General features: G+C 45.3%; 1 protein-coding gene across 1 annotated transcript; it reads left to right on the top strand.

The window, feature by feature from the left end:
- The first annotated feature begins 40,403 nt into the window (after positions 1–40,403).
- LOC144095431 (uncharacterized) lies at positions 40,404–68,449 on the top strand. The gene is made up of 4 exons (XM_077629172.1): positions 40,404–40,486; positions 43,013–43,217; positions 67,227–67,451; positions 67,556–68,449. Exons 1-4 carry the CDS (start codon positions 40,404–40,406, stop codon positions 68,447–68,449), a joined length of 1,407 nt encoding a protein of 468 aa, XP_077485298.1.
- The last annotated feature ends 3,640 nt before the right edge of the window (positions 68,450–72,089 follow it).

Genomic DNA, 72,089 nt, shown 5'->3' with positions numbered 1-72,089 from the left:
AGCAAATATATAACCTGTTCCACGGAGCAAATTAAACTCATACTTTAAAAATATCAATTCTTTGGCGCCAGCAGCGACAAAGCAAGATCCACAAGTTATCGCGCAGGACTAGAGGTCACGTGAGCAGGGAAATGGAGCGCAGAAAGGCATCCTGAAGCAATATAATCTACCGTTTCCGGAGAGACATGCAGCTGACCTCGAACCTTTCAATCAGCTTTTATCCCCAGCCTCATAAAACAGCACTCACTAGTCTTTCATTTCCTTTCACCAGCTTGCTCTTTTAGAACATTTTCGTTTTCCTCCTGCTCCGTTCATTGGAGCAGCAAACATTCCTTTTCACCACCCCTTCTGGTAGGATTTCGTGATATTGCGCCATTTTTCAGAAGTTCGCTTTTCCAGTCAGAAACTTCGAAGTTTCAGCGTGCCAATTCCAGCGTCGCTGTGTCTCACTATACCCTGAACAGCAGTACTGTTCCTGCTCCTGTGAACACCCTTTCCGTACGAGGATTTCTTGCGTCTCATATTAAATTCCTTGAAAATAACTCTTGGAACAAATAATCTACTTGGCATAAAATAAAGTTTCACACAGGAGTGAAAACAATTATATATTGCCTCTAGAAATATTGTTTGTTATCAGCTCGAATATCAAACGACATGGATAGAGCTCAAACCGATGACAGCGAAAAATGCAACACACCACAACTTAAAGACGGACGGAACAAAGACCGGACACCACAACGCTGTGGTGTTCCGTCTTTTCTTAGTTCTTCTCTTAAATTTGAGCTCTGTTGCAAGATTAGCTGCCATGAATTGCCAACTAGGCTGATGAGCCACTCTTTAGAATTGATGTGTGCGTGTCACTGTCTAAAAGGTCGGGTTCCATCCTGGCCGCGGCAGTCAAATTTCGATCGAGGCGAAATTCTAGAGGCCCGTGTACTGTGCGATGTCATTGCAGGTCAAAGAACCCCAGGTGGCCGAAATTTCTGGAGCCCTTCACTACGGCGTCCCTCATAGCCTGAGTCGCATTGACACGATAAACCCCCGTAAGCCAAAAAATATGTAATTTCGGCATTTAATTACTGAATTTTCTCAAGGATGACACGAGCTGGGGTAAAAGAATCCATCCAAGCAACAAAGACGGAAGAGGCATGCTGCGTATGTTGCTCAGACCTGAATGAAGTTTATCGAATTTGGCCGTGCAATTAGTTGCGGAAATAATATAACAAATATAGACCAAAAAGGCAGAACGTAAGCGAAGAACCCGCCAGATGGTGTGAAAAGCATCAGAACATGACCTAGATGTAATATTCTGCCAGAAACCAATGTTATAAGCAAATAAGTATAATTAGTATCATACGCAGAAGAAATGAGATAGACAAGAAATTGAAAAACTTGTTCTGATAACATTGCCACCGGGGTTTTTATGTCTAGCCGGAAGGTAAAGAGTTTAATGACTTCTAGGTGTGTTAGAGATTATCAGATGCCACCGCAGTAAGGAAAGTGAAGCCTTATACTGGAATAAAAAAATGAGGTCGTCGGGATTATTTAGCAGAATTTAGGCTGTTACTTCATTGTATTTTGTAGTCACTCTCTGAATGCAGAACGAAGAACATAAACCAGAAAGAATGATTTTATTTCACTGGAGCGGCTCTTTCATCTCAAGGCGATAAAAAGGCTACCCTAGACCCTCGTCAGAAAGCGAGCGTAAAAACATTTATAAGAAACTGAGGTTGCAGGCACGCATAGAGGTGTTGGCGACGTTGCTGCGCGGTTTCATTTGTCATCGCCAACCTGATGACCTGGGCGTTCAGAGAATGCTGGTCGGAAAGGACCGTACAGGACACGGCGGCTTCCTACTTAGAGGAGTGGTGGGTTTGGGTTGTGCTGAGAATTATATAAGACGTTACCATGCGGCAAAGGATTAATCTGCAAGGTGCGGTTTTTAGCATTTCGTTTAGAACCATAGATTGGCATATATTGTGCATAAAAGGAATGTGCTGAGACTTCCTTCGGACCGTGCTTTATTCATTTACATAGCTGCTCTCCTTTCCTCTGCTCAAATAATTTTGGCTGTAGCCTTATTAGCGACCGCTTTATGTCTGAGACAAAGGGCCACAGGGAGAAAAATTTCGTCCTACTCGTCCTACTCCGTCCGCGCGCAGACTTCACTGCGGTTACACCCTCTTAATTATTTTCCATTGTTACTGGCGTCAAACATGCAGCTGCCGAATGCGATGGCATCTCTATCGGTATGTTTAAGATTTTTGTCGAAAAAGTTACCTTGGATGTATTGCATTAAATCAGTGTGTACCTGGAAACAGCTTGGCTCCCTCCTGAATAAACATTGCAAAAATAATCTCACTTCTCAAATATTCAAAAAAAAAGGTTTTGTAATTGATAACATTCGGCCGATTTCCCTCTTGTCTAATTTAGTTAAACTTTTTGAACGCATTGTTTACAGCCGTCTTACAGATCACGTTCTTGCCAAACATGCCTTCAGCGCTTCTCAGATAGGGCTTCGTCTGGGGGGCTCGATTCGGAATGCACATTTAGATTTGGAAAGCAGAATTAGGATTGCAGTGGAGAAGAAAGAGGTCGCGGCTTTAGTCTCTTTGCATATCGCTAAAGCTTATGACAGCGTGGATATTCAATACTATTGAACAAGCTTGACGGAATTCAGCCGCCTTTTTACATTCTTGCATGGGTTGAGGAATTCCTAAAAGATAGGCGTTTCTTCTGTTCCGACAGTTTCTTTGCTTCAGAGACTTTTTCACACACTAGGGGTGTGCCTCAGGGTTCGGTACTGTCTCCTTTACTTTTTCATATACTTATGCGGAACATTCCAATTCAGGGTGACGTTAAAGTGTATGAGTATGCTTACGACTTCGCCTTTTTTGCTTCTGCTAGAGACATTTACTCACTTTACCAGCTGATGCAGGGCTACCTCAGTGCCCTGGAAGTATGGCTGGGCAAGTTATATTTGATTGTCAACGTGAATAAATCTTCCGTTCTCATTTCTCTTCCAGCGTCCCCTCTTTATATCTGTCTACTATATTGTGGCGCCCAAATCCCCCAAGTTGAGTCCTTAAAGTGCCTAGGTGTAATTTATGACCCTCATCTAGACTGGCGACCTCATATCAGAAGTATGGTCCTCAAAGGTTAGCGAGCTCTCGGTCGCTTGATGCGAATCAGCAGTAAGAAATTCGGTATGCGCAAAGACACTCTCTTATTTCACTGTAAGACTTACGTAAGACCAATTTTGGAGTTCGGTTGCGTTCTGTTCTCCCTGTGGTCCTAGAAACAAAACTCAACCTCTGATTCTTTTGGAGAGGCGCGCTCTACGGCTTTTCCTGGGTTTACCAAAATCAGTGGCGAATTGTGTCCTTTTTCTGGAAGCTCGCATACGGGACTTGAACTCTCGCTTCCAGCTTCTCACTGTGCGCACTTTCTTACGGGGGCTTGAGCCAATGCCTGGAGTGGCTCCTCCAATTTTTTTGACTAACCCAGCTTTGTTTCGAGATAAACATTGGCCGCGTTATAAACTTCCTCAATTTGTGCTTACTGAGCACCTTGTGTCCAGTCCAGAATTGTAGTCTAGCTTAGGTCCATGCAATGCGTCAGCAATTTGCAGGCTGAACCAGCTGTTTGCTTCGACCATACGCTGCCGCTATATGCAAAGCACTTGTCTGCCAATGTGCTAAACGGTCTCCTGGAGGAATATCTGTTTCAGTATTCGAGCCATGCTGCAATTTTCGCAGATGCCTCTCAACAAGGAGAAAAGGCAGCAATAGGTGTCTATTCCCACACACTAGATTGGAGTTATTCTTTCCGGGTCCCTGATTATACACCACGTTTCGCTGCTGAATTTCTCGCTATTGGTTTGGCCCTTCAAAAAGTTCCCAGGAATATTTCTCAAGTTATGATTCCCTCGGACTGCCTCTCAGTCTTGGCTGAAATAGAAAGTTCGGCAACTAGTCTCCTTTACCGATCCCTAATGTACTTTGGGCCACGTCATGTCCTAGAGGTGCGCTTTCAGTGGATCCCAGGGCACTGTGGCATTACTTCAAATTCGATGGCCGATCTCTTAGCGAAATCAGCCATCTATGGGCCTGTTGTCCATGTCGTTCCAAACCTCACTCTTCCGACTACGTCCCGTTATGAAAGTGACCAAATACACCATTACCTGAGCCTTGAGCCCGTCCTTTGTACAGCGGATTTCGAACATTTGCAATTCCCATGGAACATACGTTCCTGCGCATCAAGAGAATGGGAGGTTTCCATGACACTGTTGCGCTTTAGGACTCCTCGCCTTAATCTACATTTATGCCGTTCTGGATTCACGCCGTCGAATCTATGTGCGTCATGCGTGGACGTTGAAACGATATATCATTTCATCCTCTACTGCCGGCGGTTTGCACGGCAGAAAATTCAGTTTTTGCAAAATCCTCTCGCTCAATTAGGGCTGCCATTTACTCTTCCCGTCCTCCTCTCCTTCGGTGCCACTGTCAAAGGGCATGCCACTAGGCAGGTGTGTCAGCATCTTTATAAGTATATCATTGAAACTGGGAGATTATTGTGTTAACTTCTTGATGCCTTTACTTTCCTCTCAAAATTATTTGCTTCCTTATTAATTCTTAAAATATAGATATTCCACTCGCACCGATTTGTTTCCTCGATTTTCATTCCGATTCCCTCAAGTGCTCTCAAAATTTGTGATTTTCTTTTTCTACCAGAGTCCTATTTATGAGCCGCTTGAGATAAACCTGGATGAGATTTCTCCTCTTTGGAACTGCACCAAACCCTGGCCGATCCCCCACCGTGCGTATGTGTCATCGTATTTGAGGCAACAACAACAACAGAGGCGTGATCCGCGGCGGCGATAGTATAATGCCCTCGTGCGGTGGCCTGCGAACCTCACCTCTTCGTCACGCCGCAGGTTCTAGACCCAGGTGCGGCAGTATTGATTTAATAAATTATAGTTCTTGATTAAATATTATGGACCTCACCCGAGGCCAGCACAGGCGTCACCGATCATTCAGACTCGTTCATTTTCCGCCATTTACCGCATCACGATGACAGCTTGAGGCTACAAAGCACGCCAGCATCTTGCAGGTTAGGAGGCCACTAGGGCTTTGGCACTTAAACTGTGGGTGAAACATGAACAACTGCAAGAAATATATATTATGTAAGATGCGTAGAAGGGGCTCATTTTTTAGAGCGAGAAACTTTACTCTCCGCATGTAAAGCTCAAGGTCGAGACCGTTTGACAGTGCCTTCTACAGGAGGAGGGGCGGACGTGTGGCTGTTACGTCGCATCACGTGTCTCGCTCGCCACGGCGCCGCAGCTGCCTTCGATCCTCGCCGGTGCCTTTCGGCTTGAATGCACCTCTGTCACAGCTTCCCCAATCACGTGCTCCGAGAGGAGAGGGGCAAAACAAAAAAAATGGCAGTCTGTCAAATACCTGGCTTAGCAGTGCTTTTCGCTCTCCTTACCAGGTTCAGCCGGATGGAACCACAGCCATTTTGTTTATATATTTAACAGCCTGAACGTTTAGATTGGGGTAACAGTGTCACGAAAAAGTTTCAGCGAATACGTGCGCCAGGACCCGGATGTGTTGCTTCACAGAAGGCAGTCATAACGATTCCAATAGCATATCTGCGCGTTTTATTTCGTGAAATGCATGCGAAAAGGCACAGAAGGCAGAACACTCAAAGTCATTTCGAAGTCCTCCCCTTGTTTCTGAATTTATGTTGTTCTAGTAAATGGCATGCTCCGCAAGTACTGAAGTTCATGCAATTATGCTGCGGGCCGATGGTGCGTGTTTAAAAAGTGGGTGCGCTCAAGGGCCTAGAAATCAATTTAGCGAGGCAATTAAAGAGGAGCACTCGACATGCCACCCGCACACATACACTTTCTCAGATCTCCAGATGATCGATAATAATTGGGCCGTTCATAAATCTATATCCCCCCCTTAATTTCGCTCTTGCCTTCTCCACCTGCAACCTTTTGTTGTTAGTGGCCCGGAAGGAAGTGGAGCGAATCATAATTTATTAATTGCACACGCTACGTGTCGAGAGCAGAATAAGCTAGAAGGTGTATCACTATGTGTTGGAGATTATGCGAAATAAATATTTCTGTTCTTCCCCTATGGAAGTTTTTACAGCTCAGCGACATCAAGCGAACAGATAATCGACGGCCAACATCTCCTCATTCGGCACCGTTGCTTCGCCAGAAATTTGAGGAACAAGATGCTTGCCTGCCTCAAGGCTCCAGTGTTGTCTACGTATAAGCAAGCATACAAGACTGCAAAGCAACAACAGCTATCTACTGTCCGTGCAGACCTACCCTGAATCAAACCTCTTGGTTTCAGCTTACGGAACCCCCTTCGTCCTTTTGTGCTGAGCTCGTTGCAGTTCAAGTAGCACTCTGCTCTGTGGCCGACATAACTATGCTCCCTGCAGCTCGCGTTGTCATCCGCACTGACGCCCTTCAAGTTGTCCGGTTGCTACGATGTGTTAGCCGCTGTCCCACGATATGTCAGGACATCCACCGGCTCGCGGCACGCATCCCGCAGCCAGTACGTATTGAGTGGGTCCCACGGGATCTGCTGACCTATCAAAGCCAGGCAGATTAAGCGACCCGCCTTGCGAATACAAACTCATCACCTCGTCGGCTCCTTCAGTTGGACAATTTTACCCTCCTTTCATCAAGAAAGGAACTCCTCCGGCGCCGCACACGTGCTCTCATCCCTCCGTGTGCGGTAACCCTCTCCCGTGGTCTTACCCGTGCAGAGGAGGTTGCGGTTAGGAGGATCCGGGTCGGGGTTGCCCTCACACCAACCATCACTCGGAAGTGGCCTCAGTACCGAGAATTGTTTCCTCGGCCAGGGTGTCCGATATGTAAACACGAGGACATTGAGGCCGACATTCATCACTTACTGTGGGACTGCCCAACTCTCAAGCCTACAAGGATCCGGCACCTGATGGTAGCAGGTCTTTCACAAAGCAACCCTCCTTCATACATTGCCTGGACGCAGGGGCCGTACCATCGTTCTCTACTGGACTTCATCAAATCAGCTAACCTTTTTCCATTCATTTAATCTCTACTACATCATTCATCCGACCTTCATCCATCATTGATGCCCTGGGGCAATAAATTTCGCTTTAAAAAATATTTCTGTTTTTGGCAGTGCTTAAGCGGGATAATTTTTTGCCTGTAGATACTTGCAGTTGCAGCTCTTCAAGGCCACGTTATCTCCTCCTTTCCGTGCAATGAAGTATCACTGGTTTTCAATAATGGCTTTCAGAGAGTGGGCTCTTTGTGATTAAAGAATATTCCAATCAAAACATTTTTCTCTCCTCTCGCAATGTAGCTCTGCCGTGATACAGCAGGTGTTGCAGGTAAGGAGATCACTAATTTAAAAAAAATAGGGTTTTGATGTAAAGACAACCAAAGCCAGTTCTGCCGAACGCAAAAAAAAACAGGCGAATCATATTAACAAGTACAATGCTTAACGTTATTATGATGGTTAACTTCTTAATTATTACAGATAGGCTCCCTGACTGGAGTAAGAAATTTGTAGTCGGCCGTTTGTAATAGTCATATAAATTTTTAGAATTTCGAAACTGCGATTACCCTCGCCGCTGCAGCTCGACAAATCGTGGCTATTTCGACCAGTTACGTGCACTGGAGTGGTTGCTTGGTCTACATGCGTTTCGAAAAGCGTATGTACTTTTGCACGGTGTAGGCATATTTAGTCCACTCACAGCGGCGAGTGTAATCATATTCTCAAAAATATAAAAGTCTGATACGGCTATTTCTAACGGCCGGCTACAAATCTCTAATTGCTATCACGTACCTATACGTAACACTTAAAAAGGTAAAAAAATTGTAATCATTTAGTTACTCTTTTTTACTAGGTAAAATGATTACCCTGATTTTCACGTCCGCTAACGCTGGTATTACTATGACGCGGAAGGCTTCCTTCTACCTCAAAATTCGTAGTTTTAAAGTTAGTGATCACCATCCCTGCAAACATTTGGTATACACAGCGCAAGTTGAACAATTTGTACACAGAGCGAGCAGGGTTTCAAACATAATAAAGCCAACAATGATAACACGCTGCAACTGTACTAGGTGTATTGTGTCAGGCTAAAAATGTAATATCTCTATTAGGGGCATTTTAGGTTGATAATTCATAAATAACTTAGTCAAGCAAAATATGATCAGGTAAACCACTACCACCACGAAGGGCGCGCCATCTCACGTCTTTATAACCTGCGTGATTGAAGTCATCTCTCCACGAAAATCATACACGAAAGAATCGCTGTATATGCCTTTCTGCATCCTGAATTTTTCTGTGGACAAGCCCAAAAATTTGTGGTGGTTTTCTCTGGTTAAGGAGCTATTAAAGAGAGTGCCCAAAAATGAAGGTGGATTAGCTCAGCTAACCCAGGATAAACAAACCAAAAGCTGTCGGCGTTCATTGTGTTCATTGGCGTTGGCGTTGACATCGTTCCAGACGCCGATGACTTTAAGGAAACAAATGGGGCACAGCTGGCTCCATGGGTCAGTGGACGCCTCAGTCGCGCTTTGAGGTACGTGGCGGTGGTGAGAGAGAGATGTGGGCTGTATGAATTAGCGCTGACAACGTTGTGGCAGACACTCGGCACGGCAACAATAGGCAACAGAGTTCATTGGGTGGCCAACCTTTCGCGATCAGCCATTAACTGCCACCTGCCAGGGTGGAAGGGTATGCGCGCTGTCTATCCAGTGTGCGGAACGCACTCAACGTTACAGACGCCAAGCCGCGTCTCATCGGCTACATCACGTGGTCAGGCAGCAGCAGCTCGGGGGCTGTGGAGCCCCGGCGCAGCGACAGCGAAGACTCGGCTCGGCGGGGTGGTGAAGTCATGTGATGCGTTGCTATGGCAGCGGCGCAGCAAGGACGTTCAAGGTCAATGGGCAGCCCACTGCGAAATCCGCGCCATTTCGTTTTAAAATATATGGTTTTCAAGGGAGAACCATGACCAGTATACTGTACACTGGGATCTCTAGCGCTAGGCGTAGCATACTTTCATCTGTACTGCTAGAATTATCGCTACTTTCTTCGCTATAAAGCATAGACTCTAGCTAGAATTTTTCCCATTTATCGCCTGAGTCCGAATCGACATCAAGGTCTGACTCCTCTCTAAATAAATGTTCCAGGGTTTCTTCTTCAGTGAGAGTCATTTCGGCAAATCAAGCAACCAAACGATGCTCAAATTCATTTTCCTTGCACGACAAATCCACATCAGGATGTTTCTAAAACGAAATAAATAGTTATGTTGTTTTCGTGCCAGAAAATAGAGAAAATCAAACATAGCCTCTTTGCATGAGGATTTCAACAATAAGCGCCAAATGAAACCTAGTGACAAGTACTCTAGACATAAAAACATTATCGCATTGCGAAAAAACTACACATAAATAGGAAAAATTTTTAAACACATTGTTTCAAATGGGTTTTATTTATCTCGCATGATTTTGATAGCATCAACACATCTCGTTGATGGCATCATCACATCAACGTTGCTCTTACAACTGCTAATTTCTCACTCGGAATCATGAAACACATACCAATGGAAGCACCCTGACGCTTAAAAAAGCTCGCATACACCACCTTGATTAGGCCTAAAATTGAATATGCATGTGCAATCTGGGACCCGAGCCAGGATTACATCATACGAACATTGAATCCCTGCAAAGCCGTGCCGTTCGCTTCATTTCTTTGGACTATTACCCATTCATAAGCGATACACCTTTAAAAACCGTGCCGAATTAGATCGCCTACTAAAACGACGAAAACACGCTCGCCTATATCTGCTTCACAAGCTTTGTCAACACGACATTTTGTATGACGATTTCTTTCACGATTTTCTCTCGCCGTGATCATCCTTACAAAGTCAATCGCCCAGCGTGTCAGTCATCACTTTATGCGCAATCATTCATATCTAGAACAATAAGTGACTGGAATAAACTATACTCAGATGTTGCTACTGAGGTTCACTCAGCTAGATTTCACAAAATGCTGCATACTCACGTCAGAATGTAACGTCTTTGTGCACCACTGTACTTTTAAGAACAGGCTATAATGCCTACCTAATTATAGCCTCTTTGGATTTTCAGCGCTCAAGTCCAGCTTGGTCGTGCAAACTTTTTCAAAATTCGAGAATTGTAAGACTGCGTTATGAAATTGCTTAGTGCAAATGCTTGTACTATTCTATTCTGCACAGTTCTTTCTTTCTTCACATTCGTCTTTTTGTTGGCAAGTCGTCTTATTAGTCTTACTGTCATGTTGATGATTCTCTTGAGTCTTTTTAATGTCTAGTTTTTCTCCCTGTTTGGCTAGAGGAAGTCCCAGGATTCTTATAATTTGAACTTTTTTTACAGGTAACCATTCTACCCAGATGTTAGCTGGAGCAGGAGATTTATAATTTTCGGCTCAATGGCATTTTGGTGTGTGCCTGATTATGAATATTTCGGACCTGGAGGGCGAGCAGGTTAGTGCTACTTTACCTGCCAGGTCTTCTATTATTTCTAGAGCCTATCACAGGGTTTTCTGCAGCGAACCATCGCTTTCATTTGTGGTCCATAAACTGATATCCTATGCACAGAATGTGTGTTGTATACCTGGTAATGCTGCTAATTTAAGAGGAGTTTATTTAGTGAGAGGTTAAAAATGAAAGGCTACAGGCTTTTTCCGTGAGGCGTTCAGCCTGACATTTTTCGAAAGCTCTAAAACGACACGGACAAAGAAGGAACAGACAGGGACGAGCGCCACTTCCAACTTTTTATTGCATGAAACCTCAAGTACTTTATAGAGTGGTCAAAGGCTATTATGACACAGAAGAAGACTGTACGTGCGCGATGAGAAAGTGTAGCTGCCCAGACTGACAGAAACCAGAACACATGTGAAAGATTAAGGTGATACACTGAAGAGAGCGAGCTTTTTTTCACAATGAAATAGAAGGTGCGCTGACAGAAGTGCTTCGAAGTGATGATATTTTCAGTGATTCGATAATCTCTGGAGTAAGTTTATCACGACTGCGTCCAATAATACGGCACTGATTTAACAATAGAGCACAGTTCCGGAATTAGCTGCAGTGAATGGCTAGGTTGCTTCCGGATGAATTTCTAACACTACTGTTGGGCTTGCGTAGCCACTCTTTGATACAACAACCCGTTTGTTCAACATACCTTTTTGGCACAAGATAGGGGGATGCAGTAAAGAACACAATCAATACAGTTCACGTACGCAGTTTGTTGCTTGATGCCACATATTTGTTTGACCTTGGGGTAGGGCTTCGTCAGCTTGCAAAGCTTGGTGAGCTTATGAGGGGTATCAACGACTGCCTTACCCAAAAGATTATCAAAGCACAGAAAATACTGCAAAGCACTTGTGTCAGCGCTCATCCTATTTCACTGTCAAAAAAAAAAAAGATGCGCATTCCGCAGTGTATCAACGTAACCTTGCATATGTCTTCTGGTTTCTGTCAGTCTCGGAAGCTACACTTTTTCATTGCGCACGTACAGTCGTCTGCCGTGTCATATTAGCCCGTAATCACTGTATAAAGAACTTGAGGTTTCATGAAGTAAACAGTTGAAAGCGCGCTTTGGAAAAATGTGAAACCTACACCAACTAGACCGAACCACCACTCTTCTGAACTGTGTTCAGTCCTGTCCCTTCAGGGCTCAGTCCTGTCGTCTTTCTAGTGATGGGCCTCCTATTGATATAAGATGTGATTTAATCTTTCCCGCTGCTAGCTCTGCTGTTCTGTTACTCAAAAACGACTTAATGTGATTAAAGTCGTTCTCCTTGGTTAATATCTGACAGATTCCTTAAGATAGCATCGTGCGAGACGTTATCGAAAGCCTTGTTTAAATCCAAGCAAAATGTGTTTTAGTTCCTCTGCCACTTTCCCGGTTTGTTATGTCTGCCTTGAATTGCAGCATAACGTGTTGGGTGGAACTATTAGCCCAGAATCCTGGGATGCATTTTGGATGTATATTATTTTCCTCAGAGTATTCTTGTACCCGGTTGAGAACAACATGCTCCAGCAATTTTCCTAAGCTGGATGTCAAAAATATTGGGCGTAAATTTTATACACATCTTCTTGCCTGGCTTTGGAATGAATGCAGTCTTTCGATGTATCCGTTATTCTATAATGGTTACTTTCCTCCAGTACTTGGTAATGAGATCCGTGAGAGCTTTCACTGAACCCGCGCATAAGTTTCTTAGAGCTACGTTAGTAACACCTTCGGGCCTGGCTGCGGACGCGGTGCGTAGTTACCCCATAGCAAACCACACTTCCGCCTTCGTGATTTTGGCGCCTAATCACTCGTTTGGTGCCCCGTAATAATCTGGAAGCGGCTCTTCTGGGGTTGTGTTTAAGTCTCAATCTTGTAGTTTCGTTGAGAACTCTTCTGTCGTTCCTTGATACTGATGCACTAATCTCATCATTTCATTCCGTTGCGTTGATTTGGTCTGTGTGGGGTCAAGAAGGTGTCTCAGCAGATGCCGCCCTCTTGTGCCAGTGCTGACCATTCATCATCATCATGATCAGCCTGACTACTCCCGATAAAGGGAAAAGGCTGCTCCCATGTCTATAAAATTAACCCGGTTCTTTCCCAGCTGCGCCCACCGTATACCTGCAAATTGCTTAATCTCATCCGCCCACTGGACTTTCTGCCGCTCCCTGCTACGCTTGGCTTCTCTTGGAACCCACTCCGTTACCCTTAAGGACCAGCGGTTATCTTGCGTTCGCATTACATGCACTGCCCAAACCCATTTATTCCTCTTGATTTTGACTAAAATGTCATTACCCGCTTCTGTTCCCTCACCTACTCTGCCTGCTTTCGGTCTTTTAATTTCAAACCTATCATTTTTCTTTCCATAGCTCTCTGCGTTTTCCTTAACTTGAGTTGAACCCTTCTCGTTAGCCTCCACGTTCCAGCCCCGTAGACGAGTACTGGTAAGATACAGGTGATGTATACTTTTATCTTGAGGGATATTGATAAACTGCCATAAGTGATCTCAGAGAACCTGCCATATGTGCTCCACCCCATTCTTATTCTTCTAGTTATTTCCATCTCATGATCCTAATCAGCGGTCACTACCTGCCCTAAGTAGACGCATTTGTTTACCACTTTCAAAACCTGGCTACCAATTGTGTACTGCTGTTGTCCTGCTAGATTGTTGAACATTAGTTTGGTTTTCTGCATGTGTATTTTTTGACCGGCCGTTCTGCCTCTGCCAGTCTACTGATATCCTTTGCAACTCATATTCTTAGTTACCATTCATGCGGTCACAAATCTGCCACCTTCGTGTTGAAGCTCTGCAGTATAGGTTTCAATTTGTCTATACATATGAGCTAATCTTCCTTTTATGGGTTCTGTTGCGGTTGTTATTCTTCCAGCGGCTTTGCAAGCTGAAATTTGCTTCCCACATGTGCATTAGCCTAGAGTTAGGTGGTGGTGGTGGTGGTGGTGGTGGTAAAAACTTAATTGTCGTCTAAATTCATTCAAACGTGCTCTTTCGTAGATCGAGTGGGGTCTCAATTGCGCTTTTCTTCTTTCCCTGATTCACTGCTGGTCGCGTGTTGTGTGTGGCCAGGAGCCCTTGGCGCTCGGCGTCTTCTAAAGCACGGCTCACGGCCAGGATTTGGGTCCTCGGGTCGGAGCTGAGCAACGCAAGCTCCCACTCTTCACTCTTCGAGAGCTGCAGCTCCATGGGCGGGGTGTCCCGTGGACATTCATGCAGTATATGAGCTAAGTCGGCCCTATCTAGACCACATAGCTTACACTGGGGCGAGAATATTCCCGGATACATAATGGAGTTTTTATAAGGGTTGGGGAAAGTGTTTGTCTGGAGTTATCTCCAGCCGCCTGCCGAGGTTTGGCCAAAGACTTATAGAGGGGGAGGGGGTATTTAAGACAATTTAAACCGTCTGCACCCCCTGGCGCTAAATGATCCAAGAAACACTCTTACCGAAAGCGCACGGCGGCCACCAATATCAATGCAAAGACAAAACAAAAATAAGCATAGAGTACGCGCATCATGGCTTCACGAGAAATCATAGTTAACCCGGAGAAAGAAACATTTAGAAACACGGGTGATGCACGCGCGCCCCGTCTCGCCGAACGCGCCTAGGTCCCTGGCTCAAACGACAGATTTCCTGCCGAGAACGCACTGAGGCCCGGGAAATCGGCTAGGAGGACGATTGTAAAAAACACCAGGAAATGAAAGCGCACACGCAGGCCTTCATGACGACATTACGAATGCAGCGACCAAACATTATTGCCGTGTACTTGGCGGAAGTTTTCAGTCGCAATCGACTAGGATTAGGAATGCCGACTACCAAGACGCTGTGTAAGCCGGGACATGCTTTCGGGTACTGCAGTGAAAAAAGCGAAATGTAGACAAGCAAGGGCCGAATAGTCGACTTGAAAAAAGTCTCACTTCTGTCACTCTTACGTAATGCTTTCTATGGCTTAACATCGGGATGCACGAACAAACTCGGTGTAGTTCTTTTAGCCCATAATACACTCATGCAGCCCATAATAAACTCATGCAGATATGTCCAGCGATCGATAAGAAGATACATTGCAAGACAAGGAAAGGGTGTGGTGTCACGCACAGTGATAAGATCGTTATTTGACGGAAATTTTTCAGGTGCCGACCATTCGTTTAAAAAAATGACGTTTCGGCCCCGCTTACCGGAGCCTTGTGAACAAGGGCCACATTAACTAGCACCACCGGAGTACTGTATTCTACTCTGCTGAAGACCACCATACATTTTCCAGTTTGAGCGCCGCCTGAACAAGTGTTCGCAAAAGACTATTCAACAAATGGCAAAAGCCAGTCTTATCTGGTGGCGTATTGTGAGATTGCGGGGTAATGAAGAACAAACAGCAAACACACACTGTGTGGTTACGTCACGCACTGCTGCTGTACACCCACAAGGATAAGAAGAAATAGGATGTGGGAAGCAGAAGCACAACGGCAATGATAAACTGTCGATATCTCTGTCTAATAAAGAGCTTGGTTTTCCTGGAAGTTTCGAGCGTCGTAGCCGCCGCGGTGGCTGAGTGGTTATGGCACTCGGCGGCCGGCCTGAAAGACGCGGGTTCGATTCCGTCCGCGGCGGTCGAATTTCGATGGAGGCGAAATTCTCGAGGCCCGTGTACTGTGCGATGTCGGTCCACGTTAAAGAACCCCAAGTGGTCGAAATCTCCGGAGCCCTTCACTACGGCATCTCTCATAGCCTGAGTTGCTTTGTGACGTTAAACCCCTATAAACCAAGTTTCGAGCGTCGCGACAATCTACGTTAGATTTTTATGCTCATGTTTCTACTGTATATTATAAGCCATGCTTTGAACGTTGTTTATAAACGCTAGGCCTTACAAATGGCAGCTTATGTGCTTTCGTCTTGCGGTTCGCAGTTTTTTTTTGCTCTTTTTATCGATATAAATGTTTGCCAACTCGCATAACTCAAAATTTGGAAAGCAAGCGCAAGTTTTATGCAGACCAGCGATTGTTGCTTTAAAGCTTCGGCAAAGTCGTTCAGCTTGATTTGACTGCTATTTGCGAAGCTTTTAGCGGGCACTGAGCGAACAAAAATTAGTGGAGGACTACGAACAGTGTCTTGAGCATCTGAAACTCACCTGAGGCCGCTCTTCGTTTCTGATACTTACCCCAGCTAATATTTTGTGGTACATTTACTGCCCTTCGTCCAATCCACAGACGGGCCCCGGAAGAAATGCTGGTAATTGAGCGAGTGCTGTCGTCATGATACATGAAGAGTTCCTGAGCTGTGGGGCAGGCTCGTGAATGAATCTTCTGAGGTTTAGGACTTATACTGATATGACGCCATGTGATCCTGTTTAGTTTGACTGAACCAGACGCGAAATGGCGACAAACCGGGAAGCGTTCTTTATACGCTGAACCTTGTAAGCAGAAAATGTCGAAAAGCAATTTTTCTATTGTACCAATGCTTCTCTCGGACATCTTATCCGTAGCGCAGTTTCTGAAACTCAGGCCCAGTAACAACTTCGCATTTCAGCACCAGCACGTGCAACAGCAGCTGCTGCAGCACATGTTGTGTATTCACTAGGCTGGGAGAAGCAGCGTGTTACTACTCATTCTCATTTTTTTGTTGCTATGCACCGCTTGTTCTCAACTTGTTTTGTTAGACGCGCGTCTTTGCGAAGGCTGCACTAAGTGAAGAGGCAATCCGGAGCTCATCTGTTGAGTTCTAAATGATGCGGGAAGACGACTTCTCCTCCAAGCGTTGCAAAACGATCTCGAGGCATTGCATTGCGAAGCAAATGACGTCAGTGCAATGGAATCGCGAAGAGTAGACAAAGCTTACCTGGAAGCCGACTAGTAAATCGGCTTTTCATGAAAGCAGCGCCGTTTTTCACGGATGTCATACTTTGAATTCAGAGAAAAATAAGTAGAGAGATCACAAGAAAAGCAGGAAATTTAGGACCTTGAAGAAAATGCATTATAAAAGATCCATTTGCGTTCTGTATCACATTCAAAGCCGAAAGTTTCTGGTTTCGTTTGAACTCGTAGTATTATCACAATAAGTCTGAATGAATGAAGGCTACAACTCGGCTGGCCCGCTTTGTGTTCTGTGTTAAGGCTTATACGGCCCAACAATTTTTTGTCAGCGACCGGTCGGCACCTCTTAGTGTTGAGCCGTGTGAATATTTGACAAAATAAATTTGAGTTAGTTACATTGATTTTAATGGACGAAAAGGAACTGAGACTGTGATGCGCCAAACACAAGGGTAAAGTTTTTGTTGAAGGTGAGGCATTTTGTACCTAGCCATACACAAGGTTAAAGTCTTTCTTAGAGGTGAAGCCTTTTATACCTAGAGTTTGTTTAAAGCATTGGCTTCCATGAGAAACTTCAAAATACTTGAAACATAAACCAGTGCTCGATCATCTAAAAGCAACACGGGGTGTAACGGGATGCATTCATTATAAAATAATAATGTTGCGAAATATTTCTTCTTAAAAGTTTTATTTTTTAGATAAAATTAAAATATGATTTACCGTGAGTTCAGCCCCACAAATTTCACAGAGAAGTTTCTCTTGCTAGTTTTGATGTCTGCATGATTGCCCTTCTCCTAAAACGGGCTGTACAGAATGCAGTTTCTTGTTTACGAGCTCTTCTCATACAGCCTGCCACTTCTTTCTGAGTTTACGGTGCATTAACTTCAAACATTCTCTGTGTGGTATGTTCGCCTGTTTTATTTGACCATTCCATGCTTGTTCAGCGCAAGCATCTGCTTGCATATTAACGACCATTCCAACAACGCTAGGAACCTAACAAAATTTTATGTTCTGGTTTTGTTTTGTTATTTTCACTATGTTATGTATGATGTTTCATATTATGGGTTCAGCTGCATTTCTAGAGTGCAGTGCTTTGAGTAACACTCTGGGAATCGGTGTAAATGATGCTATTTGTGATGTACTCCATTAATATTTGTTGTACAGCTTCGAATATGGCATAACACTCAGTAGGAAAAACCGAGGCGCATTCTGGAAGTCCTGTTATTTTTCACATTCATTTCTTGAGGTTGAGGTTGAGGTGTTGATTGCTACAGGTGGAGTTAGCCTTGCTTTTTCTGCCGGCAATTTCTCCACCGCAGCGTCCCTTCGATATTAACAATGCCGCATCTACCGCGCTAAGCGCACAGTCTCTTATAATAGCACACATTCTCTCCCGCAGTCACCATCTATGCACACAATCAATCCACACAGTTCACATCAAAGTCCACTCCAAACGTCATTATCTATGCACATATTCAGTCACAGTAGAACATTGCCCATAGTAGTGCGACAATCCATAGACACATTCACCCACAGTATAAAGTAGTCCACTCCGGAAGACACCATCTAAGCACACATTCAATCACAGTAGGCCATAGTCCGTTCCTGCTCTCACCATTTAAAAACAAGATCCGTGTTCTGCAGAAATGTTAAAAGAAGGCGTGCAGCCTCCTTCTGCATGTCTGGTTTCCACTCGGGTAGATAATGTCTTGCACTGTGCTGTGACGGGTTCCTGTCTTCTTGAAGGAAGCGAACATCACATGCCTTTCCGCGTTGTACTCTGGGCAGTACCTAATGTAATGTTCGATATCCCCGCACACACCACATAAAGAGCAGAGCGGAGACGATGCTATGCCGGTCTTATGCATCCATGCAGGAGTGCGAGCAGAGGCCGTGCGAATTCGATGTAGAAGGGTCGCCTGAGATCTTCTCAGTCCCTTTGTCACACATGGCTTGTGGGACGCACTCCACAGGGTACTGAAGTGATCGAGCACCGTTTTCCTGCAGAGACTTTTCCCATCCTGAGGTACTTTTTTTGATGGAATCCTTGAGAGAGCTTTATGGGTGAGACTATCTGCCACCTCATTACCACTGACTCCTATGTGAGAGGGACCCACTGGAAATGTAGAGTAAAGCCTCTGCTGTACAGATTCTGCACTAAGCGCAGAGAGCTTAGAGACAAGGCGTCAGTATGGAATCCGCACTCTAACCTCTGAAGGGCAGATTTTGAATTAGTTAGGATGACAACAGGTTGAGCCTGACAAGACCCTAACTTCCGTAAAGCCGCCTCAATAGCAACATTTTCAGCCGTTGTGGAGGATACGACAGCAGTACAGCGTACGGACCACTTACAGTCCAAAGAAGGAATGAGAAAAGCCGCTGCGCTAGCTTGTTTGACATTGTCCACAGAACCATCCGTGAAAATTTGAAGATGGCAGGCATACTCTGTTTCCAAGTATTCCAGTACAAGCGAACGCGTTGCTGCCAAAGGAGAGCTGCGCTTGGCACTCAGATGGGGAACTGTGACCTTACAGTCGAGGGTCGAAAAAGACCAGGGGTGTTTCAACCGTTTCCTTTGCCTTCGGACATTAATGCCTACAGAACTAAGAGTATTGAGTGCCAAGTAAGCCTTCGACTCATATCTCTTACAGAGCCGCTGGACAAGGGATCGCCCAGCTACCGTCTCTCAGAGACTAAGCGGTCAAGATGCATTAATCGTCTCTGAGAAGCGATAAGGCTAAGAGGTTTCGATAGGGACTCATGAAGTACTGCCTTATTCGCAGCCGCCTGGGGAACTCCAATGGCTCTTCTTAGGCCCTTTCTGTGGACAACTTCGAGACGCTCAAGTTGTGATGCCGATGGGGAAATTAAAGGTAATTAATACATTATCCGGCTAACCACCAGCGCTTCATGAAGTTTGACTATTGAAGAAGGATGGTTTCCCCATCGCTCACGTGCAATTCTACGGATCACATTGAGACGAGAAGATATAGATGAAACAATCGCGTCTACAGCTTTTCGCCACTGTAGACGGGAGTCAATAATGACTTGAAGGAAACGCCTGTGATTGAATAAACGGATGAAATAGTGACCGAGGTCTATTTCCAAGCGTGTCTGACGTCTTCCTACACCTGGAAACAGAACAAAGCCAGATTATTCCACTGAATGAGACATTCCCACACCTTGAAGGTAAGGTTGTGCTGAAAGGAGAGCCTCTCGAGCAATCAGGGCTAATCGGTTGTGGTGGTAGCGAGTAATCCAAATACAGATGTCGTCAGTATAAAGTGACATACGCACTAGCCTGCAACTTTTTTTCAACGAATCGGGTAGGCAGCCATTACGGCGTTAAAGAGCGTGGGGGAAAGAACACTTCCTTGAGGCACACCTCGTGATAGAACCCTTTCGGTGCTTAACGTATTCCCTAACCGTACACGAACCTCGCGATCACTTATAAACTTGTAAATGAATCTTAACATATGGCCCTGTATGCCCATGCCTTGCAAACTGTTTAGAATTGAGCTCTGAAGCATGCTTTCGTAAGCTTTCGCAACATAAAAAAAAATGGCTAAGGTGGAAAGGCCGAAAGCTTTGTGGTGTTCAATGTGACTGATCAAGTATAAGACGCTATCTTGGGCACTAAGACCTCGGCGGAATCCTGTCATACATGATGGCAGTGCCTTGCTGTCCTCGTGCCACCATGATAAGCGTTCATTTACCAGCTTCTCCATCAACTTAGCTACACAGGACGTCAATGACACAGGGCGATACGAGGCAAGGTGTGTCATGTCTTTGCCAGGCTTCAGTACTGGAACTACATGTGCCACCTTCCATGACGGAGGAACATCGCCAGTCTCCCAAACTCGATTGATGAAGTTGAGGAGCTCCTTTCAGAGTTGCAAGGGAAGATTATTCAGCATTTGATTGGTGATGCCATCGGGACCTAGTGAACACCGGCGCCGCAGGCCACTGAGCGCAGTCTGAAGCTCACGAAGCGTGAACGGGACGTCCATGATAGATCTGGAGGAAGCAGATGGTGTATATATATCTATTCCAGAATCAGCGCGTACGAGTGCGTCTGCAAATTCCTCTGCCAAGCACGCAATAGGTGTTTCCTTGCGTATTGCAAGAGCTTCATAAGGCTTCGAAGGGCGAGATTCTCCAACAAGGCTGCCAATAACTCGCCATATTCTCGTTATCGGTGAGAACACAGTCAAACTAGCGCAGTATGAGGCCCATTGCGACCTGTACGGCTTGTTCGTGTGCCGTCTAATAGCAGAATTCAGCCTATTGAAGGTCGTCTTCAGTTGCCTGTCGTCTTTCTTCCGCACGAGTTAGCACTCCGCCCTTCTTCTCGCTGCGCAAAGGTTCCTGAGTTTTAATCCGGAGCCGGAAAATGACCAGGTAACTTGACCGCCGTAGTTGCTGCTAGCTTACTAGAAATCATTTTGTCAACAATATCACCAGAAACACGTTCTAGGTGCTTTCTGTACTTGTCCCAGTTGACCACGTTGCTAATTTTAGGACCATGCATACGAAAGTCGGCAGCAAACACAAATATCGGATAGTGATCACTTCCCATGCGGTCAGGCGCTGTTGACCAACTCACGCGGACGTCAGGTGAACGCAGTGCCAGGTCTATAGCTGTCGCTGAGGCTGGAGGCCGGAAAGAAGTGGGGATTCCGTCATTGGCAACACACAGGTCCAAACTGTCAATAACCTCTACAAGTTTGCGTCCACGGGAATCCGTGTTCCTGTCACCCCAAACGGCATGATGGGCATTCAAATCACCGCAGGTGATTCTAGGTGCTGGGCAGCGGTCGCAGAGCTGCTGTAGAAACAAATCTAATGCTGCCTTCTTCCGCGGAGACACGTACACGGATGCAATAGAAAGGGTTCGAGAGTACCAGATTCCTGAGCAGGCACTCAATAAAGAGAATTTACTCTCAGTTCCCCAAGCCCGCTTCTAGTCGCCGCGGTGGCTCAGTGGCTGTATTGTTACAGCCGCTACCTCAATGTCATCCGTGCAAAGATCGGCAACCCTTAAAGAAACAAGTGGAATTTCTCTTCTTATGTAAAGCGCAGCACTTCCTGCAGGAAATGACTTTATGCTGCAGTTTTTATGGGCGACATATCCAGTCAAACATCTCCCGCTTGGCAGGCCAGCTTCTGACAGGGCCAATACTGAAACGCAAGTCTCTTTCAAGAATAGTTTTAGTTCAGCTAACCGACCTAAAATCCCAGCACAGTTCCACTGGAATATAAACGGCACTTTTCGGTGCATATGAAATACACGAGGTTTAGCCCCATCCATTTTAGTTCGCAAGGAAGTTTGCTGCGAAGGTGGAAATTAGGGACTCAAAAGAAAGCACCAGCTGTAGGAAGTTCTTCAGTTTACCATGCGCCATCGCTGGAACATGTGAACGCAGGGCCCCAAACAAAACATGAAGAAGGTCAGACATACCTTGATTTTTGAGCTCCCTATTTTGCGCAACGCACTCACTTACTACGTCGACAAAAGATGCCGACGGGTACACACTCTGGTCCGCAGTAGCTGTTTTTTTTGTCACTTGTGCATATGAGGGTCCCCCTTGCCGTGGAGTCTGGCTCTGATCCAGCCGCTCAGGAACATGGAAACCTTTTGCTGGAGGTCGAACAGTCGACTCGCGCGCACTAGGCCTTGGCGTCTTGCTGGACTCAGGTCTCTTAGGGACATTGTTGGGCAACGCAACAACATCAGACTTCAATACTGGGAACTCGTCTAATCCTGGGACAGGCGTCTCAGTCGGTGGGGTTTTTGGACCAGCAATAAAGGGCATCCGACGGTGCAGAGCGCTCACACGGAAGGGGCAGCCTCCAAAACTCGCTGGATGATCGCCACCGCAATTGGCGCAAGCAAAATCTGCCCTGCAGGTTTTAAAGTCATGGTCGTTTCCGCACCACTTACAGCGTCGATCCTTTGTGCAATCTTTGGCCACGTGCCCAAACCGTTGGCATCTAAAACTCCGTGGAGGAGCTTCAGTGAAATCTGCAACTGCGTGTTTTGTGAATCCCAGATCAATTTTTTCGGGGCGCTCTGAGTTGGGAGCGAATGTCAACACGATAGAGTTGGTAGGTTTCGCAGCCCTTCCTTTTCCTGGAGACTCCACACGGCGCACAAGTCGTTTCACGTGCAGCACACCTTGTGGTTTCAGATGATCAAGTAGGTCGCGTTCTGAATACCACTTTGGTACACCCTTAATAACACAGGTGTTCTTCATGTAGGAATGGGAGCTCTGCAGGAGCTTGTCAACCTGCTCTTCCGTCGAGACATCCAGCTTAAGAGCCCCGTGCATGGTGAACCGACTTCGAATCGGAGCTGATCCCAGCAGTTACTGAATGGCCGCGAAAAGTAAGATGGGATTCTTCTCTCTTAAATCAACCTCCTTTTCTGTTGGCTCAACCACTACCGGGATCCCTACCGTTCTTGCTTGCGATGACTCACCAACTTGAAGCTCTCGTTGTCCACGTCAGCCATATCGGCCACTGACTCGTCACTGTCCACGATCATTGACTCAGCCCCACTAAGCGATGAGTTCTCGCTGGACGGGTGGTCAAGTCCATGTTCTGGTCGCTCCACAGCCTTCTCCAGGTCTAAGACGACCTCTATACAGTGCTGCTAGTAAATGAACATCTACCGAATGGCGTTTTCTAGGCTGACAAAATGATCAGAGGTCGAGCAAGATTCTTAAAATCCACATTGATGTATTTGTAATAGTTGCTGAGATTCAAGTACGAAGATCAGTCTAATTCGCCCAATATATTGGCCTGTTCTTCTAATGATGTTTGTGTACCCGATGTTGTCAACAGCGGAAGTGTGCAAGGAGTATGGTCACCGGTGAGTTTAATAACTTTTTTCCACATTTTCTTTGAAGGTATTGAACTGTTTATTAGGGACAAATAGTTCTGCCAGCAGATTTTCTCTGCATTTTTTCTCACGTACCGCACTCTGGCCTAGGCCCGTTTAAACGTAAGTTCTCTGCAGTGGGATACGGAGAGAAAATACCCCAGGCTTTCTTATGCTGTTTTTTTGCCAACGTGCATTTTTGTGTCCACTGTACTTTGTTTTTTTTTCTGTGCGATTCCTGTTTTTAGTGGTGCAGCGAGGGTTGCGGCCGTTATTTATGCATGCAGTAAATATGTCATTAATTTAATTTATGTTGAGAACTTCACAAAATTATATTTCCAGAACGGCGCCTGTAAAAGCGACCAGACGGCGAGCTGAATTTCCCAGCGCCGTGGACTTGAGGGGATCACAGGAGTAATAGATCATAACCTGATCACAGTAGGCAAGTGATCGCTTCTCAGGGGGTCATTTAAAACGTCCCACTTAAAATCGTTAAAAAGAAATGGTGATGCGCAAGCTAGCTCAAGGAAGCCCATTTTTGTTGAGCTTGGGCTGCAATTTGCGGCTTTTTTGTATTTAAACGACAGACATTATCTGAGAGAATGAAATCTTCAATTGTTCGGCCACTAAAGTCACAGGGTTTGCTTCTCCAAAATGGTGGTGAGCGTTAAAATCGTCAACTACCAAATATGGCTCCTGCAGTTCGTCGATCAGGCGTTCAAAATCATGGATTCGCAATGTGATGTGTGGGGGAAGATATACAGAAAATATTGTTATGGTTTTGTACCTGACGCCGGAAATCCCAATCGCTTCATGTTTTGTGTTAAGATTGATTTCTTGAGCAGGGACGATGCTTTGAATGCAAATGGGAGGCCTGCCTAGAGTCTATTTGCCTGCTTGCGATCGCGTCACAACGTTTTATAATGTTAAAAAACTTTTACTTGTCGTGGACCTAGATTTGTCTCCTGAACAGCTAAATGTATAGGCAACATTGACCCTAGAATATGAGTTATGTCATTGCAGTCGCTCAACAGACCTCTACAGATCCACTGACCCACCAAAGTCGTGTTTGTGTTTTTGGTTTGGAATGGAATGAAAAGAATTTACCTTTCTGGGCTCTTTATCAGGGCTCAGTTTTTTTTCCTTCGAGAGAGCTGCTCCACTACTTCAAAGCGGGCGGAGTGTGAGTTGCATCCATCACCTCACCAGAGGTGATGGAGGATCGCGAAGCCACGGGTGTCTGAGTTTCAGGACAACCCCTGGGGAAGTGCTAAGGGAGGCCGGCCGATGGGCCGGCACTCCCTGCTTTGAGGATGGCAAAGTAGGCCTCGCTGTCCCTGCCTAGGGCATGGATGGCCTGCCAGAAGCTCGGTCAAGGTGGCCTGGGCAGATGCCGGAGTGCTGTGTGATGTACCGCCCCTACGGACCCCATCCTGGCACCACATCATCAAAGTTTGTTTTTGCAGAGAAGGTGAAAATGTTCTTCGTGTGGAAGAGTCGTCTCGCTTTCTTGAATGTGACATTTTCTTCTGCCTTCATTGGAATTATCTTCTTCCATTCTTCTATGAGGCACATGACCTGGAACATGCGAAGTGATCACCTTTGCAGTTTTTGCAACGAAATGCTGCTCCTTCGCAGTTACCGGAAGTATGTTCTTTTGAGGCGCATTTAGTGCAAGTTTTGTCGCCACAACAGATCAGTGACCCATGTCCATATCTCCGAGAACTGAAACACGTTCGTGGATTTAGGGTGTAATGAGGGACATTTATCTTCAAGTAGCCTGCTTCTATGGACCTTGGGACCGTGCTGGAGCTGAATGTCAGAACTAGATGTTTTGTTCTTTGTCATCCTTCCTTATCTTTAAACGGTGTACGTTGGTGACTGTTTGATCCACTAGTCCTTCTAGCATCTCTTCCTGAGTTAGGTGGATGAAATATGTTTCAGAAATCACACCACGGACAGTGTTCACGGATCCGTGCGCAGTGATAAACACAATGTTGTTCACAATAGAGAGTTGGTTAGAAAGTTTGCAATATTGGACTGTCTTTTAGCTATAGTAATAGGTCACCGCTTGGCATTTTTGACAGTTTGTATCTTGGAGCGAAGCGACCAGTAAGATGTTTTGAGACCAGAAACGGATACACAGTTCTTTCCTTTTTTTTTCTGTTTCCTCACTTTGAAGGACTTGCTATTTTTAAAATGATTCTTTTGCTTTCCTCAAGCAGTGGGCAGTGATATCATCCGCCTGCTCCTTTTTTTTTCTAAGTGCCATCAATATTTATAGGAGATAGAGCCATAGAATATGATTTTATGTTCGTCCACAGTGCCAGCTGCCCACCACGTAGCCCAACGAGGGGATGAGACAGGAACTTGCAAGCAGGTCCTGCCTACGCCAGCTGTACACACCAGCTATAACAAAATATGACGCAACTAAGGCTGATTGACCACACAAGGTTAGACCAAGAAAGGAAAAGCCAAGAAGTGAGCAGGAGACAGGAGAGTTGTGAGAAAGGGGTACAAAAGAGAGAAAGAGATTTTATTGAAACAGGAGACGTCTGCCTGGTAGTTGGCCTGGCATGCTACTCCAGGGAGGGTAGGATAGGTAAAGGCGACTGCCAATTTCCCCTTGTCGGGTCAGGCCGGAGGTGCCGTCTAAAGGAAGCTGGGGCCAAAATGGTGTGTTTCCTTCACCGAGAGGCCTTAAAGGCCCAAACCCTTGGCATCGGCTCAACCACCAGGATTCCTATTTCCGCGGACACGGCTGAGCCACGCACAACTAAGCGCGGGTGCTCGGGTCCGTGGTGAAACATTGCTCACCCTCATCCCCCTCCGGGAATGTCCTTGCGGATGCTGAGGAACCCGTAGTGTTCCAACTCACCAACATCTGCATGAAGCGGGTGCCCGTGCGTGGAAAACAGGTTTGAATGATAGGATATCCAGATTGGCACGTGCGCAATGGGTATGAACGCAACTTTACGTCAGTTCTATATGTGCTTTTTGAAGCTTCCTGCCTTTAGTTTTTGTTGGTATATTTTATGGGTTTATGGGGGTTTAACGTACCAAAACATCTCAGGCTATTGGGAAGCCGTAGTCAAGGGCTAGCGTGCGCTGATATTGTACAGTGCACGGACTGTTTAATTTTGCCTCCATCGCAGTTCGACCGTCATGGCCGGGATCGAAGCCGTGCCTGTCGAGTCAGCAGCCGAGCGCCATAACCACTGAGTCACCGCGGCGGCTTTTTCATTGATATGTAAGCGTTTGACTTCGTGCTACTACCGAAGTAATTGAAGGGTATTTTTAACATATAAGATACAATATTCCTAAGACCATATTACCTTTCGTGCGATGGGGCTACAGTGCGTGTGTCGCGCAATTATTTCTTCGCTTAATCAAGCACAGAGGTGGAAAGTGCCGACGCAAGGAAACCATTTTCTTGTTCCGGGCATACTTAATAGTGAAGGCATGCCTGTCGGAACAAAATCAAAATTTAAACTTCTTTATTTTTCTGTTATTATTTACCAAAAGCGCGAACTGAAGCACACATTATATGTAATGACTTCAGCGTCTGTACTCTTCCACTTGTCCTGGCCAGGTAACAGCTAAACTTGGTTTCGGTGCCCATAGTGCACGAGCTTCCTGCCAAACATTTAACTTTTCAACGTTCCGACACAGCTAGTAAAATTAGAAGAGTGGACCCTCAATCAATCTTGCCATTAGATCATAGATAAGGAAGTCACTGTCAAGAGCACTTTAGTTGTACGGGACATGTTTGAAACAGGGATAAAGGCACTGTAAGGAGTGCGCTCAAAAAAACCTCATCTCACAAATGCTCCTCATATTAAAGGCATCCCGATAGCGTTACGACTGAAATCACTGCGTTGAATGATAGCAGGAAAATAGCCAAGACGAAACGTATTCTCCACTGATATATCCATGCATTTGTTTAAGCGCCTATTCGCGACTCCCCGGGCCCTGTCGGCAGCACCGGAGAAAAAAGAAAAAAAGCGGCCAAAGATATCCCATTCGATATGTCAGTGTAGGGGCCTACCGGCCCTCAGCATAGCATTTAAAGCTGTAATTATTTCGGGTAAGCAAGAACTAGAAGTAACAAATTTATTGTATACCCAATGCCTTTATTCTGTGATTATGCGCATGCGATGGCGTAAACGATTCAGGAAAAAAGTAGTGGCTGGCGGGGCTATTCTCCGGCCGGATGACCAGCCGTTTATGTGGTGGTTCCGATGAAAATAAGTGATTGAGCTGTACTCTGGCGGGCTCCATGCTGTAGGGCCTTTAGTTTCGCAGGCATTGGTGTACCGAGCGGCTGAATGACTTGGCTGTAAACTAGCAGCAAATTTTATACAAAACTGTCATGAGACGTTCACAGACAAAATGGTATAATGACAAATTGTCTAAATGCATACCATGAGATATATGTGTGTGCTATCATCCGAAATTCATTAAATTTAGTGCTTGCCCCGGCACCTGGTGGCCGAATTGTTCCTGTCTTTAATAACCAAACTTCAATTTTTTTCACTGAATAAAAGGTATGCACATGTGAAAGTTGAAGAATCAGCCGTTAACTCGCAGTTTCCACAAAAGACACTTAACAATCTGAATATAAGCATTTCGCCTTCTTAGAGGAATGATCTCCTCAAAACCGTTTGTGGGAAACTCAGTGGATTGTTGCTTGTGAACGTCAAGATATCCTGGTAAAGATAAGTTCACTTCTGCAATTTGCGGGCACATTCATAAAATGTTTGTCAGGTGAAGAACTTGGCCACTTCAAACAGGCGTGTGTGTCATGCTAAGGTAGACAACTTTGTTGGCTTTACGACATCATGTATGCTTCAATTTAGACGATGAATGCAAAGGAAAAGTTGCTCTGTAATTATTTACGTCGAATGTCTTCTAATCCAACGTACACGCACAATGCCATGTACACACACAAAAATACTTAGTGATAACTCCGTCAGTAGTCCATATTTGAACCACATAGACACAGAAGGGTATAGCTGGACGAAAGAGTCAGCGCATAGGAGACACACATAGCAAACCGAAACTCGGTCGGCTGCAATGAAAATGCAGCAGATCGCTTGTGTTTAGAAGTGGAACTGAGGAGACAGCCAAAAATTGAAAAGCCCGGTTTCTCCCCCTTTTATCTTAAAGCCGGATTCTAGTCCATCGCCCCGAATATCATTTCTCATAACGTTGTGGTAGCGCTCCCACTGCGGGAAAATTGCATTGTAAGGTGAGCACGCAATCCACTTGCCCCAAAACCACGTTACTTCTTGGTAGATAAAGGTGAGCCTTGCGTACACGTTTCCTTATGAGTGTATGCTAACGACTAGGCGTGTCAGTAGAACGAAAGGAATCTTTAATGTACTTCGCAACAGAGCTCATCATAAGAGAATGCTTTCGCATTCAAAGAACGTAAGCAGTCATATGTGCCCTCTGTAATTTTATTGGTGCATTATTTCGCTCTGTATACTCAACATCGCTGGCACGCGGGAACTGTAGTCGAAGGAACCGGTGCGTGCTGGCGCTTTTTGCATTTTACTTTTCCGTAATGAGTCTGAAGCTATGTTTCCATACAGGAGCTAGTGTCTGTATTGTCTTCAATACTGCAATGAATACGCTTATGACAGGCATGGTATTAGAGAATTGGATACATTCTCTTCCTGTATTTTATTGCAATAATCCGGAATTCATAGTGAAATGAATACAAAAGCAGGCGTGGATAACAATTAGATGTGCGCCTTAGCGGCACACGTGGTCGCAGTGTTACTAGACAAAGATATGTGAATGATGCATATACCACTGTACAAAGAAGTACTTCTCCGTCGCATTTTGTCTTTTGTTCAACGCATTAAAAATGTTCCGGAGGCGGTGCTCCAGAAAACCTGTTCTGCCTAGCAGGGAACCCAATGAATATACTGAAGCAATTTGCAAAACCTATCAGTTGAACATTAATACTGCCCACTTTTTAGGAGCACTTCCGTACCGAGGTTAACCGCAGTAGCTTCTCAAGAATACATTCTTCCAATCTCCATGGACACCAAAATACTCGCGAGCAGCACCTGTTACAACCTGCTAGCCTGTAAGGTGCGTTCTGGAGGCACAGCCAGGTGGTACATTTTGTCCATTCTCCTCGGCAAAAGGAAATATATACGCAGAGACCTTCAGTTAATGGGCAAACTCTACTGTATGGTGAAATTTGGCGGAACAAGTAATAATTATGACCCTGTGGTACCGATTCGTTCACGGCATAAATGAACGATCACAAAAAGATGTCCAACAAAAAGCGTAAGCGTTCGTGTTTTTCTCGGGACTTAAAGGAAGCGGTTAATTGCTGATGCAAGCATACATGGGGAGCGGTACACGTCATTAAAGCTTTGTTGGGGGCTAGTTGGCCGTACATAATGAGACTGGGGAGCGCTACAATCAAGACAAGGGGACAACACCACATAAGAACACCTCGTTGCGTTCGTGTATCGAGGTGTTTTTATGTGGTGTTGTCCCCTTGTCTTGATTGTAGCGCTCCCTGGTCTCAGTATGGAGCGATACAGCTGCTTTAGCTTCAAGGTGCTCGTTTGGCAGGCCGAATGTTTCGCTGACGCTTATATTTACGCACGTCTTTCAGCGACAAACACTGAATAGCATCTACCATGTTTCATCTTATTCACGTCTACTTGAACGTGTGGTTTCAGCTACAAAAACTGGATAGCATCTACCACGTTTCTCCTTATTCTCGTTTCCTGCAACGTGTATTTTTTGCACTAACATTATATACCTGTGTTTGCACTGCTAACAGGCAAACTGCGTGTTCAGAAGTCATTTAAATGCGTGCTCAGGAAGGCAAGAATAGCAAACATTAGGCGCCAGTTCACGCCTCTTCTATTCGCTTAGTGCCACGGACTCCACACTGGTTGTGCCTGGTGTCACCAGCGCGAAATGCTACGTGCGGCAGATTTCGTTCCAGGTTTACGGCACTTTCTTTATACGGTGCGGCGTCATTAACCTGAACGGAATCTTATGCAGAAATGAGGACTTTCTAGAACTGAGTGCAAGCCGTTTCTTCCCCTAAATTTGTCCGCGTCCCAACGACTTCATTCTATTAAACCGCAGCAATAGTGGGTTTGAAATGCAGAAAAAAATATTGTGCTGGCATAAATACACGTCAATAATGAAGGTTAACACGCACGTTTGTTTCCGACACGCACGAGAAAACACTAATAAATGTGTGGAAAACAAAACTACGAATAAATGTTTTAAAATCTGCCTTCACGCTTGAGCAGATTCGAGCGCTTTACCTCTCCATCAATAAGCTCTCACAGTGTGTGGTGTGTTTTTTTTTTACCGCCTTCCGCTCGGGGATTTCTGGGAACTGAACCAAGCGAGATCGCTTTGACGTGGTAATCTGGCAGGCCATGGCGCGCTCCGAGAACAGATGGCGGCATTGATGTTGGGTAGCGTCTGCGGCTTGGGGAAAGCTATAAGTGAAGTTATAAAAACGCATGGCAGAGTTTTTGTTTCGAGATTTTTTTTTGAACATTGGCTGGCTTCTTTTCAGCCACTCACCAAATTGGAAAGGCCTCACCTAGGGGAGTGGAATTCTATTTTGTTGTAAACACATTTTAATTTTCTTTGTAAGAGTAAAAAGCCACCACGTGATACTCCCTTTCTTGCATTGCAGAATACAAGAAATGAGAGCAAATTTAAGGGATTATATTCCGTGTGAAAACGCGGCTCGTCCATTGTTACTCCTTTTACTACCTGTCTGCATTTTTCTCAATATGCTGGGTTAGCTGTGAGCAACAAAGGTGCCCCTAACGATTTGTTCATGACAAGAATAGGAGCAGGCTTCAGGGTTTTTTTTGTGTTATTAGGTCACGCTCACATTTTCCTTGAAGTGTTGCTCACAACATTATCTTTCTCCAGTCATACTAATTCCCATGTCGGTACCAGGGCCTCTTAATAGGATAAAAAAGCCCATGAGTAATGACGGCATTGGAGATGGAGAAGCTAATGAGAGCTTTGATACCCGAAATTTAGTGACTCTTTTCGGAATGAAATTCTATCCTCTCAATTAAGTCATTTGCACTCAAGCACAGATAAAGCTGATAGAAGGCTGAATAGAGAACGGCGACCACAAAAAAATTCCAGAAGCGAGCCAAAGTGAATGATGTTCATAAGCTCTATAATAAAAAGCACACGCCGCAGAACAATCTCATATCCACCTTTCTGGCTGTTAATTTTCCTTCATGCATGAATCGTCTTGTTCAATGTCAATGAAATTTTCGTCGTTTTGTCTCGTTGTATCCGTGCATTAGTAACGTCGCAGTGTTCATTTACACAAGTATAGTCTTTGGTCAGACCACCAAGGCAGCGAGGTCAGCATCCACGCCCCCATTCGTCGCGACGTCCTGAGAGGGATGGCATCTGACGCCATCCGACTGAATACGGTCTGCGCACTCACACTGGCGGAGTGTAGGTACATGGTAAGCGTAAGGCCTCTCAATAAACTAAGGTTACGCCATCTATTGCTCCCTACTCTTGCGCTGACACTCCTCACACGTTTCGACCAAGGCCCCCCCTTCGCGGTGCTGTACTAACAGACTAGCTCTGATCTAATAAATAGCTGGTGACCGAGCTCACACCGGTGCTTGCATGCGCTTTTCGCGCTGTTCCTGGCGCTGTTTGGAACAGCGGTGGAGAAGAAAGCAGCGAAATAATCCAGAAAACAATTAATAAGGTTTAACGTAGTTTAACAGAGCAGACGTGTGAAAGCAGGTGTTCATTATTCAGTTAAAGGGGGCATCCAAACTCCGCCTTAAGGATGTGACGTGATAGCTACTGTGGGTTAATGTCCATATATGCAGAATTCTCTACAGATGATAGCGAGTATTCATACTACTACCAGAGCACTGGCGCAGAAGTTAAGCGATACGCCACTGTACTGGCAGTTGGCTGTTTCTAATGCAGCCACCCGTAGGGATTGTGCGACCCATGCTGCTCTTTCTCCTCTCCCTCAGGTGGCGCGAAGCTCTTCCGAACACACCCAAGCTTACCCGAGTTAAAACCCGTGATTGCCCGAGTAACTCTGGAGATATCGGGTTGCTTGGCAACGGCACAAGATCTTACGTACGTACGGTGACAAGATTCTTGCTAGTCACCGTATAAGTGTTTTCGGACTAAAAGTGTGTGAAAAAACGTAACGCAGTTCGGCCTATTCAACTTTCAAACGACGAGAAAATATGCATAGAAGTAGGCGCTTCTAAATTCTGCAAAGGTTTACACAACTGTGAGTTCGCACACGGGGTTTGGGTAAGACGCCGCAGTGGTGATACGCGCTGTGCTAATATAAGAGTCTTTTTATGCAGGTGAGCGAGCACCATCAGATAACGGGAAGCGTTAGGCCTGACTAGGTCTGCGATTTTCACGGTTTGTGATTCACCAGCACTATCTTCGCTCACATCAATTTAGACCCGTCGTTTAATGCCAGACTTTACATCTAGTTGGTAGAAAAATATACTGACGTACGTTATCTTGAGTGCGAAAAGGACACCTAATGTTCTGAATGCAGAAAACGCCGAAATTGCCTTATCGTTCGAGCGTCAATTTATGGCATTAAAGTCAGGTATCACTGCACAGCGCAAAGATTGCCGGTATCCGCGCTGTGTTTTATACTTAAGGGGTGGAGGTGGGGGGAGGGGGGGGGGGGCTACTTAGTCTCTCTTCGAAAAAAACTCCAAAGCTTGCAGCAATAAGAACTTCAAAGTGAACTCGAGAGTTTATATACTAAGAAATAATATTTTAAAGCTTTATTAGGAAATTTTATTGTCAGAATATTTTATTAGCAACTTTGCAGTGCCCAACTCCCGACAATTATTCCACGTGTGTTAAACGCTTGACACAACTACTACTGAGACATCAGAGAAATCAGAGTCAGGTTGCCCTTCATACATTTTACAAAACTGCAAGTAACGTTCCGGCACATAAGCCCAATCAATGAGCGCCTATGCTTTACGGGGCTGTTCTTTCCCCTCGGATATCTCTTGCAAAAACGCCGTGACCGGCAAATGGCGCGTTTTCCTAGCTCAAAAGAGGAACACTGGATGTTACAAGAAGTTGCTTTCAAATCTATTCAACACCCTAATAATTATCCTTCTTCGCTGCTCACAGCCTTCGAATCGCCCCACTTCTGAATTCCAAAAATGTTACAGCCGATGCGCGCCCAGGCAGATGATTCTCTCGCGTTACCAATACATTTTCATCCTATTGATTCATTGATTGTATACACAGATGAATCGCGAGCTCACGTTGGAGCACTTGTGTACTAACTTGCGACAGTTGAGCAGCTAGTAGGACAACCCTTGGTCATTACATTGATACGCTGCCAATAGCCAACCTGGAGACCATCCCAGTAATCAGCAGTATTCAGGTCCTCTCCCTAGCATCCCCTAACCATTCATGAGCCCTTAAATGCCGATTCGGATGGATGGATGGATGGATGGATGGATGGATGGATGGATGGATGGATGGATGGATGGATGGATGGATGGATGGATGGATGGATGGATGGATGGATGGATGGATGGATGGATGGATGGATGGATGGATGGATGGATGGATGGATGGATGGATGGATGGATGGATGGATGGATGGATGGATGGATGGATGGATGGATGGATGGATGGATGGATGGATGGATGGATGGATGGATGGATGGATGGATGGATGGATGGATGGATGGATGGATGGATGGATGGATGGATGGATGGATGGATGGATGGATGGATGGATGGATGGATGGATGGATGGATGGATGGATGGATGGATGGATGGATGGATGGATGGATGGATGGATGGATGGATGGATGGATGGATGGATGGATGGATGGATGGATGGATGGACGGACGGACGGACGGATGGATGGATGGATGGATGGATGGATGGATGGATGGATGGATGAATGGATGGATGGATGGTAGGAGCATCCCCTTTGAAACGGGGCAGTGGTTGTTGCCACTATGCTCAGTTTTTTTTTCCTTTATTTTTGTTCACTCTGCTGTAGTTGCTAATACAAGTCGCCATTTCCTTTTAAAAAAAGGTCTTCCTACCATTTAAAACTTATGTCACCTCTCTGCTTTTGTACCACCAATCCTCCAATCGCTTTTTGCAAATTTCCACCGCAGATTTATTTACATGACTATTGTTATCTCTAAACCCTAAAGCCTCAGGAAGAGTGACTGTGCCTGCATCGACATCGGGATGAATACCGTCGCATTTTTGGATTGGGTGTTCTATTGTTTCTACAGATTTACCACACACAGCACATGTGTCATCTTCTTCGTTAAATTTCTTTCTGTAGCTGCGCGTTCTAAGACACCCTGACCTAGCTTCAAAGAGTAGGGCACTGCCTCTTGAGTTATCATAAAACGTTTCCTTCCTGATCTGCCTTTTCCAGCATCGATATAGTTCTACACTATGCTTCTTTTCCATTGAATCTATCCAATTTTTACCTTCGAAGTTTTTAACCTGTCGTTTAATGCTCTTTCTTTCTCCTTCCTCGTCTCTGGCAAACTTACTGGCCAGCTTTCCAGTTCGTTTCCGCCACTGTGTGTCAACGCTCTTTCTGTACAGGTATTTGAATACCTTAGCTGCCCACCGGTTATCATTCAATTTCCTCAGGCGTTCTTCGTATAGTACTTTACTCTGAGCTTCACGTGCTTCGAACGTTGCCCAGCCCATATCTTCCTGTACTGCCTCGTTTTTGGTTTTCCTGTGGGCACCTAGTGCTAATCTCCGACAGTTCTCTGATTTACTTCTAATCCCGACTGAACTTCAGCCCTTAACCATAGAACCGCATTCCCGAAAGTAAGCCCCGGTACCATTATTCCTTTCCAAATACCTCTGAGGACTTCATACCTGTTGTACCCACACAATGCCTTATGTTTCATTATCCCGGCATCTCTTCGCCCTTTTGCTATGAGCTACTGTTTGTGCTTTTCCTGTACATATGCCCGTTGTTTACCCATACCCCGAGATATTTGTATTCGGCCACTCTGGGTATTTCATGCCCTTGTATTGTAAGCTCCTGGTCAGTTGTGCCGTTGAAAACCATCACACCTGACTTAGTTGCGCTAAAACTGAAACCTAGACTGTCTGTGTCCTTCGTCTCCACAGCAATTCACCAAAGTTTGCAAATCTTCCTGGCTATCTGCTAACAGTACAATATCGTCCGCATACATTAAACCCGGTAGTCGTTGCTCAACAACCTTTCCGCCTAATGTGTATGACAGATCATAACCTATATTGCTTCCTTGTAGCCTTCTTTCTATACTTTTCATATAAAGCATGAACAGCAGCGGCGATACAGGACAACCTTGCCTTAATCCTTTGTGTATCGGGACAGTTGTGCTCTTAATTCCTTCCCATGTTATTTCAACTTCATTTTCTCGATGTATTTCCTGTAGAAAATTAGTTACCTCATGACTGACACCTTCACCTTTTATTATGTTCCACAGGAGTTCCCTGTTCACGTTGTCGTATGCACCGCTTATGATTCAATACAGGCTATACACGCCATTCATACGGGTCGGACTACTGCACAACTGCGGAATTATATACTGCATACACAGATTAATCATGAGCTCACGTTGGGGCACTTGTGTATTCACTTGCGACAGTCGAGCAGCTAGTGGGAAAACCCTGGGTCCTTACATTGATCCATTGTCAATAGCCAACCTGGAGACCGCCCCAGTAATCAGCAGTATTCAAGGCCTCTCCCTAACACCCCTAACCACTCATGATTCCTTAAATGCTGATTCAATACATGCTATACACGCCATTCATACGGGTCGGACTACTGCACAACTGCAGAATTATCTGCAAAACGCCCTCACCAAACTAGGTCCCCGCACTGTCACACTGGAATTCCAGGCATTGAGGTGGTGAATCACCTCATCCACGAAATTCAGCACCCGGCGCATGCCATTCCCGGATCTTATCCATTCACGGTGGACACTACTTTCCACTATAATCAAGAAATAAATCTTTGCTATCACCATATTAAAGAAACTTTTCATCCACGTACCACTTCTTGAGTAATCCCTCACCACCATGCAACTACGCATTCTTCGACGTATACAACTTACTTCTGCCCGTTCATTTCTCTACAATACTCGACACTCCCCTGCTTGCTGGAACCTAGGGAGGGCAGACCGCGAGGCTTGAGAGACAGAATAAAAACATTGAGGGAAACACAGGACGCGACACCATGAGGTCCCAATGGCAACGCTGACTGCAGCCATAAAGAGAGAGTTACCTCAAGCGTCTCTGAAGGGGCACTATGCAGCGAAAGCGCCTCGGCTTTGTTATCGCCCAAATGATTCGTTTAAAAACTGAATCGCTTCTAGGGCTGCAAAGCAGAAGCACACTTCCAAAAGACAGCGTGATAAGGTGTGCAAAGGCGTCCTTAAAAAGTATGCATTTGTATACAAAGGTAGTGATGAGGAAACTACGCCTAGTTTAAAGTCACCATATCAACTGTTACGATTTATTCGACGAAAAAATCAAGTATACGCAGTGTAGACTACTATTTCTGCGGTAACTAAGGTACAATGTTTCTTAAGGAAATGATCAGTGTGATAACATTTGAAATCTTTCAATCGTCCCGCTGCAGACCAAAGCGACTTGTTGGAAGGCACAAGACGTGGGTGTAGATACAGACGTAAAATGAGCGCCACTTTATTTCCTCTGTCCATTTCCCTGTAACCTTCAGCGATTAAATTTGGAATTTGTATGTATGAACATGTGTTGCATTTGGTTTAAATTCTTTAAAGTAATCAAGACTAATAAATTGTCTACTCTTAAAAATCAATCTGGCTCTGGCATTGCAAAGCATCTCTGTCGAGACACTAGTAGCTATGCGAGTTTCTTTAGTAGTTTCCCAATTTCATTGCCATTTTGAAGAACTTAAAAAAGTCTCATTTCGTTGGACTAATTAGAAACAATAGTAACACCAACTCGACAAGATATGCAGCACTAATGTCTCGTTCCCCTTGAATTGCATCGTACATACAATAAAAATATCAAATTGCTTATGATGTCGGGGTTTATACGGGCGCAATAATGCCTATCCTTTTGAACAAACTCTGTTATTACCATCGTCTGTGAGAGCAATGGTAAACTGGGGGTTGGGTTGGAATACAGAATAACAAAGGTTTGTTTTAGTCCTATATCTCAATGTCTGTAAACCGGCTCCAGTCAAGCAATATGCGTCAACCACAATTGTACGAACAAAGCGAACATCCATCTTCAGGGGAGTTGGGGAGGCATGTTATCTCACGATTGGTCACAAACAGCAGGCGCAAAGCCGTTTAGTACGGCCTACCAAAAGAACACTGCCACGTATAACAACAGCGATGCACCGCGCTGCAATGAAACCAAAGTATAGCGCTCACTCTAGCGCTTCACCATAATAGCGTGCGAGGTGCTCAACGCTACAACGGAGGGACGTATCTAACACGCTGGGCTAGTCGCATAGAAAATAGGACGCCACCTGCTCGAACAAACCATGCGACGATGATCTAACCTCAACGCTACGCATAGCGCGGGGCCACCGGTGTCGCTCCCACTCACACCAGGTACCGCTGTGGGGCTGCTGGCAGACTGTCGTGAGCGTGGAAGGACGCAGGTTCCGCAGGGCACGTGCAGTGAACGCCTCGCCTGCTGCTGGCCTGTGCCGACGGAGTCACAATGTACCCATGCAGCCCTATCACCCCAAGCTCTACAATGCATCTTGGAAATGCCAGGACAAACCGTACAAAAAAATAATACTGCCACACCCGACACACGAGCTGTGGGAGAAGACCCTTGACCAGCGACAACCTGGACCAGCAAGCCTGGATAATTCAGCTAGTCAGCTGCCGCCTGCGAAGTCCTGGACTAGATTGATCACGTAAATAAAAGTTTTTTTTCTCTCGCCCTGCCGTTATCTAGCCGCTGGCGGGATCGCACTCATGCTCGTCGCGATGTCGGCGAGGACGTTGCCGGGAGGGCACGGTACTCTATTCAGGTGCACCCGCTAACCCCCGAGTGACGCAGGATGATGTGTGCTCGGCACGCGCAGCGTTACTGCAAGGCCAAAAGAGGGCCGTGAACTCCACAAAATATATTGAACGAGGCATCAGATAACGGCAATGCGCCGCAAAAAAGAGCTTGCGGCATGTTCTACATCATAGATGCAAAGAATAAGGAATAAATTTTGCGAAAAAAATTTGAGGGGACACTTAAACTTCGCCTGAAGGGTAGGACACGGCAGCGCAATGGTTAAATTCCAATATATTCAGAATTGGCCTTTCTCTTGTTTACAGTCATAATGGGCAGGGAGCCCTCATGCCACTCCTTGCGCTGCGGTGGAGTGGTCAAGTGATGCGCCACTGCCGTGGGTTTGCAGATGTTGCCGCCGGAGTGTCTTGTGCAATCCCAGGTTGCTCTTCCCGAGCGACGATTCATTAGCTTAATTGACACCCGCCATGATAGGCAGTTTGCCCGCAATCACGTGTGCAGGCTGTCATGAAGCCGCAAGGCCACCTGATCTAGGTGGTTCACCTCCTTCCCGGGTTGCATTCCTGGGGATATTGGGGGATTTTTCATTCATGGTAAAAGGCGACGCCTACGCCGCGTTTTGCGCGACACAAGCATCTTGACGCTGCCGTATTATAAAGGTCGTAACGCTGCAGACCTGTTGATCAAGCTCTGGAAATGGAAATCAACACTTATAAAAGTATACGGTGCTTCCATTTACAGGCCAGTTTTACAGCAATGAAGCGAGTATAGTCTCACCAAAGTCTCACCAATTTATCTCAGAGCAGTTCCACAGCATGGTCTACGGTACACTGTTCATTGTTGTTTTACTGTCACACTGCTGAAGAAAGGAAGCACAGTAATGATACCTTGATATCATGGCACCAATTTTTCTACACGGCTGAAAGTACAAAGAGGGTGCTCGTTTTACGCTTAGATCATTACTCACCACGCTTTGTTCCTCGTGTGCTGTTTTTTTAGGCCACATTGTCACGCAACCAAGGACTGAGACACGGTTCACCAGCAACATTCCCATAAAAGCCCTCAGGGCGTGCGTGCAAACCTTCACCTCCTTGACTTTTTGCTGCTACCTGGGTCTTCCTGGTGGCATTATTCCCTCCTCCTGAAAAAAAAAATTCAAAACTCATTAGGGCGCTACAAGATAACTTGAGGGAAAAACGAGAAACTGCGGAAGTGCTGTCAGTTAGGTCATGAATCAGGGCTTCATACGGAGTACAGTTCGCGTCACCCTTGTGTAGAGCGCTCGAGCGGTGCACATTCGCACAGAAGAACCGACACTTTGTAGTAGCTTCTGCGATTTGGAAGCAGCGCTTGCGCGCAAGTAGAACTCCATAGGTTTGCAAGCAAGCTGATGGAGAGTAGTTTGCCCGGAAACCATGGGCTGCTTTCTAATGTTAGCTTTTATTGCGTGCGGCACACTGGTCGAGCGCTTCACACCAGGATGACACACATTGTACGTGCACCACTTCAGGCTGGGGTCGACGACGCACAGTCTGCACAGTATCGTTGGCCAGAATTTCATTAGTCACATTCGGGATGCTACGCAACACTCTGTAGGGGCCAAAGTAGCGGCATAGGAGTTTCTCCGACAAGCCTGGACGTCGGACTGGGGTCCACACCCACACTTTGTCGTCGGGTTGGTACTTGACGTGTCGGTGTCGCTGGTTACAGTTGCGTGCATCTGTCCCCTGTTGCCGCCTCATGTGTATGCGGGCGAGTTGGCGGCCTTTCTCCGCGTTTTGGACAAGTTCCTCGGCGTATGGCGCGTGCGCCCGGTCGTGGTTACTGCACAGAAACATGGCCTCCAGCATTGTGCGCACATCAAGCCCATAGACGAGGCCAAGTGACGTAAAGTGCGTTTTTTCTTGTACGGCCGTATTGTACGTGAATGTCATGGATGGGGGGATCTCATCCTAAGTCTTATGCTGGACGTCTACGTACAGTGCGAGCATATCCGCCACGCTTTTTTTCAGTCGCTCGGTGAGCCCATTTGACTGCTGCATGGTAGGCAGTAGCCTTGCGATGGCTCGTGTGAGTCAACTTGAATACCTCGTGCATGAGCTGAGCTGTGAAAGCCGTTTCTCAATCAGCGTTTACGTAGGACGGTGCGCCGTGTCGTAAAACAATGTGGTGCATGAATAACTCCATGATTTCAGACGATCTGCCACGCAGCACCACCTTATACTTCAATTAACTTCTCTCCCGCCACTTAAACTTGTTCCCTTTTAAAGCATTTCGCAAACTTCAGCGAATAATAGACTTTTATTGATAAGAGATTAAACCTTGAGCCCGTTAATATCACTTATTAGCGCTATAGCACCAGCTGTTACGTCCGAAAAAAATTTGGTGGTGCCGCGAAATTCTTTTGGTTGACAGGGCCGATATCGCGTTGACCGATCTCGCGTTGGTAATTCAAAACCCCCAAAAATCACTCAGGAAAACAGTGGTGGTGACACTAAACCGTTCTACATTAGTCTGTAGTGTCGGGATGCCATCCCATCGCCATTACGTGGTGCCTGTGGAGAAAGAAACTTAAATGTGCTGAAAAATAAAACGGTCTGTTTTGGACAAAACCGCTGCCCTTTTAGTTCGTTAGCCGTTCGCGCCACCCATTTACAAGTAATTAAAATTTGTTCAGTGCGAAAGTTTATGGTCTTTAGGAGACCACCACCTACTGTATAGCAACGCGATCGCATTAAACTCGTGACTTTTGCTTCCTCAAAAATTTTTTGATGTCGCCAGAAAAGTACTAAAAAAGACGGCACCTGGGGCTGCATTCTAGAATCAGACCATTTTCCATTGCTTGTTTAGCGTCCTTTAAGTCCTTTGTGATTAGTCACTCAGATGTACCCGCGGCTATCAAGCGTCTGTGAAATGTGATTCGGCTACTAGGTGGTTGGTGACCGGAGGTCAACATGAACTGCCATTGACTACGATATGCAGCCAACTTTGAGGTTAACGACAGCCCTCTGTCAAGAGCAAGTGATCAAGCTTTACCACTGTATGCTATTGGCTGTGATGCGGGCAATGGTGATGACCTGTAGTCAACCAGCCAATGGCCGGGTCGGTTCCCACAAACGCTTGACAGCCGCGGGCATATCTGAGCGACGAATTGCAGGACCAAAGAATACTGAATGAAAAATGAATAGATGATAGAATACGACCCCAGGAAAAAAATATTTACTCTTTAAATGTATCTGAAGCTCTTTTCGCTTGCCACTTTTGTGGAGGGAGCTGCTCAGAGCGAGCTATCATCCCTTCAAGTAGTGTACAGCTTTCAGGAGGCGGGAGCATATAAATAACGGTTTACAAATTATTTCGGCAAGAAATTAATCATTCTTTCGGTGCGCATACCAGAGCGAACACTTTCAACCGGTAGGTCTTTGATTAAGCCGGGCTGCAGAGAAAACATACGAACAGATTAGCGTGCCATTGAAAATAGCCGTATATTGGGCTGACTTGTGTCCGACAGAAAATGAACAGCTGGTCGACGGTGATAGCACAAGCTTTCTCGACGGCTGCTGAAGAACAGAATCACCGCCGCTCTTAAATCGTAGACTGCGTCACGTGTGAGCGTAGTGTGAGAACGCCAGCTTATTTGATGATAACTACCGGAAGCCCGCGCCCACGCCGCCTCTCTGTTCTGTGTATGTCCACCGCAACCACCCGCAGCTGCAAATTTGCGTTCACGAGCTATGCCCGTGGCGATATCGCTGCCACGGTCACTACGAAAGCTACCAATAAACACAGTATGCTCCGTATCCTACTTGGCCTGTCGTATACCCTTCCACACCTTAAGTATTAATAGCTCTCGACGGCTTGTTGAGGAGCGAAAAGCAATGATTCCCGTAACTTTCTGCTTACTTGGATGCCGTTATTTCAGCAGGTTCCGGGAGCCCATGATATCGTGGCCTGGTCCTCTGAATTCGACGCTATAAGGAGAAACAGAGTCTTATGGCCTCAGTAAGAAAGGCTAACGACCACGCAGTAACGATCACTAAATTGCAGTGGGAATTGTACCGGGCCTCGTGTAATCTTAACGGGAACATTTCAAGTGAACGATAATGGTAAGAGTTTCTTACTTCGTATTTTAGATTACGTTGCGCCGAATGCTTGCTATAAAGATAGGTTCCGTTTATGGTCTGTCGTAATTTAACGTAGCAAAGCGAATGAGGCTATGAGGGACGCCGTAGTGATGAGATAAAAACATTTTGACCACCTGGGGTTCTTCAACGTGCACTGACATCGCACAGAGCACAGGCCTCTAGTATTTAGCCTTCACCGAAATGAGAACACCGCGGCCGGGATATAACCCGCGTCTTTCGAGTCGGCGGCCGAGCGACGTAGCCGCTTAGCTGCCGCTGCGGCTGTTGCTGTAAACAATGGAATAAAGAATCAAACTTCTATGAACATGAAGCATATATCACAAATCCGATTGATTCCTTTATATTTACTTCCCACATGAATGTTATGTGCATCACGCTTCACGTGAATAGCATGCTTGCATGGGCCACCAGGGGGCGTATTCTATTATAAACAAAAACGTAGCATATGGACGGGACGAAGAAGGGCGATGACAAGACTTGTTAATTTCATATTGTCCATTTTGCATCTATTTCATCCTCTGGCAGTGGTTACATCAGATACACCAGCGTCTTTGATGTGTCTGTGGGAAGCGACTCTACCAATGGGTGTTTGGCCACCGGACCTCACCGTTTGCTGCATATCGCAGCCAATGGCAGCCAGTGGGCAGCTCTGGTCACCTGGTGTCGACAGAACGCTGCGATGCGTCTCACCATTTGCTGCATATCGCAGTCAATGGCGGCAAGCCGTGAGGTTTGCTCGCCAACCATCCAATGGTCAGATTGCTCCGCCTAGACGCTTCAAAGTTGTGAGTAATCATGGGTGACCGATTGCAGGGCACCAAATGGTAGCAAAACTGACAATGGGAAATGCACAGAGTATAGTATACGGCCCCTGGTTCTTCATATGACAAACTAAAAGAGCGCCGAAATGTGGCGGTGTCTCGGCACTAGAAATGAATAAATACTGCTATCTACATTTCACGTCAGCTTCACAAAGAATATTTCATTATTCAGAAAGGAAGCTGGCGAAAATGTCAGTGTTGCATTACGGTTTCAGTGAAACGTCTACTAATGAGAAACTTGTTCGTGAAGGCAGCCTCGGAGCAAGAGACTTGGTGCGCCGTGCCATTGCCGAACTAGTGTTCTCGAGGGACCCATTCGCAGCGTCGGGCAGCATGCTTTCTGCACAGCCACTAAGCAAGCACCTCTGGCGAATCCGGGCGTTATTGCCTCTCAGATAGCGTGAACTCAGATCGTTCACGTCTTACTCCTCGATGCGGTTGTATCCTGTTTTAGTCGTCCTTGCGTGCCCTGTTGACCTCTTGGCTGAGGCAACAACGTTGTTACATGGTTTTCTTGCCTGAAGAAATGTAGAAACCAATGTCTGGTTCTTTCGGAGCTACGTTCACGGGTAACTATGAACTGCCTTCGGATAGAACACACATCTGTGGTTAGTGGAAACTTTGGAGCTTTCATTTTAATGTGGCAATAACTGGCAATATCAAACTGCGGGCTGCTCACTGCCACGGAAAAAAAAAGGAAAGCAAAACTGCGAAGGCCTCCCTCGAGGAGGCTTTGACTGGCTCAAAGAGGTGCCTCAATGGCGCACCGTAAAAGGAAGCACCAGAGAAAGAGCGCATAGAGTACTTTGCTGCTTATTAAGGTCGTAACTGTATAGCTGCCACGAAGTTCCAAGAAGTCCTAGGACCTGCCGCGAGGAATGCCGGCAATAAGGAGGAGCTGAAAATGACGCAGCCTAAGCGAAAAAAACGGAAACGTGAAAGGGAAAGGGACACTGACAATTTTAGAGGCGAGGAGTTAAATAGGGCGCAAGGGAAGCCACACCCTGGACGCCATGACGCGAGAGAAAGCTGCTTAGCTTCTGTTGAGGTAGGACGGCAGTAGACGGAGTGTTTCACAATAAAATATGAACCTGAGTAGGCTGTGCAGATGAAGATTTAGCTGTCACTTTTTCTTCGTCTCCTCCCAGGGCGAAATAGAAGATGTCTGCCTGCTGCAAATGGACGACTAGCGAGCGCTGACACTAGCGTCTGGCAGCAGTTGATAAGGACCATCATAACCTGTATTTATGCAAGGCTATGCGAAAACATATAAAATGAAGATTCAAAATGCTGCGATGCGGTTATATTGCCTCTACTTCGCGTTTAGTGCACTCAATTCAGCCAGGCACGTGTACTTAATAGAATATGAATTTCGCCGTAAGTGCTGAAAAGGTCTGTTTTATTTTCGGTATGCACATAATAATGATGAGAAAAATTTAGTGCGCGTTTTGGAGGCCGCAGAAATAACTTTAGGCTGAGAAATATGACATACAAATAAATGAATTTGCAAAAGATTGGATGGCAAATGTTTCAGTCTGCCACAACGAGGTACTCCAAGTGACTGCAGCCGCTATTTCCTCAGATTTAGTTAGTGTACAACTCGTCAGAGTATGATATTTCGGGTTATGCTTACAGAAGCTGCAGCTACGCAAAGAGGGAAGCCATACAAGCAGAAAAATTGTAAAAAAGCTTACAGGACGAAGCGCTTAAAGAGCTTGAGTTTCCCACCCAACACAGATTAGCAAAACAGCAATATTACGAAATTGAAACAAATAGACAAACACATTAAATAGCATTAGCTAATGCTCAACCAACGATAAAAACGCAGGTTAAATGGCTAGCTCAGGCATATACCAGCAACGCAGCTAGAAACAACAAAAGAATGAATAAGAAATGGGAAGCATATCCTCTATTTTCCTTAAAGCCTGCTGGCAAAAAAATGCCTAATGGCAACGTCATGATCTCAAGATGATGAAACCCTTCTAGGTTTAAAAAGCCTAGCAATGTTAGCTTGCAAGGATGAGATTGTTTGTCGTAACACCTTCTAGGGATTAGTACGAATCACGTTTCTTGGTATCAGGTATGACTAGTGCTCGTATTTACCCGTGTTTTTCAAGGTAATATAATCCCTCAAAGAAGTCTTCCACAAGGTTTAAAACTCTACATTGGCCTATAACTGTACCAACAAAGCACAGAAAAATTGATTTTCGGATTAAAAACAAGATATATGAGCTGTATATTGAGTGAGAAAGTTTTTAAGCAAATGTTATACGATGAAATTCGTCTCGTCTGTTGTGCCTCACAATATACAGCTAAAGAGACAGCAATAAAACATTGTGGAGCATAACCTTCACCTTGGTAGGCAGAATGCATCGCATTTGTGCAATGATAACAACGGCTAAAAACAATTTGGATTGGAGGTTGTCGATTCTCATTCGAGGTATTATACTTTGCAAGCAGCATGCGAAGGATATTACCAGTGTCAAGAATTAAATGTTTCTTGGCGTCTATGATTAGATTTTATTGCTTGTTAATGTATTTTATCAAGGTGAGTAGAAAACTGCTTTGCTTTCTTAATCATTTTTAAACAGCTGAGAGTGGCCCAGACGTTTAAGTCATGTAATGTTTTATTTGCTTCCTTTCTATATCTCTTTAAAAGCTGCCGGTAATAGAAGTTGTACTACCAGTATACGAAAAAAATATAGAGTTAACGTTACACTGAGAAAGTATATTTGTAAATAAAACATATTTCGAGCCCGAAAATGCTACCTTGTGGTATCAAGCGTTAGCTTGATTCTTCGACAACCTTTTTGCATCTACGAATTGCATCCTGTTACAAAAATAAGTTGTATGCAGTGCATGTGCAGCTCCTCGCACGCCTCATATTTCGAACTCATGAAGACGAATGATATCATGAATACAATTGTATACTTTCGTGAAATCTTTATATATGCCTACTGCAGTCTGTTTACGACTCAATGCTTCTGTTCTAATTCCTTTTTGTGTCAGGAGAGCTCTTTTAATAAAACAGAGCTTTGTAGCACCCTTCTAACGATCAAGGAGCACATATTGTGTGCACTAAACAATGACAACCTTGGAGGCATTATTTTCTCGATACTTTGTGAAAAAAGGTAACAATGTGTTATAGGCCGTTTAATTAGTTGTAGTCTTCTCCCGCGCTCGAAAACTGGCAAACGGGCAGCCCTCATAAGGAAAAGACTTACACATCACTTTTACACCAGGCTATGCAAGGAGTAGAGTAAGGGTCTTCTTCATTTGGGTAATTAGAGGCACTCGTTAATTCGGCGTATTAGGCGCCGCAGGCAACCTTGCAGACGATAAACGGACGAATGACGCACGCACCATATGAGGACCTGGAATTTATAAAACCTAAACAACCGTGCAGAAACACGTTTATAAAGTAATCTGAGCTTCTCTCTCAGCTACTCAACCTGACTAGTGTTAACATTAGGCTGCCATAAACTGACACAACAAAACAATTGTGGTAAATGCTCGCACATCACAGCTTCGCGAAATTTGGTTCCTCTTCACTTCTCTGTACGAAGCTTGACCCGAACCGCCTAACTTTAAGCGACAAATTTTTATATAATCACGCCCAAAAAGGAAATAAGCTCCGCAGCACGTGCTAAGCTCCTTTACATCCTTTGTGTCCTCGATAGTGCTCGAATCATCTTAAACCGTCACTCCGCGCAGGCCTCGTTAAGGTCTCCAGAAGACGGTGTGCAGCGGCGTGCATTCGGACGCGCTCGCGTAGCGCCGGCCTTCCAACGGGTCGCAGAGTTTTTTTTCCCGTCTTTCTTTTCGACTTGTGCGCCGCAAACGTGCAGCGTTAACCATAGCGGTATTATCTGGGGTAGGCAGAGAGAGGGAGTGAAAACTTCTATCCAATGAAATTTGCAGGAATCCGTGTGGCCGGTGCCCCTAGTCCAATGCTCAGCTGGCGCCAGCTGAATCGCAGACTAGGTGGGTGATGCAGGCTTGCTGTTCCATCTTGTCGCTGGCCAGGGCCTCTTCGCGCTGCTCACGTGTCGGGTGTGGCACCTTTAACTTTGGGTTTTGTTTGTCCTGGCATTCCCAAGAGATATGGCGCAATGCGAACTGCTAGCATAAGGCCGCATCTCGCTCGCCATCTCCTGGCGCTGCCTACACTACGGCGCTCGTGGATCTTGCTGCCTCTGCATGCCGGCGTCACTGCAACCATTCAAGCGCCTTTCGGTTGCTCCTACACATACCCTATGTTAGTTAGCGACAACGTTAGTGGCGCTAATTGACCATCTTAAGTTACTAGATGCTGTTTCCCGCCCTGTTGCCTACTATGCGGTGCGAGGCACTCGCAGAATGCCTGGTTTTATTGAACTCAATCCAAGCTTCTTCGAGGACGAGAGTTATAATAAACTTTCACTCAGTTCCAACCAAAAAATAAGAGGAAATCTAATGTGTCGGCGCCAGCTCGGGTCCTTCGCCATAGTTGACTGGGGCCAGTAGCTAGCGTCTTCAATTATGCGTTGAGGAGCGCAGAAGGTCGAAAGAAAGAAAGGGATGATGCGACAGGCCAGGGGGAGAGGTGTAAGCGGTGTAGGTGTTAAGGCTGTGAGTCACGTTGTCGGAAGTTTTGAACACAGTCAATGGCGACTTTTCTTCTTTGAGGTGAAGAGCGAAGTCCCTGTGCATATTCTTCGGCTGTGCTTCCCATTGCGTGGTTGATGTTCGAAGCATTTCGCAATAATAATGCCTGCATTGCACAGCTGCGGCCTTAGCGCATATTAGCTGGGTAATATTGTTGGAAACTTTCAGCTTATAGCCTCATGAAAACAAGCGAAGTAAATATCGTAACATAGCTTACAATTTTCTTTACTTTTTAACTAGTACGCCTCTATCACGGCTGCTTGATATCGAGCTGCCATGCCTCCGTTATAACAACGAACCGTCAGAAAATGAGTCTTGGCAACAGCTGTTACTATTAGGTGCTTATATATCCTAATCTGTTGTGTGCGATACAGAAATGTTTCATATAAAATTTATGGTTTATCCTTATTGATGCTGCCGGCCTCGGAAATGGTATTCGCTTCTTCTGGTCTCTTTTTCATGTACTCTAAGATTAAAAATCTGGTGATTTCTGTGCTCCTTCTTACATAACATTCTAAGGTACCAAACGTGGGAGGCAAGTAAATACAATATACAGTGTTTCCATTGAAAATAAACTGAGAGTTGATATTATGCCTCATAAAATTGATGCAGTAGTAAATATTGTTGTTGTAAAAATTATAAAAAATGGCATGGAGAAGTAAATTGAAACTGCCAGCCTGCGGATTTGAGGAGTTGCCATATTGCTGGTGGCATCTTTGGCGCATTGTTGATTTTGAGGGCACCTCTCGGACGCCGTTTAGTGTCCAGTGCATGCAGCTATTACCAGCTCCTTCACCAAAAACAGTCTGCTTGGCCTTTTGGTAAACTCAGTGTATTATGATTCTTAATGCCATCGTATTGCCGCGAATATTTGCAGTGTTTATTCGTTTTTCAAATCTGCCGCGACACCACCTTATCGCTTTGTTTGCGACGCAAGACGCGACTAGATTTATCTCGATTGATCGCAGCCAGGCAAAGCTGATTCTACGTTGTTCCGGAATGTTCTAGTAACTTTGCGCCCTTTATCTCGAATGTTCGCTATCAGCTTTAAATTGAGCACGGCCGACAGCGGCGGGCATTCCTGTTCGACGACCGCCGAGCACGCTTGTCGCTTCGCCGCCGCCGAGTGATTCAGTCAATTTTGGGTGCAAGTCAGCCCAATAAACAGTTCTTTTAGAAGATCCTTTCGTCCGTATTCATCGCTGCTTCGACTGCCGTCACCACTACGTGACATCTGGTGGAAGTGCGGGGTAGCCTTTCATGTTCCGGACGCCCCCTTCAAGTCGTGAAGCCAGCCCTGAGCGCTTCGCACCCGAGGACGAGCCAGCAGCTCAGCGAGCCAGCCGACGTCTCCAGGGAGAGGAGCCTGAGTTCGGGAAACTGCCGGACCGCACAAGACAGCGAAAAGACGCGGCTACGAGCACCGCAATCTCGCCGAAGATGTCGACACCGATCATACTGCAGCAGCCGCGGGTGCCGCCAACTTTCAATGGATCTCTAGGGGAAGACCCTGAAGAATGGTTGGATCAATTTGAGCGCGTGGCGTCATTCAACAAGTGGGATGATGCGGCAAAGATTGGACACGTTTTTTTCTCATTGGATGGCTCCGCACGCACGTGGTACGAAAACTACGAGTCGTCCCTTACGACATGGGAGCTATTCAAGAGAGAATTATTGAAGGTATTTACCAGTGTCGTGAGGAAAGAAAGAGCCGAACGACTCCTCGAGTCCAGGATCCAGCTTCCGAATGAGCCCGCCCGCAGTTACGTCGAGGAGATGAAGCGCCTATTTCGCCGCGCCGATCCCGGGATGACCGAGGAAAAGAAAGTTCAGTTCTTAATGCGCGGCGTAAAAGAACAACTCTTTGGCAGCCTCGTCCGTCAGCCGCCAAAAACGATCGAGGAATTCATGCAGGAAGCCTGCACGATTGAGAAGACCCTCGACGTCCGAGCTCGGCAGTACAACCGCCCTTCCTCTGCCTATGCAATCCGTTCGGACACGCCGGCCACCACTAGCGACAGCTTGCGGGACGTTATCCGCGAAATCGTCCGAGAGGAGCTACGCCGATTACTGCCATCCTCCCCACAGCCACAAGCATCGACTCTGATGGACGTGGTACGGGAAGAAGTGCAACAGGCACTTGGCACCCCGACGGCCACAGAACCCCAGGCCATGACCTACGCCGCTGCAGTAAGGACTGCTCAGCCCCAACGACAACCCCCACGTCCTCCCCGAGATGAGCCACTTGGTCCACAACGCCGCCTCCCAGCCCCCGCCCGCCCAGCCTATGACCGACCCTCAAGCCCCAGGAAATGCGACGCCTGGAGGACTTCCGACAACCGGCCGTTGTGCTTCCATTGCGGTGAGGCCGGCCATATTCTTCGTCACTGCCCGTACCGACGTATCGGTCTTCGAGGATTTGCCGTTAACGCCCCGCGACCACGCTTCGGACAACGTCCGCACGAAATCGACGAGTACCTGCGTCGAGAAGAGTACACGCCGAACCGCTTTTCGCGCTCACCATCGCCGTCAACCTCGCGCTTTGAGTCGCCACGCCGCAGCTACGCAGCCGCGGTACGAGGAAGGTCGCCCAGCCCCCGTAGGGGAAACTAAAGGCAGCAACCTCTGGAGGTGAGGTTGCTCACGAGCTAAACGCCGAAGATCCTCCACCGACCACGCCCCATGAAGACGCTGCACCCGCGACGCCGCATGAAGAACCGACACTCGCTGCACCGACGCCGCACACAATGAGAACCTCGATCACGACGCAAGCTACCTTGAAATCGACGCCGCCACCCAGAGGAGCTTCGACCACACGCCCAACCCATGACTCGCATACGCGACGAAGCCGTGACCCGACGCCGAGAGCGACATGCAATGCAAGAGCCAGGACCTCCGACCTAGAAGTGACTATCGACGGCCGGAAAGTTGCCGCTCTAGTCGACACAGGAGCCGATTACTCGGTGATGAATGGAACATTCGCTGCGCAGCTCAGAAAAGTCACAACGGCTTGGGACGGCCCACAAATTCGCACCGCTGGGGGCCACCTCATTACGCCATCAGGACAATGCACAGCGCGAGTGACTGTCAAAGGACATACCTATCCTGCGACCTTTGTTGTGCTACCGCAATGCTCCCGCGAAGTGATCTTGGGTATGGATTTCCTTAATGAGCATCAGGCGATCATCGACCTGCGATCCAAGCTGATCACGCTTTCGACGGACGAAGCCATCGCTTCGATGAAAACTCGGGAAAATCACGTTGCCCTAAGTGTCCTGGAGGAAGAAGTGAGCGTCCCACCCCGTTCAAGCGTTATCGTGACCGTAGGCGCCACGAAAGCCATAAACACTGAAGCCATCATCGAGGGGAACATGCAGTTGCTACTAGACCGAGGAATCAGCATCGCAAGAGGCATCGCACATTTCCGCAATGGCCAGGCCGAAGTACTGCTGACTAACTTCAGCGAAGAATACCGGCATATTAACAGAGGAACGACGATTGCTTTCTCCGACGAAATATCTGACGTACGAGATTCCTTCGCCCTCTCCGACCCCTCCGCAGAAGATCCGCCTGACCAAGAGAACTCGCCCACTTTCGACATCAACCCAGCCCTGCACCGGAACAGACAAGACCAGATCCGCAATCTGCTTCAAAACTACAGTGAGTGCTTTTCGATATCGCCGAAGGTGCGACAGACGCCAATTGCCAAGCATCGCATTATAACGGATCAACACGTCCGACCTCTCCGTCAAAGCCCCTACCGTGTGTCTCCGCGAGAACGACAAGCCATCCGGGACCAAGTCGAAGAAATGCTTCGCGACGACGTCATCCAGCCTTCAAACAGCCCATGGGCGGCACCGGTTGTTCTAGTGAGAAAGAAAGACGGCGCACTTCGATTCTGCGTGGATTACCGCCGCTTGAACAACATAACAAAGAAGGACGTCTACCCCCTCCCCCGCATCGACGACACACTGGACCGCCTCTGCAACGCCAAATATTTCTCATCGATGGACCTCAAGAGCGGCTACTGGCAAATTGAGGTCGACGAAAGAGATCGCGAGAAGACAGCATTCATAACTCCGGATGGGCTGTTTGAGTTCAAGGTGATGCCATTTGGTCTCTGTTCCGCACCAGCGACGTTTCAGCGAGTAATGGATACAGTGCTGGCAGGCCTGAAGTGGCAGATTTGTCTGGTATATTTAGATGACGTCGTTGTCTTCGCCTCGAACTTTGAAGAGCACCTCAAAAGACTTCGAACAGTACTAGACGCAATCAAGTCGTCTGGCCTAACCTTGAAAGCAGAGAAATGCCACTTTGCCTACGAAGAGCTGCTGTTTCTAGGCCACATCGTTAGCAAGGAAGGAGTACGCCCAGACCCGCAGAAAACAGCCGCTATTGAACAGTTTCAACCGCCGGCCGATAAGAAAGCAGTGCGCAGATTTCTCGGACTATGCGCATATTACCGACGATTTGTGAAAAACTTTTCGCGCATCGCCGAGCCCCTGACCCAACTGACGAAGGCAGACGTGCCGTTTAAATGGGAAGCGCCGCAAGCAGAAGCCTTCAAGGAACTTCAGCGTCGTTTACAGTCCCCACCGATCCTTGCGCATTTTGATGAAAACGCCGATACTGAAGTTCATACCGACGCAAGCAGCGTGGGACTAGGCGCCGTTTTCGTTCAAAAAAGTGACGGGCTGGAGAAGGTCATCGCATACGCTAGCCGTTCCCTTTCCGAGGCCGAGGCTAACTATTCGACCACTGAGAAGGAGTGCCTTGCCATCATCTGGGCTACGTCGAAATTCCGCCCCTACCTCTACGGACGGCCGTTCAAGGTGGTCAGCGACCACCACGCGCTCTGCTGGCTTGCCAATTTGAAGGATCCCTCTGGCCGACTCGCTCGATGGAGTCTGCGTCTCCAGGAGTTTGACGTCACCGTCGTTTACAAGTCCGGACGCAAGCACACTGACGCCGATTGCCTCTCACGAGCCCCTGTAGATGCACCGCCACTGGACGACGATGAGGACGCCTTCCTGGGACCCATCAGCGCAAGCTCTTTTGCTCAGCAGCAACGCTCGGACCCCAACCTAAAAGGCCTCATCGAGTACCTGGAAGGCAAGGTTTCTTCACCCCCCGCTTCATTCAAGCGAGGACTGTCTTCTTTCTGTGTGCAGAATGAGGTCCTTGTGAAGAAGAACTTTACAGCGAACAAAACAGCCTACCTCCTTGTTGTACCTACTTGTCTCCGCGACGAAGTTCTACAGGCTTCACACGACGAGCCGACAGCTGGACATCTCGGGTTTACTCGCACCCTCCGCCGCATTCAAGACAAGTATTACTGGCCCCGACTGTCTGCCGATGTCGCACACTATGTGAAAACATGCCGAGATTGTCAACGACGAAAGACTCCTCCCACACGACCAGCAGGATTTCTGAACCCCATTGAACCTCCCTCAAGACCCTTTCAGCAGATTGGCATGGACTTGCTTGGCCCTTTTCCAACGTCAACATCTGGAAATAAGTGGATCATCGTAGCGACCGACTACCTGACCCGCTACGCCGAGGCGAAAGCCCTACCGAACGGAACAGCAGCAGAAGTGGCCAAATTTTTCGTGGAGTGCATTCTTCTTCGACACGGCGCCCCCGATGTGCTCATCACGGACAGAGGAACAGCATTTACGGCGGAACTCACGCAAGCCATCCTGCGCTACAGCCAAACCAGCCACCGGAGGACAACTGCATACCATCCGCAGACCAACGGACTGACCGAGCGCCTGAACAAAACCATCGCCGATATGCTCGCTATGTATGTCGATGCCGAACATAAAACCTGGGATGTCATCCTGCCTTACGTCGTCTTCGCCTACAACACCGCAGTGCAGGAGACCACCCAGATGACGCCTTTTAGGCTCGTCCATGGCAGGGATGCCACGACCACGCTAGACGCCATGCTGCCCAACGTTACAGAAGAAGAGAACGTCGACGTTGCCGCCTACCTTCAACGCGCAGAAGAAGCTCGAAAGCTTGCCCGATTACGGATCAAAGATCAGCAGCGGTCCGACGCCAGACGCTACAACCTACGAAGACGCAACGCGGAATACAAGCCAGGAGACCAAGTCTGGGTGTGGACGCCCATTCGCCGCCGTGGATTGAGTGAAAAGCTTTTGCGCCGCTATTTCGGCCCGTACAAGGTTCTTCGTCGGCTGGGTGAACTGGATTATGAAGTCATCCCTGACGCACTGACTGCATCCCAGCGACGCCGCGTACGACCAGAAGTTGTCCATGTAGTCCGTCTGAAGCCGTATTATGCGCGCTAAAGGCCGCTGCATTTCCATGCTCTATTTTCGCAAGATCCGTTTTTTTCCCTTACTAGTCGCATTATTTGTTTTAATGCATCGGGTCGATGCTTCTTTGAGAGGGGAGTAATGCCGCGAATATTTGCAGTGTTTATTCGTTTTTCAAATCTGCCGCGACACCACCTTATCGCTTTGTTTGCGACGCAAGACGCGACTAGATTTATCTCGATTGATCGCAGCCAGGCAAAGCTGATTCTACGTTGTTCCGGAATGTTCTAGTAACTTTGCGCCCTTTATCTCGAATGTTCGCTATCAGCTTTAAATTGAGCACGGCCGACAGCGGCGGGCATTCCTGTTCGACGACCGCCGAGCACGCTTGTCGCTTCGCCGCCGCCGAGTGATTCAGTCAATTTTGGGTGCAAGTCAGCCCAATAAACAGTTCTTTTAGAAGATCCTTTCGTCCGTATTCATCGCTGCTTCGACTGCCGCCACCACTACGTGACAGTATCATGCTTTCTTCATATGTTATACTTCACAAATGAAACGAAATCGCTAGGATAATGTCTGTTTGGTGCTTCGAATCGAAGGCTGCCTTATAAATTCAACTTCTGATAACGCATTCTGTTTTAATGATTTCTTAAGATTAATATATCTCTTGGGCTCACGCTGTTGGATTCATTATAAGAAAGGTCAGTTTTGCACACGGTGGGCAGGGAAATAAATGAAATACGAATTTCAAAGCTTTTTCATTGCTCCAGTGTGTCCAAAGCCAGAGGTTTGTGGGATATCTGCATTGGTACGTCTCATAAATATATTCACACTGTGCTTATCGTCATTTATGGCTCTGTTATTCAGGAAGGTTTTTCTCACTAAGTTTCTTCACAATAACATTGCAATAACGGAAACGAGTTGGCTCTTTGTTCTGCAGAAAACTGTGTACAAAAAGATGGAGATGCTCATAAAGACGATTCTACAAATAAGGCGCATACTCTCCACTAACTTTATTACTCGAGTAAAAAGCGTTTTTAACACTTAAACGCAGATTTGATAGCATCATGTGATGATACTTCTAGAACAAAAAAGTTTTTGTAGAGCTAAGAATAACCTCTAGCGCATTAAACAGCGCAATGTGTTATAGCTTTGCATTAGAAATTCATCCCACCAGTTGGCTGCCATGGAATTAGCTTCGTAACCGGAGAGAGTGCCTTGCCATGCGATTGTGAATTAGCAAACTCTAATTAGGCTAATCCTTCATCTCCCCGGTCGAAAAGAAACGAGAGGTGCATGCCAAAAGGTAAAAGAAAATGATTTGTCTTTTTTAACGTAAGGAGAGGTTTTCTGTTGTATTCTAGTATTTTTGGTAGCATTGAACATTTCCCTGAAATAATTTCTTCTTTCCGCAGTTGTGTAGTGTTTTTGTGTATAAACCAGCTAAAATTGCCAGCATAAATTAAAGGGCAAAAACATTTCAGAAAATTTGTTGTGTCGCTAGAATATCTCGTTGTTTTTTTTACTGGGTCCGAACTTCTCTCTCCCTTGCCGCACTTAACCCTTCCCTCCTTTTCCTTAAACGTGGAAAAGATTTCCCACTCCGCACTTTGTCCCTTGGCAACCTTGGCAGGTGGCAATAGAATAGAGTAGAATTGAATTGTGTTAACGTTATTAATGAAAATTTTAATGATAAGATGAAGGTATATTATTTTGCTCAGTAATTATGGTCTCACGGCTGACGCTGCAAAATTTAACTTAACAATGGATGGCTGTATGGATAAAACAAAGCTAAAACTGCTTTCGCTGTAAAAATCTTAGGTTTACATTGATATTCTGACAGCGAAAAAACATCACCAGCAGATCAAAGGCGGAACAGAATATAGGCGCGCCTATTATTAAGGTTTATATTCACCATGTTCTGGTTTTAGGATTTATTGCGGCAAAGCGGCTCAGGCTACGAGTAACTCGATTACTACATACGTCGGAAAACGTCGACTACCTGAGGTTTCTTGGCGTGCTCTGACATCGCCAACAACACGGGTCTCGAGCTATACGCCTCCAGCGAAATGCGTAATTGTGGTCAGCAGCCGAGCATCGTAAGCGATCAACCACCGCAGGGGCTCTTAAAAGTCTGGCAAGCATAAGAGCATTATTCTTTCTGTTGTCAGTGCGATATACATATTGAGAGCGACAGACACCATGTCGGCCCAATTTTGTGGTCTGGCAATTAAACACTCATTCGCTTCGATGGTGGCGTCAGAAAAGCGAGGCTCGGAATTTATTATTATTATTATTATTATTATTATTAATATTATTATTATTATTTAGTGATGACAATGACAAGCCTAGTTGCCTCTGTAGGGTACATAATGACACGTGCTGACTTATCTCAGTGTAGTGTAATGCAGCGTCCGGATTGTCCTCTATCTCATTTGTCGCATTAAAATTGTAGATTATACAACACTTTTTTGTTGCAGTTTTCGAATCTTGTATCGTGGGCAGTCCCGATTCGCGGAATGTTTCCATCTGTTACACTGTTAGTTTTACTACACAAGGAAAGCAGAGGCTTCACAAAGACTCCAACTCTGCCTACGCGGAGAGTTTTCGCCTTCACAGCTCTGCTAGTGCTGTCGCATGATAGTCAGCTACGAAATCGAATGCAATGATTTAGTGGGGAACCCCCTTGCTGCCCCATATTAACATCATCCATCAGCCAATTCCCTACTCCGCCCTCTAGGTATGGTGCTGGCCACCTTTCTAAGCCACTGCTACCCTAGGCTTGCGTCCCCACCCCACCCCAACCTCCAAAAGCGCACCCACCGTATCCCGCCGCGCACCGGCCACAGTCAACCTCCAGGAAAAATCGATCTCCAGGAAAACCGATCTCGTGTGTCAAGCCATGGCTTCCACTACAATCATTCATTAGAGGGCCAGAAATTACACGTTGAAGAAAACAAGCTGTCAACTTTTCGCTAGGAAACGTGCAGCTTATACTATATACCATGCAGAATGGGCGGCTTTTCGAAACCGCGACCGAATGTATATACTGCAGCGTGTTTCCACTTCAAAGCAGTGTAGGCATCGGTATAATATTTATGTTACCAGAGAAGCGTGGAAAGCCGCACTTTGGATGTATTGCGTGATAATTTGGGGATTTTTCCGCTCCCCAATTTCACTTAGTGCTTATGAGAGCGAAGTCTTTTTAAAAAACGTCCCTTGAGTGGACTTTCTGATTTTGTTGTTTTTTGCAAAACCAAACTTCTCCCCTATTACTATAACATTACCATGTCGCTGTGGATAAGAAAAATACATCATTTACACCGTAAGTGAATTTAAATGTTACAACGCGTTTCTTCTTCCTGTGCGAGAGGTAAAGCAAGAAGATGCAAAGACGCATTTGTGTCCTGCCAGCACAGCTGCTGAATGTTTTTACATGGAAATGACGCCTTAGTGCCATTGACGTTTGCGTGACGCTGACGCCTCAGAATGCAGACTTTAGCCTGCCTATGAACTTATACGCAGTAGCTCTCCAGAAATATAGATGCGAGTACTGCCATGAAGTTCTTAATCACCCTGGAAGATTTTCCGGTAAATACTCAGCAAGAGAGTCTGTCGTTCAGACGGAAGATCGGTGGACGTGACCCCCCCAAAAAAATTCAATTCGTCAATTATATGCGCAGCACTCACTTTGAAGATTGCATTCTGAAAAATGAGAATTATTTAAAAAAGCTTGCTATCTGCAGTTTACAACAGACATGAGCCGAGGCAAAGTGGACTCTTTGTATACATTGTTTAGATAACGGAGCAAACATTTTTCTTTTCAGTGACACCGGCCATTTTTTCTTGCTTCATAAATCTCGCAAGGCTGTACATGTTTCATGGCGTATTGAATATTATAGTGAAAAAGTTGTAACTGAAGGAAGACACTCGAGACAAAAATAAACAGCTGTGGCTTAACTACTGTCGAACGTGGTTAGAAAGCGAAAACTTTGTTGTATCCGGCAATTAGACGCGGCTTGGTGTCTGTAACGCTGAGTGCGGTCTGGACAAGTACCAGGACCGGAGCTCATCGAAGGGTCTGCGTTTTCATTCCCATCTATGTCGCCGCCGTCTGTGGCGAGAGCAAGCTCGGTAGGCACATTTTCAACGCTGCGATTGGCGGCATTCTAAGTCACGTCATTTACAAAGCTTTATACCGCTCATGCTGTCATCCGCTCAACCTATTCACTCAACCTATCCAAGAATTCAATTAATTAGTATCGGTTGAAAACGAACGATAAAAAGAGAACGATGAGGAAGCGCCTTTTAGTAGTGCGCAGAACAAAAATTTGTGCGCCAGTGTAGAGGAAACATTGAGTAAACAAGAAAAGCCTACACACTGACCGCAATCTTCTTTGTACTTTATCTTTCAGAGGGATAAGAAAAAGAAGAAAGTGAAGTGTTCTGATGTCACTTGAGACGCTAGTCTCTACTCGAAAGAAAAGCTGCTGAGATCAACTGCGGGCGTAAGCACACTGCCCGCGCAGGTTCTACAAACCGCATTAAATTAACACGAGGCAAGGTTTTCACATGAAATACAAATAAGCTGTATGGAATACTATAGTAAATTCTTGAGAATTACGCGGGTGCATTGAATTGTCAAGTGTCAGGCTAATTTAGGAGTGCACAGGTAAGGACTCATCATCGCATAAACATGAGTACGCTTAAGTGTGCATCAATCTCTCTAACAGCTAGCTGGAACGCATGATGACAGAATAATGAGTTACTTTCATGGTGAAATATGGAGAATCGTAAGAATTTGGACCAAACAAAAGCGCATAAAACAAATGCCAACTTTTAGGTTTTGATGCTGGCTTCTGCAGTGCTCGAAACTGTGCACTTACACTTGGGGGCATGCATTGCATAACTCTCTGGTACACTTCTTAAGGCCAGAGCTTCCTTTATTCAACGATATTTCACGGTAAAACTGCCCCTCTTCTTGCTTCTACGTGGTCGATGACTGTGAGCAACCGAGCCACTTTCCACGCACACGTGGTGTGAGTGAACAAAGGGCCGATAAAGCACTCTATAACAAAGGGCCAGCGATAGCCAGGTATAGGCTCCGGTAACTCAGCCCGATAACCATAAATTTCCGCTCATTAATAATGCATACGGCAGGACCGTTACGGCCGGCCGTTAAGAAGCGTAGGTGCTTTAGGTGCACCGGCACGGCTATGGAGCGAGTGAACCTTTGCCGCAAATTTGGCGCTTAAGATGACGCCGTCCATGGGAACGGTAATGGCGCTGACCAAGAAGCATCGTTAGTGCTGTTTACGCAGAACTCTTAAACTCTGGACGGTGCAGGCTAATAGCAAAGGCTGCAGTCATGTGTTCCTACTGCCCACAGAGCGTATGCTGTGCTTTGTGCGATCCAATGTAGATGCATTAAATGAGAATGACAGCAATGAATCTTGCAGTTAGGTCGATGCTGAAACTGCTTAGTCTGGAGTGCTACATGTCGTGGTCTGTCTCCAGCTTAGTTCTGTGCAAAACCTGCATTGCCTTTAAAACACATTTCTGGAAACTGCCCGCAATCATTCCTCAACTCTTCGTGTCTTTAAAGAGCTGGAGGTAAATGACAAAACAGCGTCTAAGAAAAGCAGGAAGAACATCTGCAGCAAGTGCAGGACTGAACAGAACAACTTCGAGGGCCTTCGCTGCCAACAAGACACCCCCTTTCGGCATGAGGCTTAATTACTGCAGAAGAAAAGAAAGCTGCATTTCTTTTATTATCTAGAATGAAGCTCGAAAAGCTCACCATAATCTCTGTGCGACCAAAACAATTCACGACCAATATTTACCCCACAAGTTTGTCAATGTTAGGCAGCGGCAGAATGAAGAGACTTGTCGTAGTCAGTAATATGAACAAGAAAAAACACTGGTGTAAGTGCTATCGTCCCTACTAAATCTCGATCCTCATAAGGCCATTTATTTTTGCACAAGAATAAAACGATGCCTTCGTCTGCAGCTGTATTTCTCAAGAGTAAAAAAAAAACATACTTCACTGGTGACTAGGTAGTCTTCACTGCATCGCTACATGGTGAAATGACATGCCACGAATTTTCGCGTAGTCGTGTTAAAGCACTTCAAATATTACTTTCAGCGCGGATACGAAACCCCCAGCCGCCTTGAGCTAATTATCAGATGAATTACTCGAAGGTAGATAGCGGTTACTGAGACCCTGTTTTTTTTCACTACAGATTGAAGACAGAAGCAATTGAAAGTATCGAAAGCTTATTTGTCGCCTTAAACAGGGTTGCGCTCGTAAAATAACATGAGGTGATTTAATATTAGGGCATCAGTTTATCGCGTTATGGTAGGCAAAATGGGAGGTTATAAGTCGGGTGATAGCTATTTTTTTAACAATGATTTAATAAATTTGGTTAAAAGTTGCTTATTTTTTTCGGCAGTTGTATTCCTCAGAGGAAAAGTAAGTCCATTCTAAATAGGGTTAATAAGCACATACTATGTGCATCTTACACTGCGGATGTTATAGAGGTCGTGGTGCCACGCAGGAGTCGGGAAACACATTGATTGTTTTGGCGTGGAGGAAGCTACGAGCCGAAATGATGAAAAGTGCCCGCCGAGGTTAACATATCTACCTATATCCTGAATCTATGAAATCGGAAGAGGACAATATTTTAAGACAAGTGTGCAATACTGTACAAAACGCCAAACAACTAACCTTTTGCAGACTGCACTCTGGGGAGGGGAGTTCGAGGGCGAACAAATGCCTTTCATAATTCTTTCTACATTTGCGTTTTTTCTTCTAAGTAAGTAAAAATACCGGGCTTCTTGGTAATCACAGCATTTATTTTGCCTGTGCGGCCTTTTTCGTGGGTTTGGTTTTGTGCAGTCGTACAAAGTATTCTCCTGTAATTTACAGAACCTCTTCTAATTTGGTACGTTAGGCCAAACATTGGGTGTTAAATGAGTGTTATATCATGCACAGTTTTAAGGACTCATACAGAACGACATCAGCCCAACAAAACTATGTTGTGTGTGGCGAACAGATATTTCCTCAGAGAGCATGTTGGATCTCCAACTCCATTGGCACGCCTTAAGTCTCTCTACGGTGCACTGTCGGCAAAAACATAAAAAGCTCTTTCACTTGCATTGCTCGTCGATGGACAGAGTTGTGGTAGTCATGATTACGAAAATGATAGAATGGTGAAATACATGTAGAATTAGTTTAGTCATCGTAGGTCTGGGTAATTTGAAAAACCAATTAAATATTCAGCAGGTGCTCACAACTTACAAGGATAGAGAAGAGGCGCAATATTTTGTTTGTGTTGGCCGCTCGCCTCTGCCCCGTCTTTTCAGTAAATGCTTACAGTCTACCTGCTTTACGGCTTTCTGCTTTGTGGCGCTAAAAGAAGTATGCATTATTTTTTTCTCTCTGTAGAAAATAGTTTTGAAGTTGGGAGGTTTACACGCTAACATTTCATTGCATCAACTAGTGTAAAGGGCTCTAAAATTAAGGAAATGGTTTTGAGCTACAATTTTGCTTGCAAAGAACTCGGTACTTTTTATCACCCAAGGATATTCCTTTCGTAATAAATCTTGCGCACATCTTCATGTATTTAATCACTTCGAACGCATCAAAGTGTTGAATTTTCACCCATTTGTGCCTGAATCCTTTCGTTTTCTTTTGAAATTGGCGAGTATCACCCAAGACAAGAATTCCCCTCCATTCACCAGCACTCAGCCTATGGGACTGTAGGTGGCGCCTCGTGTTGAGGAAACACAGACAGCAGCGAATCTGCAAAATTATTTCAACACGTGTGACCGGCCGTAAGCATATTTATGTGGTTTTCTGGACGGTGATTTTCGTGATGTGTTGTGCTATATACATTGTCTATTTTGCGTTTGTTTCTTGGGGCGCATTTTAATGTTACGCCCTTATCCTATTGATTTCTTTCCTGTGCTTTGCGCCCCTTAACCGTCGTTGCTACAAATCAAGATTAAAGAAAAGGTTGAACTCAGGTTTCATTGTTCTGTGAAAATTTATAAGTTTCTTTTTCCCGACCCGTTTATTTCCAGAATATTTGCCTATATTTTATGCTCCATTCAGCCAATCACACACCGAGTTCCGAACTGCACACAAATAAAAAAAATAGTGAAAGCATAAATGTACATATCAATCGTAACAATTTACCGACCCCCAGAACAGCAGTGTATCAAACAGCATATGCAGAGAAATTATGAACTTTTATTTATTTTGTCTCCTTTTGGGTTACAGTGTGGTGGCCTCAGAGCAATCTCTTTCGCCTTCTTGAACTCCTGTGTGAGTCGATGCAAAGTGTACGAGCTGGATCTAACATCACGTATTTTTACTGTATTATTGTTAGCGCATACAGCGTCCATACTGGTGATTTTTGATTATCGAATAATTGAAATAAAATTTATTTTTAAACTCAGCACAATATGTAGGGGAAAACCCAAGTAGAATATCTCTCAATACCCGGAGCTCTGTATCCAAAACTAATTTCTTTCTTCTGTCGCGCTTTCTGAAGAGCAAAATGCTGCATTTTATCAGCGTAATTAAAGGCAGATGACGCGCAAAAATTTCAGAAATTATATGTCCTTCAGAAATAGCTGCCAGCTTTAGTTCCCTCCGATAAAGGGCACCTTTAACGTTTTATTAAGGCAAGCAGTAAACCTTTTGAAACCAGCTTCAGAATTTCAAAGTTGATAACACCATTGATTTTTTATTTTATTTTTTATTTATGTGCATACTGCAGACCATGGTTAGGTCCAAGCAGGAAGGGCAGGTGCACAAAAAGCAAAAGTAAAGCAACAAAAATACAATACAGCAAAGATAATGTAGTAAAACAACAATACAGCAATGCAAGACAAAGCAGAAAAAATACATAATACGCAATATCAAAGATGGCTGAGGAACGCGTCTGTTTTTCAGGGTTGATTTGGTACAGTTAATGAGTTCCAGTCAGATATGGTGCGTGGGAAAAAGGAAAACTTGAATGAGTTAGTCCGGGCAAAATATGGTTTTAAAAGAGCTTTGTGATAGTGTCGTGTATTCCGTGTTGGCATTGGGGAAAGATAAGCAGAAGGGTCAAGTCTGAGTTTATTATTAAGAAGTAATGAAAGAAAATCTAAACGAAAATTTCGTCTTCTTACCTGTAGTTCTTCAATACCGTTAGCACGCATCAAGTCTGAGGGGGAGTCAGTGGGTAGATATTTTGAATATATGAATCTAATTGCTTTCCTTTGAACGTTCTCGAGCTTTCTTATGTTAGACTTAGTATACGGGTCCCAAATTATGCAAGCATATTCAAGCTTGGGTCTAATTAGAGTATTGTAACCTAAGAGCTTAACGTTAGCGGGGGCGTTTCGAAGTTTATGCCTTATATAACAAAGCTTACGGAATGCGAGTGAACAGATGTTATCTATGTGAGAGTTCCAGGAAAGGTTATTAGTAAGTGTTACACCCAAGTACTTTACGGACGCTACTTGTTGCAATGGTGATGATTCTAATTTATATGCATATTGTAGAGCGTTTATCTTGTTAGTTATGCGAAGAGAAACACTTTTATCTGCGTTCAGTGTCATGTCCCAGCGCTTGCACCACTGTACAATATTAGTAAGCGTATTTTGTAGGTCATTCTGATCGTTTTCATTGCTAACATCGCGAAATAAAACACAGTCATCAGCATATAATCGAATATGTACGCCAGTACAAACTTCACCGATGATGTCGTTAATGTATATTAGGTTAAGCAACCTAGAAACCTTTGTGCGGGGAAAATATTAACGCAATTCATCAAGTATCGTCACGAGTAAGAAAGCGATGGCTAAACGACGAGCTTCCAGCATCTTAGAGTCTGCCACTTTCTTTGCAATAAGCGGAGAATCCCGAATACTCGTAGTAATCGAAGTGCAAATGTGCAGGTAGGTCACAGGCAAGTGCTTCCTTAGCCTCGCAGTGACGCGAAAATAAGCTTTGCCCTTCTTGCTCGGATCGCACGGTTGGCTGCGGCCCATGGACAAGTTCTAGGTTGAAAAACGATCCAGTCTTGGCACGCAAGGCAAGTTGAATCTGATTGCCACCACAAGCCCTGGATGGATAGCATGCTCACAAAGGGGCACTCTCCATCATGTCAGATGCCTTGATAAGGAAGGTAGGGCGCTGCTCTGCCCAGTGACTTTGTCCCACCAGGAAAACAAACGAAAGGAAAGAGGAGAAATGGGCTGTATTATAGGGAAACTGCGACCAATGAATTTATGACGGGAGGCCTGGAAATAAAGTTCAAGAGAATGTGACCAAGAAAGATAAAAGAAATTGGAGAAATTAAATTGATTACTTGCAACCTACTTTAAGCTAGCTTCATTGTAACTGGGACTGCGTAAATTGCCATGCTTCTTTATGAAAGCGCAAAAGCAGGCTGTATCACTGAAAGTTAAATAGCAGCTTGTTGCCCTAGAACCTAGCGCCCTTGCTATCTGCATAAGGAATCCCATCACTTTTGAAATTAAATTGATTACTTGCAACCTACTTTAAGCTAGCTTCGGTGTAACTGGGACTGCGTAAATTGCCATGCTAAGAAAACGCAGAAGCACGCTGTATCACTGAAAGTGAAGTAGTGGTTTGTTGCCCTAGAACCTAGCACCTTTGCTATCTGCATTAGGAATCCCATCACTTTTACACGTAACAGAGGCCACCTTTTTCGAGCTAACTGATTTGTGCTAGTTTATATTTCGTGCTACTGAGTGCATAGCACTAATAAAAATACAAAACAAAAACCAGATCTCTTCACTATGGGTGCTTTCACATCTGAAACAGACTGGGCGCGTTTGGTTAATGTTTATGACGGCCTCCTGCTAATCAGACAAAGGACGCAGGAGTCAATCCCAGGTGTGGCATCTTCAATTTTATGGATCCAAATGCAAAATGGCAGTGAGCTGCGCAATACCAGCGCATGTTGAAGGCTGACAGGTGATCGAAGTTAGTTCCAAGCGGAGCCCTCGACTACGGTCTCTTTTATAACTCATGCGATGCTTTCTGGCAATAAACCTAACAGAGAACACAACCCACTACACAACTACGTCTCAGGCAGAAGAGAGTCCTTTAAATAAAATGTTTACATCAACGTGCAAGCGGTGTTAGTGTGCGCGGTCCATCAATGCAGCAGTGTGGAATCGATAACGGGCAGATTTTCTCGGATGAAATTGAGTCAATGAAAAAAACCTTTCACTATAAACGCTAGATAAATTATGAATACTTTTTACATATTGCGAAATGAGGGCTACGAGAACACAGAAAATATATTAGCACAACAAGGTAATAAGTGCAGATTACACTTGCTGGAAAGGCAGCGAATATGCGGTAAAGAACAGCTGCACAGGGGCAGCCCAAATATTTGAAATAATATGGTTGCATTGCCCAGGCGCAACCAATCCTCACAGCGCTAACATGAAAGCAATGCTTCACCTTTAAATGCAATATTTTGACACCGTGGATATGTCGCCATGAAAAACAGTTTGGACGACCATTGACCGCGGATTAATGGTTAGTGTCCAGGCATCCAAATTACACCTACATGCAATAGTTCAATTTTCTAATCTCTTTCGTTGAGTGTTACGCAACGAAAGAATTTAGTCTTACCGACCAATACTGAACAATCAGTCCGCTTTTTTCTTGCTGAAAAACATGATCTTGGCTACCTAAGCAGCAAAAATACACCAGTATTGCGCAAATCTTGTTCTAGGATATAATTAGATAAGTGCACCGACGGATGATTATGCGCTTTAGGCAATATTTTATGCGCAACATTTTCTGCATCTATTTGTGTGTAGTTAATCTGTAAAAGGGTTTTAGCATCATCTGGATATTCCCAAACATTTAAGAACTCTTTACTGAGCAGGCAAATGCAGGAAACTTAGCGATCGTTGTTAGATACTGATTAAGGAAATCATGGTAACTATCATTCAGGTAGTATTTATGTTCCGCAAGCTCCGAAACTTTCGTCATCATAACCACCACCATCCTTGGCCTGATTACGTATACTGCAGGGCAATGACTTCTCCTATGTCTCTGTAATTAAACCTGTCCTTTGCCAGCTGCGGCCACCGATCCCAGCAAACTTCTTAATCTTATACGCCAACCTAGCTTTCTGCCGCCCCCTGCTCAGGTTGCAGTGTCTTAGAATCCACTTCTTTACCCTTAAGGACCAGCGGTTATTTTTCGTTCGCATTACAAGCCCTCCCCAACCCCATTTCATCTCTTGGTTTCGACTACGATATGATTAGCCGACGTTTGTTCTGTTTGTTCTCCCCCCCCCCCCCCCCCCGCTTCCTGTCTCTTAACGTCACATCTATCATTTTGTTTCCATAGCTCGTCGAGTTGTTCTTAACTTACGCTGTACCCTTTTCGTTAGCCTCCACGTTTCCCCGTCCTAGGTGAGTACCGGTAAGATGCAGTTCTTGTATACTTTTCCCTTGAGGGACACTGGTGAACTGTCATTCATAATGTGAGAGAACGTGCCATATGCGCTCCATGCATTCTTAATCTTTTTAATTCCCCCTCATTATACAGATAAGCTTCCACTACCTGCCCTAAGTACACGCATTCCCCTACCACTTGCAGCATCTTGCCACCAATTGTCAACTGCTCTTTCCTTGCTAGACTGTTGAGCACTACTTTGGTTTTGTGCATGTTAATTCCTAGACCCACCATACTGCTCTGCTGTCTAACTCATTGATCATGCTTTGAAATTCATCTCCTGAGTGACTTAGCAAGGCAATGTCACCAGCGAATCTCAGATTACCTAGGTATTATGCATTAACTCATATCCCGAACAGTTCCAAATTCAAGCCTCGGAATACCTGCTTTAATCAAGCGGTAAATAGAATTGGCGAGATCGTGTCTCCCAGCGGCACCGACGAGCGAGCAGCATCTCAAGCCACATCTTCATTGTGATCTTGCAGATACAGAGCTGCCTTGACTGTTCGGGCACATGCGCATCGCTGGTGATCAAGAACGACGCCTATCACCCTGGAAGCTGCCTTCCTACGCCGCTAAGACCAACACCCAGCGCTGACATCGACGGAAGGCTACAAATACAGCGAGACTGGACTGGCCGATCGCATTGGCAGCAGCGGCACCGACGAGCGAGCAGCATCTCAAGCCACATCTTCATTGTGATCTTGCAGGTTAGTGGAAGTCAGGTCCACATATCAATGTTTTAAGTATCATTTCAATCGCTGCTGCTGCTGCCAAGGTGTGACGTTTTGTGACAATGCCCCCACATTTGCAGTGCTCTGTGTGTTCTGTAGATTGCACCTCGTCAGATGGCACTATTGACTGCAGTGAGTGTGGTCACAGATACCACACTGGGAAATGCGCTGGAATTACCGATGCTACGCTCAAAACAAAGGGAGATGAATACCGTAAAGCCTGGCGCTGCATCTTTTGTAGGCGCTCGAAAGCACGCACGCCGGCTACGCACGATGCAAAACTCGCCAGTGATGATAGCGCGGATCTGAGGATCTGGATGATGGCAATTAGTGATAAGCTTGACCAGCTGCTGCCTCTTAAAGAAACGATTGACGGTATCGAAGACTCATTGCAGCTGTTAAGCGACCAGTACGATGATTTGCTTTCACGCACAGAGCGGAACGAGCGCGAGGTGAAAGAACTAAGGAAGAGGGTGGAAAAGGTCGAAACACAGAATGATGATGTCACTCAACTGAAAGATGACATTGATGACCTTGAATGGAGGAGCCGCCGCCTCAACCTAGAATTTCATGGCATCCAAGAAACTGATAAAGAAAACCTTTTGGATAAGATAAATGCACTGACTGCCCAAATTAAACTTCCTGCACTCTCAGAGAATGATGTAGTGGCAGTTCACCGTCTGCCAGCAAAAAAAGATAAGATCCCAGGCATAATTTTTCGTTTCGCAAGGCAAGCTGACAGGGACGCGTGGTGGCAAAACAGAAAGAAACGGCAAGAAGCAGACGGAAATATCTTCGTGCTAGAAAACCTAACGAAAAGAACCCGTGCACTGTTGTTCGAGGCCAAGAACTGGGCAAAAGTTAAGAAATACAAATACGTGTGGCATAGCAATGGCCGAGTTCTGGTACGAAAGGCTGATGGACTGAATGCCGAATTGGTAGCGAACGTTGGCGACCTAGAGAAGCTTGCCTAAAGGCGGATGACCCATGAATATGGCGTCCTACGTTTTGCCGCACGACTTCCAGAAACACATAGGGAAACCGTTTTTGCAGTCATTTAAATGCTTTCATCTGAACATAAGATCAATCAAATATAAAAAATTAGGTCTGGATTTACTTCTTGATGAGCTAAATGAGTCACTAGATTGTGTATTGCTAACTGAGACATGGTCAACGGACAGCACCGACGTTTATAAACTTGCTGGGTATAAATCTTGTTACTTAAATCGCTCCTCTGGAAGGGGTGGCGGAATTTGCATTTTGATAAACAAAATGGACGAATATGAACTGCTTGAAAATTTTTCCATCGTTACAGATGATTATGAAATTGTATCTGTTCTTGTTCACAACAATTTGTTGGTAGTTTGTTACCGTCCTCCACATGGAAAGATGGCGCCTTTCTTTGACTACTTAGAAACGCTGTTCTCCTTTGTTGACATTAATCGTTATAGTATTATATTTGGTGGTGATATTAACATAAATATCACGAATGCTTCTTTGCAAACTAACTTTTCTGTTTTGTTGAACACGCATGGTATTAGGAACACTATTGATATGCCGACGAGAGTGACAGAAAGTTCATCCTCAATAATTGATGTGTTCCTTACTAATTTTGACGCATGTAGAATCAAAGCGGGTGTACTTACGTCAGATCTCAGTGATCACTTGCCTATATTTTTGTGCGCGAAAAGTCAGTTCAGCAAAAATAAAGCACGACATGCATATTTCGTTCAACATATGACACATTGCAACCTTTCCAAGTTTTATAGCAAAGTTTCACGCACTTCGTGGGATCAAGTTTTTGGTAGCGAAGATACGAACATTGCTTATGACACATTCATGAAAATGCTGAAACCAATCTATGAGGAGAGTTTTCCTTTAGTAGCAAGGAAGAACGGTAGAAAAATCCGAAAACCATGGGTTAACGCAGAACTTTCCGCGAGGATTAGAAAAAAGAATAACTTGTACCACCAATTTGTAAAAAGCAAAGACAAAAAAATACTACTAGAATTTAAAGCTTTCCGTAATCATCTAGATAAAGATATAAAAAAAGCCAGACGTGAATATTTAGACAATGTATTTATGCCTGCAGCAGGACAAATGGATGCAGTTTGGCGTAGACTGAACTCGATGCTAAATTACAAGATAGGAACTGAAAAAGTGTGTAAGATAAAAAGACATGATGCTGAGTTAACAGGAGAAACCCTCGCTAACGCATTCAACCAACATTTTGTTCAAGGTAACACCGCCATTTGCTCCAATGACCTAGCAAACTTTCCGCGTAATGATAACTCGGTGTTTCTGACTCCAGTAAGTGAAACAGAAATTGCAAGCATAATTCTGAATTTAAGAAATAGCAGTGCCAAAGACGTAGATGGAATTCAGGTAAAACCAATCAAACACGTTGCACATTTTCTTGCTCCATGCTTAATGCATGTACTTAATTTATGCTTTCAGCAGGCCATATTTCCGCCCAAAATGCAGGTCGCTCGAGTAAGCGTGCTATATAAGAAAGGTGACAAAAATGATATGGGAAATTGTCGGCGCATATCAATTCTCCCGGTCTTTTCCAAAGTCTTTGAAAAAGCTATTTTAAACCGATTGACAGCATTTCAAGAAAAACACAAATTGCTAGCTAGTAGCCAGTTCGGTTTCCGCAAAGGATTTAGCACTGAACTTGCCCTCTTGACGCAGAAAGAACACATTTTAAGCGGTTTGGAGAAAGGTAAGCTAGTCTTGGGCCTTTACGTTGACTTCTCGAAAGCATTCGACACTATCAGCCACGCAATACTTATTAGGAAGTTAGAACGTTATGGCATTCGCGGAAAGGCCGGTGTTCTTATGGAATCCTACCTTAAACATCGTACCCAAATTGTAGCCATTGGTGATTCTTTATCAGATGCACTTCATGTTTCCCAGGGTGTGCCGCAAGGCAGCATCCTGGGCCCCTTTTTGTTCAATTTGTACGTGAACGATGTTTACGGTATCGCTCCATCCGCTACTTTTGTGAATTATGCGGATGATACAAGCGTGTTTTTCACAGGAGAATCAAGTGATCAGCTAATAGCTGCAGCAAATGTAGCGCTTGCTAAGCTTGATGAATGGACCCAAAAAAATAGCTTGAAGATTAATGCTGATAAAACTAAAGCAGTTTTGTATCATACTAGGAACAAAAACATAGACACACAAAACACAATTACACTACGGTCAACTCCTGTAGAGATTGTGTCTAGTTTTAAAACTCTGGGTGTCATTTTTCAAAACACAATGTCATGGGATGCCCACATAGATTATATTACAAAAAAACTATCACAAATAGTAGGCATTGTTTCGCGAAATCGCCATGTATTCCCTCGCCACATTCTGATGCTGATTTATAATGGTCTTTTCTCCCCTAGACTTAATTATTGTCACTTGGTGTGGGCATCGACTACTAAATCTAATATAGATAGAGTGCTCATTCTCCAAAAAAAGTTTTTAAGAGCTGTCGAAAACGTACCAATGCACTACCACACACATGAATTATTTAAAAAATACAATGTAATTCCAGTTACAAAATCCTATGACTACCGGCTTTGCAAGTTGTTCAAACAAGAAACTGAATGTAACAATTGTACTACTAAGAACATAGCTCAGCTAGAAAAGAATGTAGATTCATACCAGACGCGTCATTTTGAACCATGGAAGGTTAACACAAGTAGAACTACATGCGGTCTACAAATGCTGCAAAACAAGTTACCCCGATTACTAAACAGTTTGCAAGCTAAAAATATCCAACTCGACAATATAACTTTCAAAGCACTGCGCGATCTTTTCAAAACGAAGTAAAACGAGATTTTGTGTCTATAATATTTCCCCATCAATGTATTAAAAATGTGAGCACGTGTTACACTGAAATTTGGTAACAGTATATATGTTTTAGCGTTTTTCTTGTAATATGTTGCATTTTCAGTTTTTTTTTCTTTACATGTTGTGATAAAATATGCTGTGTATAAACTTTTTTTTACGACATTCCGCAAACTGCCAATGAAAGGGGGCCTGCGGCCCTGTCAAGCTGGCTTCTGGCAGCTTTTTCTGCAGGCTTCCTGCATCATGTAATGTGATGTGAATAAACTTCTTCTTCTTCTTCTTCTTCTTCTTCTTCTTCTTCTTCTTCTTCTTCTTCTTCTTCTTCTTCTTCTTCCTGACACCCTTCCTTATTAGAATTTTATTGACTTTATGGAGCACTATGGTTGCTGTGCAGTCGTTACAGGTACCTTCCAGTATTTTCATGTATGACTCCGCACTATGATTCCGAAATGTCTGCATCACTGCTGATTCCTTTCTTATGAATTAAAATAATGTTGCCGTTCTTCCAACTTTCTGGTACGCTCGAGGTGTTGAGGCTATGCGTACACTGTGCGGCTAGTTTTCCACAACAATCTTTCCTCCATCTTTAAGAACTCAAGAAAAAACGCAATAAAACCCAGCTCAAAAAACATTTACCCTTTGTGCCGCATTCATCCTCGTTCAGAGCATATAGGCTCAGTCTGTTGTCATAAATTTGTAGTAGTAAGATCCTAGACGTCTCCCCTCCCTTCATACTAATGAAGGAATAAGAACAGCCATTTAGGG

The sequence above is a fragment of the Amblyomma americanum genome, chromosome 6, assembly GCF_052857255.1.
Source record: "Amblyomma americanum isolate KBUSLIRL-KWMA chromosome 6, ASM5285725v1, whole genome shotgun sequence".
Taxonomy (NCBI): Eukaryota; Metazoa; Arthropoda; class Arachnida; order Ixodida; family Ixodidae; genus Amblyomma; species Amblyomma americanum.
The sequence above is the reverse complement of the archived record's forward strand: the minus strand, read 5'-3'. Positions and strand labels throughout refer to the sequence as shown.

Bases quoted from the DNA above. Each gene is read 5' to 3' on its own strand.
- LOC144095431 (XM_077629172.1), top strand. From the start codon at position 40,404: ATGGCTCGTGTGAGTCAACTTGAATACCTCGTGCATGAGCTGAGCTGT. The intron at 43,218-67,226 runs GTTTGCTCGCCA...GTGATCTTGCAG, and splicing joins CAATGGCGGCAAGCCGTGAG to ATACAGAGCTGCCTTGACTG. The intron at 67,452-67,555 runs GTTAGTGGAAGT...CCACATTTGCAG, and splicing joins TCTTCATTGTGATCTTGCAG to TGCTCTGTGTGTTCTGTAGA.